Below are 71,780 nucleotides of genomic sequence, written 5' to 3'. Positions count from 1 at the left end.
TGGGCCGGCGGTGGTGTGCGGTGTGGGGACCGGCAGGCGCGGCGGGGATCGGTGTCGCGTGCAGCTCGAGGGCCGGCTGCGGAGCGTAGTGCGGGGCCGGCAGGCGCGGTGCGGGAGCCGGTGCCGGGTGGCACAGCCGGCAGGCATGCCGGCGTCGGCGCCGGGCGCGCTGCCTTGGCGCAGGGAGCCGGCGTGCAAGGGCCGGCACTAGGGGGGGCGACGTAGGCGGGGCCGGGAAGGCAGGCGGGGCCAGGGACCGAGGGCCGGTGGGGCCGGGGGCCGGCGCCAGGAGGCCGAGTGCCAGGGGGGCCGGTTGCTTGGGGAAGTAATGTCACTAGGCGCCAGGAGGAAGGAGGAGGAAAGAGAAGAAGGAATGAGGAAGAAGAAGGAAGAAGAAGGAAGAAGAAAGAGAAGGAGAAAAAGAAAAAGAAAAGAGATGGAAAAAAAGGAAAAAGAAAAGGGAAACCGGCGGCGACTGTGGCACGTGGTCGGAGCACGCGCGGCGGTCTGGCGACCGGCACGCGGTGAAAATTACGGAAGAGGGTAAAATGATGGCTCTCGGCTTGGGTGCCGGCACGGCGAAATCACCGGGAAAATTTTAGATCTCCGGGAGCTCAGCGGTAAAAAGATTTTGAAAATGATTTTTAACGGGTGATTTTAGTTGGTGATTTTGCGAATGTTACATAGCCCAACCGGCCATGCGGCCCACTCCGTGCTAGAGCCGACCCGCCGCACCAGCCCAGCTCGCTTGCCGGCCCACCGCTCGCACCACTGGCCCACACCGGCCTGCCCTATCGCACGACCCCTCACCGCCGTCGGCCAGTGGGGAATTCCCCCGTCGTCGCCCTCCCCGTGCCATTGTATGCCATTGCTGCACACCGTCCCGCTCCGCCACGCCGCGCAACACCAGATCCACTCCCCCTCACCCCGCTAACGCCAGCATCGGCATCGCTCCGGCACCCGCCACCACACCGCACCGCCGCCGCTCCCCAGTGCTGCCGCAGCCCTTCGCCGCGGTAACAATCATGCGCGCCGCACCCCGCGCTGCCAGCAGATGCATCCCCTCCCTTTCGCCCACCGTGATGCCACCTCCCTCCGCCACTTCACCCTATCCTCCTCCACCGCCATTATGACGCCGCCGTCATCCTCATCCCCACCTGCAGTACAGCTCCCTCTCCCTTTCCCTCGCCATGAAGGCACCGGCCGCCCCTGTCTTCTCCTCTGACACCGCATGCGCACCACTATTCGTGGCTGCCCAGGCCACTGTTCCCAGCCGCTATCATTGTCGGCCGCCATGCCATCCTTCCCTCCTCCCCCCCGGCTAGCCTCATCCCTTCACCACCTCCTTGGCTGCCAAGCAAGCCCAGCGTGATGTGCCGGCCACCGCGGCGCCTATAAAAGGCGCCCTCCACGATCCCTTCACCCCCATACCCATCGGCCAAGCCTGAGCACCCCTCTCCGCGGCCACGCTCCTCCTCTCTCCCTCTCCCTTCCTCAACCTCACCGGAGGACTCCTTGTGAGCTCTTGCTTCTCCTAGTGCCTCCACCCGGGGCCCTAGTGGCCCCGAGCATTTCCCCGGCTGAGGACCAGCCGCCTCCTCTGTCCTCCCATGGTGGACGGGCGCGAGGAAGAAGACAGCCAGGGCACCATTAACTTGGCGCCGCCCCGTCCTGCCTCTTCTCTCCCTACGAGGCGAGCCTGGCCCCAAACACCATCCACCCCACCGTTTCCCTCCCTCCCTCCCTCCCTCCCTGATCTGTGCGCCCAGCTCACGAAGACCAGTCGTGCAGCCGCGCCCTAATCCACAGCTTAGGTCCCCGGGCTCACAACACAGTGACCCGCGGACCCTACTCGCACCACGCCAGTCCCGGGAAATGCTATGTACACCCGGTAAGTGCACACCACCTTTCACTTCAAGATCTTCCTCTTCTCCAAAAAATTCCTAAATTTTCTCCAAAAATACCACATAATATCCTAAGCCTGTCCATGCCTTTATTTTCCATTTTTAATCTCATATGAGCCATATTCTATCTTTTTACTAAGCTCTTGGAGCCCCAACCTCTTAGGAAAGATTTCGCATCGCTGTGGCAGAACCACCTCGGATTAACCCAACTAAAGCACGGTTAAGTCGCTTAAGATGTGATCCTCATGCCTTAATCGTGCTAACTCGAGGTGCCGTCGGATTTCATGCGATTTAACCACTTGACAGGACCGAGTTTAGCATAACCCACACGAAGGTGAGTGGTTCCAGAGGATACAACAGGTCCAACAGTAGATTACAAGTTGTTACACACTTGGTTGAAGATCAGAGTTTTACAAGTTCTGAAGGAAACAACAGAAGAATAAACAAGCGGAAGCTACTCGTCGGGGTCGGACATCCCTGGTGAGGCCAACCGGGACATCAATGATCCCATTCCCCACCGTCCGAGGAAGGATCCCACTCGACCATCCAACCCGGAGGGAGCTGGGGCGGCCAAGTGCCAGCAGCAAGCTCAGAGGCTGCAACTTCACCTGAAAAGAGAAGCCACCACAAGGCTGAGCTTCTAAGCTCAACAAGACTTAACTGACCAGTGGAAAAACTACTGCACCACGTCTAGACATGCAAGGCTTTCTGGCTGAAGGGTTTTGTTTGCCAATAGCGACTATGTTGGGTCCTTACATTCAAGTTTAGCTCAAATTCTAAGTTAATTAACCAGTCTACATTTGCAACTTACTCTAAGGAAACATAGATCCAACCTTATGTATATAAGCTCAACATCAAGACCATATCATCATCAGGCTCTTTCATTACTCAGTGTGACATTATGATCAAGCAGTCTCAAACTGTGAGAGGTAGACGAATCGATTCGAGTTCTTTAACCATGCATGGTGAACCTAACCTCACGACATCCGCGCACCACCGAGGGTCGCTTCCTGTGTCGGCCATCCCCATCAATTCCCTAACCTGTGTCTGTGGCGGATCCACCTCGGATTAGCCAAATCGAGGCACAGTTAAGTCGCCCTAACACGCGACGCCGGCCTTAATCAGGCTAACTCGAGATGCCGTCGGATTCCATCCGATTTAACCACTTGAACAAGACCGAGTTAGCAAACTCACATGACGGTGAGCGGTTTCAGAGAATACAAAAAGTCCACTGATTTAACCCACTTAACCATTTAGTTCGGCCATAAAACAAACATCAGAGTTTTACAAGGTTTAGAAGAAAACAACAGAAGTTAAACAAGCGGAAGCTAAACGCAGGGGTCGGACGTCCTTGGTGAGGCCAGCCAAGACGTCAGTGATCCCTCTCCTCACCGTCCGAGGAGGGATCCCACTCAACCATCCAACCCGGAGGGAGTTGGGGCGGCCAAGTGCCAACAGAAGAAGGCTCGGGAGCAGCAACTTCTCCTGAAAAGAAAAGCCACAACAAGGCTGAGCTACTAAGCTCAACAAGACTTAACCGATAGGAGTAAAGCTACTCCACCTTTCTAGACATGCAAGGCTCTTTGGCTGAGGGGTTTGTCTGCCAAGAAGCACTAAGTAGATCCTTATTTCAAGTTTTAGCTCAGATTCTAGATTCATTAACCGGTCTAAGTGAGCACTTACTCTAAGCAAACATAGAACCAACCAAAGGTGTATATATCATCATCAAGACCATGTCATCATCATATTTCTTTCTTAGTCAGGGTAGCATAGCGATCAAGCAGTCTGAAACTGTGAGAGGCAGACGAATCGATTCGAGTTCTTTAACCATGCATGGTGAACCTAACCTCACGACATCCGCGCACCACCGAGGGTCGCTTCCTGTGTCGGCCTTCCCCATCAATCCCCTAAACCGTGTCGGGCCCATTTCCTTTGGTGCAATGTTCCACAGACCCGGCCTTTGCTGTTTTGTGACCACACTTGCCACCACGTGCGGCCGCAGGGGAAACTCTGTTCCAAGGACAATGGGGCGACCGCTCACGTCTAGGTTCAATCTGGTACTCGGCTTCCTCATCCCATAATAAGTATGAGGTTAGTACTTTCAAACACTTGATCACGAACACCACCACTGTCGGGCCTTAACAAGTTCCATAGACAGACGGGGCGATCAGCCGACCACCAAAGAGTTAACTAGAACCCTGCCCCGTCCATCGTCCTTATAGTTGTAACAGAAGAGGAACAACCAACTCCTACAAACTCGCGAGTGACAGGAAATCACTCGGCTATTACCGCTTCCTATTTAAGCAAAGCATCTACTCGATCCAACAGCTAGTGTTCAGATCAAGGGATCTAAGTTATGCATCTAGGGTTACAAGCAACTCCTATACGTAAATGCACAAACATGGAGAAGAAGGCATGCGCAAGTTTGGGAAACATAGGGGTTTCATGCATCCGGGGCTTGCCTTCAAGCGAGAAGGAAGGGAAGGGGTCTTCTGCGGGGGCGGCTTCGGCTTCTGGAGGCGGGAGCTCTGCTGCAGCTTCGTCTTCTCGCGCTGGGTACAACTCGTAGACACCGTCGGCGAGATGCAACTCTACACGAAATGCAAATGCAAGGGTTAGCACTTTAGACGGTTATTTCAACAACAACACTTGCAAGTTTTTAGCCCAGAAGGTTGTAGCAAAGCTACGGATAAAGTGAGGAAGTTCACTTGAGTTGGAGAAGAACAAGGTAAAAGGGTCGGATGGAAAGGAGCTTATGATCTGACCCTTAGACTAGAGGAATAGATGTGCTGGGGGTCCTCAGACTTAACGCAGAGAAGTCCCCAAATCTTTACACATATACCCTCGGGTCTAGGAAAAAGGATACAGCCGAGCCCTCGGGCAAGGCGGAGAAAGGTTCGGCAAAACAGACAGGGTCGGGCGAGATGGAGAAAAGGGGTCGGTCGGACGGATAGGGTCAGATGAGGTGGACAAGGGGTTGGACGAACGGAAGGGGTCGGAGGAGGCGGAAAAAGGGGCCGGCAACTTACCTTTGGTTCACAGGTGAAGCTTGGGGTCGGGAAGGAGCAGACTTGGGCGGAGGATGAAAACATGAAGACTTGGGTAGGCGATGCCCGGCGGTGCTCCGGCGGCGGCGGTGCTTCTTGTGGAAACAAGCAAGCTCCTGCGCAGCGCGGAGGAGTAAGCGGCGGGGTGGATTGGAAGGGCGGGCGTGGAGTGGAGAGGAGAGTTTCTCAGGGACTTAAGCTGTAGCGCTTTGAGCACGAAATAGAGAGCAAGGCGGAAGGGCAGCGATGGCGAAGGGGACTCCGGCAGAGCTCTGGCATTCCCTTTTATAGCTACGCGGAAGAGAGAGAAGGTTGGAGCGGCGCGAAGACCGGAAAGAAGCGATCGAGTGCTCTGCCGGGGCGGAGATTGAGCAGCGGTGCGGTGGAGCAGGACTTCGGGGATAACACCGGCGGTCATTGGGCACCAGAGATGGGGCAGCGCAAGCGCGGTTGCCGGTGGTTGAGATTTGGTGGAGGCGGGCGTCGTCGTGCGGTGGATCTGATGGAAGTGACCCGGGGAACGGCGCTAGAAGCGAGGGAGCACAGGTGAGAAGACAGGCGGGCTGCGGTCGTGTGGGCGAGCGCGAAGCAACAGACTGTCGGGGCGCTGCTCTGACAAGGCGGGAAAGGGACTGTCGCGGACGGGGTCTGGATTGGCCACGGAGGAATCATCGTGTAGCGCAGTTCGGGCGGCGCGACTGTGGAGGGGCGGCGGAAAAGGCGGGAGGCATCGGGCTCCGCAGCCGGGGGTCCGGCGGGGTGATGATGGGCGCGGGCGGCGAGGTGCTGCAGAAAGGGTTGCAGAGGGCTTCCGCTGCGATTGGGGAAGGGGGCGCGGATATCCATCCGGTCGCGGCCGGCGACGGGCGGAGCGGCGGGGGTCGGAAGAGTTGAGCCACGTAGAGGGGAAACTCTGAAGCGGGCATGCTACTCGAGTGCGTCTGCCGCGGGAGATCTGTGGAAAAGATTTTTGTGGGTCCACCGGTCAGTCTCGGTTGGTCCACTGCTCAGATTGAAGGGAGGCGTTGTGGGAAGACTTAGAAGGATCCGGCGGGTGAGTTGGGGTCGGCGGGGTCGGGACTGGGGGAAAACGAAGAGGGGTCAAATCTCAGGGGTCGGAACCGGGGCTGGAGGTTGAGTACTTAAACTCGGGAAAGCTGAGATAGGGGATCAGGGACTCGGATTAAGATTAACTCATGAGATTTGGGGTCGGTCGTCACAGTGTCGGGCCCACTTCCTTTGGTGCAAGGTTCCACAGACCCGGCCTCTGCCGTTCTGTGACCACACTTGCCACCACGTGCGGCCGCAGGGGAACTTTGTTCCAAGGACAGTGGGGCGACCGCTCACGTCTAGGTTCAATCAGGTACTAGGCTTCCCCATCCCATACTGAGTATGAGGTTAGTACTTTCAAATACTTGATCACGAACACCACCACTGTCGGGCCTTAACAGATTCTATAGACAGACGGGGCGATCAGCCGACCACCAAAGAGTTAACCAAAACCCTGCCCCGCCCATCGTCCTTATAGTTGTAACGGAAGGGAAAACAATCCAACTCCTATAATTCGCGAGTGACAGGGAATCACTCGGATTTTACCGAATCCTATTTAAGCATAACAACTACTCGGCCTAACAAACTAGTGTTCAGATCACAGGAACTACGACATGCATCTATGGTTGCAAACAACTCCTGTACATAAATGCACAAACATAAGAAGGAAGGCATGTGCAAGTTTAGGAATTTGGGGTTCATGCTCCGGGGCTTGCCTTCAAGCGGAGGGGAAGAAAACTGGTCTTCAGCTGGGGCGGCTTCGGCTTCTGGAACTGGCAGCTCAGCTACGGCTCCATCTTCGGGCGCCGGGTGTAGCTCGTAGACGCTGTCAGCGAGGTGTAACTCTACACGAATGCAATGCAGGAGTTAGTGTTTAGACGGTTATTTCAACAAAAGGTGGGGAAATTTACTTTAGTTGGTGGAGAGCAAGATAAAAGGGTCGGATGGGAAATAGACTTGTGATTTGACCCTTAAAATTTAAGGGATAACTGGTTCGGGGTCCACAGACTTAACGCAGAGAATTCTCGATCTTTTACATAGATACCCTCGGGTCAAGAAAAAGGATACAGCCAAGCACTCGAGCGAGGCGGAAAAGGGTCGGCGGAACAGACATGGTCGGGTGAGATGGAAAAAGGGGTCGGGCGAACCGGAAAGGGGTCGGCAGCTTACCTTTAGTGTATAGGTGAAGCTTGGGGTCGGGAGGGAACAGACTTGGGCGGAAGGACTGAAGCACTAAGACTTGGGCGGCGGCGATGTCCGGCGGTGCTCCGGCGGTGGCGGAGCTTCTTGTGAGCAACAAGGAAGCACTAGCACAGCGCGGAGGAGCAGGCGGCTGGGTGGACTGGGGAGAAGCGGACTTGAGCAGAGAGGGGAACTCTCAAGAGTTTCAGTAGGATTGCTCAAGTGTGCTCAGAGTAGGGACGGTGAAACAGCGATGGCGAAGGAACTCCGGTGGAACTCTGGCCTTCCCTCTTATAGCGGCGCGGAAGAGAGAGATTTTGAGTGGCACGAAGACCGGAAGAGAAGGATGGAGTGCACTGCCATAGCGGCGATTGAGCGGTGATGGGCGGCGGAACAGGACTTCGAAGATAGCGTCTTCGGCCATTGGGCACTGGAGACAAGGCGGCGCAGGCGCAGTTTTGCCGGAGTTGAGATTTGGCGGAGGCGGGCGTCGTCGAGCGGAGGATTTGATTGGTGTGACAAGGAGAACGGCGCTACAAGCGGGGTTGCAATAGGCGAAAAGACAGGGCAAGCTGCGGCTGCACGGGCGAGCGCGAAACAGCGGTTTGCCGGGGCACAGTTGTGGCAAGGCGGAAAAGGAGCTGTCGCGGCCAGAGTCGGGGTTGGCGATGGAGGAATCGTTGCGTAGCGAGTTCGTGGGCGGCCCGACTGTGGGGAGGCGGCAGAAAAACCGGAAGGCATCGGGGCTTGCAGCCAGGGATCCAGCGAGATGATGATGGGCGCGGTTCGCGAGGCGGTCTGACGCAGCGGCGGCAAATCTCTACCACGGCGGCGCAGAGCACCATGGCGCGGCCGGCGAGGGCACGAGCGAGACGAGGCAAGGCAGAAAGGGTTGCAGAGGGGCTTCCGCGGCGATTGGGGAGGAGGGTGCGGGAATCCATTCTGTCGCGAACGACGACTGGGCGAAGCGGCGGGCGTCGGAGAGATCAAGCCACGCGGCGGAGAAGCTCTGGAGCGGCGCATGCTGCTTGAGTGCATCTGGCTCAGGAGATCCGGGGAAAAGATTTGCGGGCCCACCAGTTAGTCTCGGTTGTTCCACATCTCCAAGATTGAAAGGCGCACTGCCTTTGGGGACTCAGAAGGAACCAACGGGGTCGGTTGGGTTCTCAGGGGTCGAGACTAAGAACCGGAGTTGAGCGCTCCTGCTCGAGAAGAGCTGAGACAGAGGGATCAGGGACTCGGATTGAGATTAACTCGGCGGATTTAACCAGGGTCGTTACAATCGCCTCCACCCACCACCGTGCCCTATCCCCTAGGTGCCGGGTTGGGTCAAAGTCGAGTACACCGTGCAGCCTCTAGCCACCTTACCTACGTCGGTAACAGCATCCAGCCGGCTATTCCTCGCTACCCTATTGTTGCCGCTAACCCCTATCGCTACCGCACATCCGTCGGAACTAGTCAGAGCTCCACCCACCATAGGGCAGGGCCCCGGTATAAAGTCGAGCTCATTATGCAAGCTTTCTTAAGCTTGAATATCATCCACATTACCTAGCACCCCCATCATACCTAGGATATATTTCCAAACCCAGTTGTTATGTTGCCCAATCCAAAACTCATATATCAACCAAACCTAACAATTATAATGTCCAACCAAAACCCTAAACCTTAACCCCATCTAGCCATAGTGTTGCCCATCCAAAACCTCAAATTATCTTCCAAACCCAGCCATTATGCTGCCAAATTCAACCACATATATCGACCCAATCTAGCCGTTATGCCACCTAGCTAGAAAACCCAAATATCATCCAAACCTAGCCGTTATGCCGCCCATCCAAATCCTAGGAAATCCATTCTTAATTTCTTAAAATTCTCTTAGAAATTCAACAAATTTATCCATTAATTAATAAACCAGTCATCCTTTATCCGGGGATTATCTTTAGAAATCTAATACTTCCCAAAATGTCCATCAACTGTCCTTTCCCATCTTCTTTAGTCGTACATTGATTGCTACAATTGATTGTATATTTGTTTGTTTGTTTATATGCTTGTGTGATCCGAGGACATGACCAAGACCCGACAAGGGATCCAGAAGATATGAAGCCAAAAGGCCGGCCGTCAAGAAGACGGGTAGAACGTTAGCCTGATCAGGCTCCGACAAAAAGTCGATGATGCAGATGCCGAGATGTCAAGACCCTGGTCAACCTAGGAAATGTCGATGAAGGCAAGTCCTAGCACCCACCCCTTGATCACATTTTTATCCTATATTCACATAGATATTAAAATTTACCAAGATAATAATTTGATTTGCATCTTCTTAAAAAAACTTTACTAGCAACCCACATCTGTTTTGTTTCTTACCTTGAGTTGAAGCTATTTCTAGCCAGAAATCCTATTAATGACCCCGGTCATGATAAGATCAATGACCAAGTGTCATTTAGAAATAGAATTCCTTAGGAATATCACAATCATTATATTTTTATGGAAAACCCTAGAAGGTGTGAGTTTAATAACATGAATCAACTAAAAAGTTAGAAACCCCTAAGGACAGGATATGTGAGTAAGGGGGCAGCCTCGTTGGAGGATTCTATCCCAATGCTTTCTTCGATCATATAAGGACCGGTTGCGAGAAAGTCTTTCTAGTGATACATACAACCATACGTGCTAAAAAGGTACAACCTTCGGGAGTGTCTAATCATATGAGGCATTGATTCACACCCACCAGCGGAACCTAGTAAACCATCCCAAGGGACCACGGTGGGCAACAGGTAGGCTAGAGCAGGACCTTCACAGAGTCCCAAGTCTAGTCGGCACGAGTCATAGGTTGAGGTCAAGCGAACCTGGTGGCATTATATGCCATGTTATGATGCATCTATTTTTCCCGGGATAGTGTCCCTGTGTGGACGTAGTATGACCCCTGTTTAGACCCCAGCCGTACCCATAGATGGAGCTAGGGAATGTTGTCTAGAGTTAGATGCCAGTGGGTATGGGTTTCGTAGGTCAATACCGCCTGAAGCTGAGGCATGGGCTGATCGAAAGTGTACACTTCTGCGCAGAGTCATAAATCTATCTGGATAGCCGAGGCTCACAGTTGCGAGCCCACATAGTTAAAGCTCCCATTGATTAGCATCATAACTTAAGTGTGGTAAGATGGGCTCGAGGTCCAAAGAGAGTAATTTGGAATAAGGCATAAGCTGACCCGGAAGGACCCTGACGGTCTCTGGAGCTACTTGAAACTTGGGAACTGGTAGTGGAGGTAAGATTCCCCCTCCAGGACCAACAACATAATAAATATGTCTTCTTTCTCCTCTTTTCCAAAACTCGCCTAACCCTGCATAAGTTGAGTTTCTTCTGGTAAAACCAAACCTCATAACCTTTTCTTGATCATCCCTGCATATAATATAATTTCAACGCTAGGATTTGCTGAGTCCCATGCATAAGTGTACTCAGACCTGCTTTCATTTATACAGGATTAGGACTTATCTGGTGCCCTAACTTCATTCTACTTGTGGAATGGGTAACCGCACCACTCTCCACCACGTAAGGGTAAAACTCTATTTTCTATAATTTTAAGCGTCTTTTATTGCTTCGACACTAATATGTAGTGAGGACTGTATTAACTACTGATCTAGGGACTAATACAGGTTATCAGCGGGTTTTCCGGAAGGAAGGAAGACACTACAATAAGGATCCATGTTGAATTAAAATGTGAATAAAGTTGCAAGTGCAAGACGGTTACAAATTTTAGAAAAAAAAAGTTGGCAATGAATAGTTGAGCACTGACAGTGAAAATGATGATGATTCAAAGAGGCTAGACTGAAGAAAAAAATGCCATGATATCTTACATTGTCGTCATTTTGATTATGTCAGCAACATTGTCGGATGACATGAATTTTTGGATATTGAGAATATTGGTTTGAAATCCAAAGCAAAATTGGTGAACCCATTTTGAATTTTGAATTTCTAGGAAAATATTTAATTTAGTTTATGACAATAAGCTTAGGCCAGCTCCAGCGATGGTTCGACTTCTGCAATCTAGGTAAGCCAAACATAATATATTCTAGTCACTCAGTGATTAGAGTCGGATTTGCATGTATGCGAACATATGTGTCTCTACTTGTCGGGGATACATCTCCAGTACCCGCAAGGAAGGAAGAAGTCAGACTCCTACTAGGATTCCTCTGTAATCCGACTAGGACTAGTCCCATGTACTCCTACTAGGACTCCTCCTTCTAATCCGACTACTACTCTGCCCCCTGGAGTATATAAAGGAGGGAAAGGGTACCTAGCTCGGCAGGTCATACCTCAACACCCAAGCCCAGGACACACGAGAACAGCTCCAGTTCATCAAATACAAACCAACACACAGGACGTAGGGTATTACGCGATCTAGCGGCCCGAACCTGTCTAAATCGTGTTCCTTGCGTCACCATTGATTCCTTGATTCTCGACGACCCTTACCGCATAAAAGACCACCTAGGGTACCCCCTAGGTGGGTTGCCGGTCTAAAACACCGACAGCTGGCGCGCCAGGTAGGGGAACTCGTCGAGTTTCTTAGCGCGAACTCAATGGCACGATCGTCATCAAGCCCATCTTCGCTATCGAAGTAGGCGCAACCTTCATTTTTGGATCTTGGCTCTGCATCATGACGCCGAATCGTTCCAGCTCCAGATCGTCAACTCCGACGGCGACCTCGGGTTCCACCGTGATTCGAACTCGAACTCCGATGGTGACTCCAGGTCCGACTACAACTTGGAGTTCGACTGTGACTCTGGGTCCAACTACGATTCGTAGTCCGACAACGACTCTGAGTTTGACTACAACTCGACAGTCCGATTACATCGCAAGCTCGCTGACGACTACGGGCAGCTCACCGATGATTTCATCAACTATGTCGTTGGCACGCCGACTACTCCAGCCAAGCATGGTCTACGCTCAAAACGCATCCTTGTCTCGGGGTCTTGGATAAGTCCGACCCTCCAAGGCGGGGGTCGGGCGATTCGAAGCCTTGCGGCAAGGGGTCGGGTGCATCCGACCCTGGGACCAAGGGTCGGGCGAGACGGAGTTCCACTCTCAAAGGGTTGGGCGCATCCGACCCCGGGACCAAGGGTTGGGCGAGGCAGAGTTCCATCCTCAAAGGGTCGGGCGCATCCAACCCCGGGACCTTGGGTCGGGCGAGACGGAATGAACTACTTCTCGCCCACGACAAGACAACCACGATCAGCTTGCCAACCACTCCATCAGCTACAGGCAGCTCGTCGATGACTTCAACTCATCTCGACTAAAAATTAGTCGGGGCAAACTTTGCATCATCGACTAACTAGTCAAAATCGCCTCCGACTAGTCGACTTCGTCAACAACCGTTACGGCTTCATCAACGACTGTCACGGCTTCATCAACAATCATCCACGAATCAAGCTAAGTCACCTTTCTAAATTATTTTCCGGCTTATTTTCCGTTTGCGCGCAATATGCGCTCTACTCGCCGGAAACTCTTGCGTGCAACGCGCGCTCTATTCGCCGGAGGGCAGCAAACTCTTTCGCGCTACCGCGCTCTCTTTTTATCGCAACAACGAATATTCCCTTTTTTCTTCTCTTAAGGTCACTACTCTTCTCGAGCAGAACACGCCTTAACTCGTGAAAGCCTCAGGCGCATCTGTCACGTCTAAGCCCATACGCGTATACGAGACAACAATCTCACACACGCAGTGGCAACGGCTACCCAGAGACTGAGGGCCTAATCGTAACAGGCTAACTACTCGGGAAGAATATGACCGAAATAAGAGCATGACACAACTTTCATACTGATCACTAAATAAATTTCAGCAGTTTCAAAACCCTACAAATATGCTACATAATGTACACATTTTTTCTTTCAGGTCAAGCTTTGGCGACGACGCTCGTCGCGACGCCCACTAAGCATGCCTCCAACGGCACAGGCTAGTTCCCGAACTCGGGGGCTAAGCACCAATTAGTACTCCTAATATCTCCAGTGGCTCAGCTAGCTCCCAGGCTCGGGGGCTGGACGCCGCAAAACCACTCGACGTGGCTCCAACAACTTACCTGGCGCATAAGCACTGGGGCTGGACGCCGCAAGTCTACTCGAATGATGACCTGAGTGAAGATTAAAGACCCTCGGGTTGATTATTCAATCAATCCAAGGCTCGGGGGTTGATAAGCTACACCCAACAATCGATTTTTTCAAGTCGAAAGAGGAAGATTCAAGACTTTGACCCTCAGCCTGATTCTACGATTCAACCTAAGGCTCGGGGGCTACTCCATATGGAGTGCGACTTTCGCCGCCCTCCATACACGAAGACTACAATATCATGTTGATCAAGACTTTGAGCACACCATAGCCTCATGGCAGATTTAAGAAGTATTGAAAGATTCAACCTGACAAAGTACTCGAAGAGCACCAAGACTACTCGGCGAATATCTCAAGACTACTCGAAGACTGCTGCATTCGACTATAAAGCGCTCGGGGGCTTGTCAGGGATACATCCCCAGTACCCGCAAGGAAGGAAGAAGTCAGACTCCTACTAGGATTTCCTGTAATCCAACTAGGACTAGTCCCATGTACTCCTACTAGGACTCCTCCTTGTAATCCGACTAGTACTTTGCCCCCTGGAGTATATAAAGGAGGGCAGGGGTACCTAGCTCGGCAGGTCATACCCCAACACCCAAGCCCAGGACACACGAGAACAACTCCAGTTCATCAAATACAAACCAACACACAGGACGTAGGGTATTACGCGATCTAGCGGCCCGAACCTGTCTAAATCGTGTTCCTTGCGTCACCATTGATTCCTTGATTCTCGACGACCCTTACCGCATAAAAGACCACCTAGGGTACCCCCTAGGCGGGTTGCCGGTCTAAAATACCGACACTACTCGCAAAAATCTCTACCTAATATTAAAGTGCGGTTGTTTCTTCCAACCGTCATGGTTGTTTTGCAAAAAAAGTTCCTCAACTTTTTCGTAATCAACCCACAGTCCTTCTTCCTTCCTCCCTTTGCTTTGCCCGGATGAGCGAGCCGCCGGCCTTGGATTCAAAATCCAGCACCCGTCCCCACAATCCCCGCCGCCTGGTCGCAGACCCGCCCTCTTTGCAACTCCCCCCTTGCCCACGACCCTGTCTAGGTGCTCGACCTGAGCAAAAACGGCAGGTCAAAGCCGCATCTCCCGCCTATCACAGCTGGAGAGACCGCCGTCCAAATCCCAGCCTTCCGCATAGCTCTTCTGCCACCTCCCAACTCGTCAATGCAACTTGAGCGCTTGCACGCCACCGGTCGACCACCCGATGCCGGTGCTGAAATTCACGGTGAACAACTGTGCGCAGCTTGCAGGTGGGCATACGTGCAACCGGCAATCCGCGGCAGCTCACGACGACCTCACCAATGTTGTGGCTGACTAGCTATACTAGCGGGTCTCCATGTGTGCGGCCGGCAGTCCGTAGCGTGGCGACATGCGCCGTCTAGCTCCACCGCGCCACCGCTCCATCGCGTGGCCAACCCTCCCCACGCTCACTATGCACTACTGCTGCTCGCCCTGGCGGGCAGCTGCTCCCTTGGGCTGCACGCCTACCCACCACCTGGACCTAAGAGATGAAGAAGAGAGGAGTTAGGGGAAATAAAACAAGGAGCCGAGTGTCTCCTTGCAGTCAACCAAGTAAAGCCATGTGCCAGCGAGAGCATGTCGCCAGGGAGGGTGCGCAGCGGCAGTTGGCAGGCAACGCAAACAGGAGCGGAGGCCGGGACCTCACACCTCCCTCTCAATGACGTCCATTCCCTTCAGATACGGAACTAAGGCCTCCACATCTAGCAATTAGAAGCTCGATTTTGCACTTGATTGGAATGATTTGGAGTGGATTCTAAAAGGGAGGTGGATGGAAACGAGAAGAAGAGGAGGACACACTCCTGCTCATGGCGGCTAGAGGTGTTGTGGCCTAGCACTCGAAGCGGGAATAAGGCTAGGCACGGGGAGGACGAGCGCTTGCCTGGCGACGGCAAGGGCGGCAAGATGCGCAGCGCCTGGGCGACGGCGAGGATGGGGCAAGATGCGGGTGGCGCCGATGGACGAAGAGGTAGCAACTGGCTGGATGACGATGAGTACGGAGGAAATCGAATGAATGGATAGAGTGGAGGTTAGCGGTGAATTTTTTTATTTCCATACGTGGGTCCCACGTAATAAACAGATGGCATCAAACCACCAACAAAGCATCAAACCACCAACAAATGTCTACTAGGGAAAATGCACCAACATATTGTGAAGCGAAGCCAATATATTGGTAACAAGGGAATAATATTGTGAGAGCAAGTAAGGACTCGTAGCAAACGTACGGGCATTTCTGCTAGTAACTACTAATAAGATAGGGATTTGGAATAGACATAAACCCATTCTAACCTCTGAAACATTTAACGAAAACCTCGGCTTTTGTGAATTTTAGAGGAAATTTTACCGGAAAAAGAAACACGGATCGGGTGGTGCACTGGTAGAAAACTGAGCATTAGTCCCGGTTGGTAAGGGTCATATCTCTCGGATATCCATCCGGGATAAACCAACCGGGACAAAAGGGGGGGGTCTTTAGTCCCGGGTATTTTAACCGGGAGTAAAGGACCCCCTTTAGTCCCGGTTGGTGTCACCAACCGGGACTAAAGGGCCTGCCACGCCAGGCGCGGGACAGGCCCTTTAGTCCCGGTTGGTGACACCAACCGGGACTAAAGGGGGTCCCTTTAGTCCCGGTTGGATTTCCCAACCGGGACTAAAGGGGTCCCCTTTAGTCCCGGCTCAATTCCAACCGGGACTAAATTGCGCTTGCATGGCACTGGTGACGCCTGAATTTTTCATGCATGCATCACGTATACGTATAGTAGTGCCGCGGCCCTTTTAATTTGTTAACCTTGTAGTTGAGATTTTTTTAGAATGAATTAAATCAACTAGTATTTAAACGAATGGGATTTGTAATTATACAACTACTATATATATACACAATCCTTATACACAATTCATATACACAATTCAACTAGCTTAATTAGTACAAATCGATCATATATACAAATAAATCAAAGTATCTTCCTACGATCTTCCCGTCGTGGTGTTGCTGAGAGGAGTGTCTAATTGTCGTCCATCGTAATAAAATTCTCCTCTTGGATTTACCACCTCGTCCATTATGAATCCAATGAGACCTTCACATATTGCCGCTACTCTTTCTTCCTTCAAGAGTCCTTGTTGAATATTTAACATCTATAATTTGGAAATTTGTGAATGTTACATGAACAAATACATATAAGGAGCTAGAAAATAATTAACTAGTAATATATTTATTTTACGTACTTTAAAGTTGTGCGGCGTCATCTTCGGTCCCTTGGGTCCCAAAAAACTGTGCATGTGCTCACAGATGTAGTAGCCACATAGGTTATTCCCGGGTTCCTGTCTTAAGCACTACAGTGCGGAAAAAAAATAAGTTATGAAATATTCGTGTTATACAATGTAATAAATGTGCAGACTTCATACGTACCGGGAAGTCTGTGTTCCATGTAAGATCTTCTTTGAATGGACCTTTGTGTGTCCTTATGAATTGTTTCCATACGCTGCGGATTAGAATAATGAATGACATAGTGTAACAGGGATAAAATTTAGGAAATAAATTTTTGCATAGAGATAAAGGTCCAGAATTATTACAAGCCCAGCATGTCTTGCAATTCTTGGTAGTCCACCGGATCTTTCCGTAACGAATCAAAGACAGTGATGTGGCTTCTTTCAGGCTCAATTATAATAAGGATCCAGTGGAAGCTGCGTGCGTAAAATGTTCATGCATATTAGAGCTAACTAACATGTAGAGATAAGGAAAAAGACATCGAAAGTAGACGGTATACACACACTTACTTGAAGTTGTATGGAAGTAGTATGAAATCCTTGAATGTTTGTTTGTGTAGGAAATTGTATATTTCGGCAAAGGTTTTTTCCAGCGCTAATTGTATCTGTCGTTGGTTAACTACAGATGGATCCATGAAGCCTATATGTAGGTACGCCTCTCGGCGGCATGTCTGAATTAGCATCCTACATGAAATGGAAGATGAAGTTAGTACGATGACGCACGCCAAAATTTACATGTAGAGATAATAAACGGACACTTACAGAATCCAAGCGCTGATCAGAGAGACGTCCAGGGCATCATGATGGTACACTTCGTATATATCCTCGAAGTTTAGCCACAGCACTTTCTCCCCTTCACCGTGAAAATCTATCGGTTTTACCTTCATGCCGATCATCTCCCTCGATTTGGCGGATGCCGTCATGTACCATTGATGGAATTCGTACATCTTTGTTGACAGCTTCCGTACCATTGCCGGCTTCACTAGAGGCTTGCCTAGCTGATAAGGCCATCTCGGCTCAGGGGGCGGTGCAGTTGGCGTCTCGACTTGCCCTATGCATTCATCAAGTCCCAGACCTGTTTCTTCCATGAACTTCAATATATTTGCTTGTTGATCCAAGGGCATTGCTTTTACCCGTTGAGCATCTTTCTTTGACAAATGGCTGAGGTCGGGGACTGAACTGCTGGAGGATGATTTTCCTTTTCTTTTATCCTTTTCATCAGCCTTTACTAGAGCCCGTTCATAGTTTGTCAAGAGTGGTATCCTTTTCTTGGCTCCTTCCTCCATCCTGATAAAGAAGTTTAAATCCCGCCGACTTACTGGCGGTGGCTCCATCTCCCTTGCCTTTTTTAATTCGGCTTGTTTCTTAAACCACTCACTGGCCTCTCGTTGGATTTCTGCCCACTGTTCCGCATGAGACATTGCCTCAAAGCGTTCCTTGCGAGCCACTTCAGGGTCGACCTTTGTTTTCTTCTTTCGAGCCTGTCTTTGCTTGGGAGGCGGTGCTCGTGACTTCTTGAGTGGTGCTGCAGGTTCCTTCGAGGGGGCCGCTCTTGGTGCCGGCGACGGTGATCGGGGAGGGGTGTTGTTATTGTCGTCGTCGCTCCCAGCACCAGGATGTGGTGGAGATGGAGACCTTGATATAGATGGAAGCGACGGTCCTGGAGCAGGAGATGCCAGTCTCGAGGTATGAGGAGAAGATCGCTGCTCGGGATCTACGGGGAGCGGTCTTGAGGTCTGAGGAGATGGCTCCGTGCGGGAAATAATGATGTAGCGTTTCTTCCATAGAATGATCCCATGAAGCGCATCTGCCAATGTCTTTTCCCCGTCGCCTCCCGGGAAGTCGAGCTCTAGACCTTCATACTGGGCATCTACTATTTGCTCGACACAGACGCTGGCGTAGCCTGTTGGAATGTCCATGCCATGACTGCTCTGCCCTGCCAGCGTTGGTAACGCACTCCCGTACGCTACCTGTACATATAGCAGAAGTAAACAAGTTGAACTCCGATCTCGAGGCCTGGATCAATTGACAAGATTGCATAAATATTATGTATAAGTATACCTTAATAGTGAGGTTGCCGACCGGTGCATGCAGCTCACATGAGGTCCGTTGCGTGATGGCATCCACGGGGAACCGTTGCTCCTCCACGGGTAACCTGGGCGTCTGCGCATCGGGGACCCCTGTAGAAGCACAACTGCTCCCGAGGCGTTGAGAAGGGCTGGCGGTGTGAGGATTCGGCAATGCTCCAGATTGCGCCAACTCCGCAACTGCGTCGGCCACCCGCCGATTGATTTCATCCATCATTCGTTGTTCTAGCATCTGCCGCCAGCTCTCCTCCATCTGTTCCTTTCTTCGCTTCCGGCTTCTGTAAGAGGCGCTGTCGCCTCGGAAAGCGAACTTCCACGGAACCACCCCGAAGCCCCGGCAACGTCCTGGGTGCTCTGGATTACCGAGGGCCAATGTGAGCTCATCATTTTCTCGGTCCACCCTCAACCTCCCAGCCTTGGAATCTTCAATGTTCTTCATGAGATGTTCGGCCTTCTCACGTATTCTGTCATTGAAAATCAGCGTCCCATCCTCTTGGCTTAGGGAGCCTCCATGAGCGTAGTACCAGTTCTTTGATCGTTCGGGCCATTCAATAGTTGCAGGTATGATTCCCCGTTCGATCAGATCTTGTTCCATCTTTCTCCACTTGGGAATTGCTGAGCCATACCCACCTCGCCCCAAATGATGGTGGTAGCCCTTCTGACTAGCATTTGCAACGTTGGTCGTGATCTTTTTCACACCTTCTTCACTCCTCTTGTATTCAACAAATGCATCCCAGTGGTCCCTCAACTTGGGCCACGCATTGAAGTCTGGAGTTTTGCCCTTCTTGATGTAGTGGGTGTCCAGCATCTTCTTGAATGTCTGGAATTGAGTAGCCATCTTCTTAAGTGTCCAGGCTTTGACATCCTTCTCGCTATAATCTTCGGGGAATGTGAAATGCCTCTTCACGTCTTCCCACAGCATATTCTTTTCTGTCTCTGGAAGGGCGTACGGATTATCGCTTCTGCCCTTCCATTCTCTGATGCTGATAGGCACGTTGTCCCGGACGATTGCCCCGATTTGACTAACATACTTCTTTGCGACTTTCTCGGGAGCAACCGGCCTGCCCTCATCTGTAACTTCGGTGATGACAAGCCTCCCTTCCATCACCTTTGTACGACCTCGGGTCTTCTGCCCTTGTGTCGATCCGGAGGGCTAACAGTTTAAGATTCGTTAATTAGTACGTACTAGTAGCGGTGGCGTGAAACAATACAAGAATGGTTGTATATACCTCGCCGGAACCTTCCGCCACGGCAAGTTGTTGCTGCGGCTGTTGCTCTTCATTCACATCGGCAGACATGTTGAGGAACATGTCCGCCTGGGTGCCCTCTTCATCCGTGTATGATAGTGGAACGTTGTCGCCACTACCATCACCAGCGATTATCTGCTCCATGATATACCTTGCGGTCTCATCGTCTGCCATTTCAACTATTGCTGCAAACATACATCGAATCATACATGACAGTCATACAAATCGTCTTAATACAAATTTGTATATAATCACAGTTCGGAATCATACATGTATATAAAGAAATCATAAAATAACATGAATCGTACAAAGTCCGGAATCTTTATACAAATTTCTATGAATTTATACAAATTTCTATGAATTTCTATGAATTTCTACAAATTTCTATGAATTTCTATGAATTTCTATGAATTTATACAAATTTCTATGAATTTCTACGAATTTCTATGAATTTCTACGAATTTCTATGAATTTCTACGAATTTCTACGAATTTCTACGAATTTTGACGAATTTCTACGAATTTCTACGACGGCGATAAGGGCGGCGAAGGCGGGACGGCGGCGGTCAGGGCGGCGGAGGCGGTTCACCGGAACCACGGGCGGTGCCTAAGCTACTACGTTGTGATGGGCGGCAGGACGGCGGCGATCACGTCGACTACTCGGCGGCGATCACGACGGCTACAAGGCGACTCTCACGGTAGCTACTCGGCGGGACGGCGGCCATCACGACGGCGGGGTAGCTACTCGGCGGGACGGCGGCGATCACGACGGCGGGGTAGCTACTCGGCGGGACGGCGGCGATCACGACGGCGGGACGGTAGTTAACAACCTAACAACAAATCTAAAAATCTAACTTAACAAACTAACTAGAAATCTAAAAATCTAACTTAACAAAATTAGAAATCTAAAAATCTAACTTAACAAAATTACAATTCCATTAAAAATTAAAAATTAAAAGAAAACCGCCAGCTCTCCCGGCGCACCGGCCGGCGCGGCAGACCTCTCGCGCGCGGGGCGGCGGCCGGGGCGGCGGGACGGCGGCGGCCGGGGCGGCCTGACGGCGGCGGCCGGGGCGGCGTGACGGCGGGACGGCGGCGGCCGGGCGGCGTGCGGGCCGGACAGCGGCGGCCGGGGCGGCGACGAGGACGAAGATCGACGACGACGGCGGGACGACGGCGGCCGAGGCGACGACGACGGCGGCGGCCGGCGAGGGGCGACGAGCGGCGACGAGGATGGAGCCGGCGACGAGGGGCGATGCAGCCGGCGAGGGAGGCGGACGGGCGGCGACGGGCGGAGAGGGAGGCGGACGGGCGGCGACGGGCGGAGAGGGAGGCGGACGGGCGGCGACGGGCGGAGAGGGAGGCGGACGGGCGGCGACGGGTGAGGGAGGCGGACGGGCGACGACGACGGCGCAATGTGGGACGACGACGGCGGCGGCCGGCGAGGGAGGCGGACGGGCGGCGACGGGCGGAGAGCGCGGGACTTGCGAAAATTTCGCTAAGTGTGGAACTGGCGGGGGGTAGAAGGGAGTACAGTGCTTTTAACCCCCCCCCCTTTTATCCCGGTTGGTAACGGCACCCGGGACAAAAGGGCCTTTTGTCCCGGGTCCCGTTACCAACCGGGATAAAAGGGGGGGTCCTTTTATCCCAGTTGGTGACGGGACCCGGGATAAAAGGGTGCGCTCCCAGCCCCACCTGGCGGGGGCACCCTTTTATCTCGGGTCCCGTTACCAACCGGGATAAAAGGACCCCCCCTTTTATCCCGGTTGGTAACGGGACCCGGGACAAAAGGGTGCCCCCGCCAGGTGGGGCTGGGAGCGCACCCATTTATCCCGGGTCCTGTTACCAACCGGGATAAAAGGGGGGGCCTTTTATCCCGGTTGCAAATGGCAACCGGGATAAAAGGGTACGTTCGGACGGGAGACGAAACGTACCCTTTTATCCCGGTTGCCGTTTGCAACCGGGATAAAAGGGGGGCCTTTTGTCCCGGTTGCTGTTAGCACCCGGGACAAAAGGTCTTTTTTCCTATTTTCCTTCTCCCGCCTGTTTTTTGGAAATGGATTTTATTTAACCTTTTCACTGCATTCCAGGATGAAAAACAAAACCTTCTCAGATTTTGTACATGCAAAAATATATTTAATTAACGAGTAAATTGACAATAAGTATGAAGTAATCATTATTTCTATACCAACTCATGTAGCCTGTAAAATATTTATTTTACTGCATTGCTGTGATCAATAAATTATTCAATTAAATTATTTGAATGCGCAGAAAAATCCATGTTAGTATGTGGTTAACAATGTTCATGTATATCTAAAAAATCTTCACCTAACAAATTTAATAACACATGAAATCATACATAGGGTAAATTACAAATTGTATCAATTAATACACAAAGGTCATGCACATTTAACGCATTACAATACAACGTTGTAAAATTTCTTCTTCACGAAAGTTCCTTGATCATGATCGCGGCGTAAGTACGGAGCCTCTTCTTTGGACAGCAGGATGCTTGGATCAACTTCAACGTCGAATGGAGGCATGCCATCAAACTGATCATAATCATCTGATTGGTCTGTTTTATCCTCGACTCCCACGATTTTTCTTTTACCTGGAAGAACTATGTGGCACTTTGGCTCCCATGTCTCTTCTGGATTCCTCTTGGGTTTGCTGCACATGTCCTTCACATAGAACACCTGATGCACATCATTGGCAAGTACGAATGGGTCATCACTGTATCCAGTCTTGCTCAGATCTACTATTGTCATTCCGTACTGATCTTTGGTGACGGCAGTTAGCTTCACCCAATTGCAAAGAAATAGAGGGATGCACAGCGGTCCGTATTCGAGTTCCCATATCTCCTGTATGAAACCATAATACGACTCCTTGCTATTATTTCTGTCCATGACATCTATGCGGACACCACTATTCTGGTTCGTGCTTTTCTGGTCCTGGGCTCTCGTGTAAAATGTGTAACCATTTATCTCATAGCCTTGGAATTTGACGATTGTGGTAGCAGGTCCCCTGGCTAACCAGGCAAGCTGTGGGTGAATCTCAGAGTTACCCATAAGTTGTTGGCGCAACCAGGAGGGAAAAGTTTCCATGCGATGACGGGTAAGCCAAGCATCGGATTTGGTCAGGTTTTTCGAAGCTACCATCTGCCTGTGCTGCTCGATATACGGAGACACAAAGGATGACTGTTGTAGAACAGTGTAGTGTGCCTTGTCGAACAAATTAGTATCATTGCTCAAACTTGATTTCCTTCCAAGGGTGCCCATTCCTCGGAGCCTCCCCTCGTGGCGTGAAGTTGGAACCCCAATCGAGTCGATTGAATCAATAAAATCAACACAAAACTCGATCACCTCCTCTGTTCCATATCCCCTGGCGATGCTTCCTTCTGGACGAGCACGATTACGAACATAGTTTTTTAGGACTGCCATGAACCTCTCGAAAGGCCACATATTGTGCAGGTATACAGGTCCGAGAATACCAATCTCTTTTACTAGGTGAACCAGTAAGTGCGTCATAATATTGAAGAAGGATGGTGGAAATAACAACTCAAAACTGACAAGACATTGCACCACATCGTTCTGTAGCTTTGATAGCTTGGATGGATCGATTGCCTTCTGCGAAATCGCATTGAGAAACGCGCATAGCTTTACGAGCGGCAACCGGACATTTTCTGGTAGAACACCCCTCAGTGCAACCGGAAGCAACTGGGTCATCAACATGTGGCAGTCATGAGCCTTGAGATTTGTAAACTTCTTTTGTTTCATATTTATTATTCCCTTTATATTCGAGGAGTACCCAGACGGGACCTTCATACTATTCAAGCATTCAAACATGCTATCCTTCTCCTCCTTGCTGAGAGTGTAACTGGCAGGACGTAAGTAGTGCTGTCCATTATCTCTCTTTTCCGGATGTAGGTCATCTCGTTGCCCCATGGCTTTCAGGTCCTGTCGTGCTTCCAATGTATCTTTTGAGGTTCCATAAACACCCATGAAGCCTAGCACGTTCACGCAAAGATTCTTCGTCAGGTGCATCACATCTATTGCGTTGCGAACCTCTAGGATTTCCCAATAAGGTAGCTCCCAAAATATTGACTTTTTCTTCCACATGGGTGCATGTCCGTTATCATCGTTCGGAACAGGTTGGCTACCAAGTCCCTTTCCAAAGACTACATGTACATCCTTCATCATCTCGAACACACGCTTTCCATTACGGTGTGCAGGTTTTTTACGATGGTCTGGCGTCCCTTTGAAATGCATCCCGCTCTTTCTCAGCTGGTGGTGAGCAGGGAGAAATCGACGATGACCCATATAGACGACCTTCTTACAGTGCTTCAAGTACATGCTATCTGTGTCATCTAAACAGTGGGTGCATGCCCGATATCCCTTATTTGTCTGTCCTGAAAGGTTACTCAATGCAGGCCAATCGTTGATGGTTACGAACAACAGTGCTCGTAGATTAAAGATCTCTTGTCTATCCTCATCCCACACACGTACACCTTCTTTCTTCCAGAGCTGTAAAAGGTCATCAACCAACGGCCTTAGGTACACGTCAATGTCGTTGCCGGGTTGTTTTGGGCCTTGGATAAGCGCCGGCATCATAATGAACTTCCGCTTCATGCACAGCCAAGGAGGAAGGTTGAACATACAAAGGGTCACAGGCCAAGTACTATGACCACTACTCAACTCACCGAATGGATTGAATCCATCAGTGCTTAAACCAAACCTTATGTTCCTTGCTTCACTTTCAAAGTCTGGGAATGTTCTATCAATTGATCTCCACTGTGCCCCATCTGCGGGGTGTCTCAGCATCTCATCTTCCTTACGGTCTTCTTTGTGCCATCGCATCAACTTAGCATTCGCCTTGTTCCTGAACAAGCGCTTCAAGCGTGGTATTATAGGGAAATACCACATCACCTTCGCGGGAACTCTCTTCTTGGGAGACTGCCCCTCGACATCACCAGGATCATCTCGCCTGATCTTATACCGCAGGGCTTCGCAGACGGGACAAGCATCCAATTCCTCGTATTCATCACCACGATAGAGGATACAGTCATTAGGGCATGCGTGTATCTTCTGAACATCCAATCCGAGAGGGCAAATAATCTGTTTAGCTTCATATGTTGTGGACGGTAATTCATTATTCTCGGGGAGAATCTTCTTGACAATTCTCAACATCCCCTGAAATGCCTTATCGGACACACCATTTTTTGCCTTCCATTGCACAAATTCTAGTGTCGTACCTAGTTTTTTATGGCCCTGCTGGCAACCTGGGTACAACAATTTTTGGTGATCATCTATCATGCGCTGCAACTTTGCTGCTTCCTTCTCAGTTTCGCAATCTCTGTATGCATCTCGTATCACCTGACCAAGGTCATCAGTAGGGTCATTTTCTGCAAACTCATCTTCATCAGCCTCGCCCATTGTAGTACCTGCAAAAGCTTGACCTGCAACCCAGTCCGGAATGGTGTCATCTTCCTCCTCCTCCTCGCCATCTTCCATTACAACCCCTAGTTCACCGTGCTTGGTCCAAACCAAATAGTTAGGCATGAAACCGTATTTAAACAAGTGGCTGTGAATAGTCCCCCAGGAATCCTTTGAATACTCCTTCCTGTTATTGCATTGGAAGCATGGACAACATACGAACCCATTCTCTGCCTTGTTCGCTTTTGCCACTTCGAGAAAATAATGCAAGCCATCAATAAACACCTTGCTCCGTCTGTCTGCATTATACATCCAATGCCGGTCCATCTGCATCGTATTACGCACGAAAATGGATTACACTTGACAATGGATTACGCGTGAAAATCGATTAAAGATCCAAACAACATGGTACAATACAACAACATGAAGATCCAAATACACATATTTAAATTAAAGTCCCAAACACTGCATAAGTTGTTCAACTTGAAGACCGTGATCATCTCGCGAGGATGTCCTCAACTGGGCGGCACCGCACTTCGTCATGAAAGAGGTTAGATGCTACGGAAAAGGGGACACGGTCACGATGTCCGTATCCACTCTTTCTCGTAGAATCGAACCTCCTTCTTGACATACGTTGCTACTCGGCGGAGAACATTCTCGCCGAAATGAACACGGTATGCAAGTTTAACAAGTATATGGATTTAAAAAACCATATTAAATTTGATAAGATAAACCGTCTAGACAAGGTAGCATCATTTTTAAACCACTGAAATAATGCATACTATATATGACACATCAATCTCCCTCACATTCTAGCTCAAAATACCTCTCCATTTTTCTACTTCATCATCACATTGTAGCAAATAATCTTTCCATCTCCAAAGCATAAATCAAAGCATAACACGAGGATGAAGTAGCAAACCTTCGCAGCACTTGTTGGCTGAGTCAAATTCCCACAAAAATGAGGGAAAAAACTTCGGGCAGCACCTCCCTTGCTTGGGCACCACCGGAGAGTAGGTGAAGCTCAGCTCTCTATCAATGTGCTGGACTGCTCGGGCTGGAGGAAGAAGAAAGTCTCTGTCTCGGGATATAGTGGGGGATGAGTTTTTATCCCGGTTAAAAACTCCAACCGAGACAAAAGGAAACACCTTTTGTCCCGGTTGGAAGTTAGTCCCGGTTGGAGGATCCAACCGGGATAAAGGGGACACCCTTTTATCCCGGTTGGAGGCACCAACCGGGATAAAAGGGTTAGTCCCGGTTGGTACCTCCAACCGGGATAAAAGGGTGTCCCCTTTATCCCGGTTGGATCCTCCAACCGGGATAAAAGGGTCCCGCCACCGACGCCCCCCCCCTAGCCGTTGCAACCGGGACTAAAGGGGGGCCTTTAGTCCCGGTTGCAATTACCAACCGGGACTAATTCTCCCCTCCAAATTCCCGCTCCCCCGCGCACCCCCTTTTGTCCCGGGCCACTTTTAAACCGGGATAAAAGGGGGTGGATCGAAAGTCACTTCTCTACTAGTGGTGGGAGCATTTGGATTCAAGGTGCCATAGAAGGAGCGTAGAAACGCCGAATATGTGCTGAAAAACAATGGCCAGAGCCGGGCCTACAAGCTCGTTACGCCTTCCGTCGTTCCAGGCTCACGGGACGCACGCCGCCGATTTCCTAAATCCCTCCTTCCGGGACTCGCTGCTCGGTTTCTGCAGGTGTTCCACGCTCGGCCCGTACAAATAGACTGACCCGCCTCGTTGCAAGGCGCACTCGCCATTCGCCAAATGCAGAAATTTCACACGCCGTTCACGTTCTTCCCGAATTGCTACCAGAAGGGCAAACAGGAAAAACGTGGACGCCTTCGTGGCGACGCTGATCCGTCAAGTCCGCACTCTCCGGCACGACTAGTCGGGCGCCATCGTGTGGCTACCCTCCGACGACAACGCCTCGGGCAAGCTGCTGGCAGTCAAGTGGGCGGCAACCGGTGGTGCCGCGGCACAGCTGCGGCGAGAGGTCCGGGTGCTAGAGGTGCTCTCCTCGCCGCAAACCGATCGTGTCCTGCCTCCGCTCTCGCGTCGCCGCGGGCAGAGTTTCAGCTGTTCCACAAATATGCGCCCGCCGCCCGGCGAGGCTACGCGGAAGTGCGGAACCCGATCGCCCTCCGTGCGGAATCAGGGGACGGCTGGAGCTGGCGCGTAGCCCGGTGTACCTCCACGGATGGGTGGTGGCTCGCGTGCATGGGGACGTCAAGACCAGGAACGTGATGGTCGGCGAGGACGGCCGAGCCAGGCTCACGGGCTTCGACCGGGTGCGCGAGTCCAGCCACCGCCGTCGTGTCCTATCGGCGGGATCCGGGGCTTCCTGGCACCGGGGGCAATGCGCGCGGGGGCTGGCCCGATCGACATGTGGGCGGTGGCCTGCCCCTTCATCGAGATGTCTACCGGCCGGCGCCGCGCCGAGGAGTAACGTAGGGCAGGTTGTTTGGGTAAGGCCTCACCTCGCCTCGCTAGTCGCTTCGTTGGTGCAAGAAAAGAGAACGTTGCCAGCCCAGGCGAGTTATTTTGGCTCTCTCACGAGAGCAAAACAAATATTGGATGCACAACTCCAAAATAACCTTACTCGATATCCAGACGCTCAACTGCTTGCTCCAGTATTCTTGCTTGGCGAGGCAATACGTTAATGGTCAAGGAAACCAAATGGCCCCGTAGATAACGTCTTCGCGGCCGTTCATAACATCGTCTGCATGGATGTTGTCCTGAAAGGTGCCATTAGATATCCTTCCTACGTGCTATGTATGAGTTGTGGATGAATCCCTCAGGTGGCAGAGACATTGAGTATCTGACTATCTGAGTATGAGCGTACGATATAGTATGGTATTTGCACCCGGTTGCTTTGTCACTGGCAATTGGTAAAGTATATATACATACTCCCTACATTTTAGAATATTATTTGCGACCGCTCCACTTTTAAATATATGACAATTAAGGTGAGCTAACATCATATATTTAAGAATAGAAAGACTATGGTTTTACATAAATCTCGTCCGAGCACATTTTTTTCATCACCACTCCCTTAGTTCCAAATTATAAGTTGTTTGTTATGTGTTATATTTAGATACAGTAAAAACTATGTATCTAGAAAAACTAAAATGATTTATAATTTGGAACGGAGAAGTACTTCTTTCGAATTTATGTTGTACTTGTTTGAACAAAGATCCTTCGAAAAATAAACGAGAAGAGACAAGAAGAACAAAACAAGAAACTAGAGGCCGATGATTTTAACCCAATGAATTTCCTTTTTTTTCCTACCTCCTATTCAAGTTGTATCTTTCTTTCCTTACCTCAGATCCGCACAACTCGCTCCCACATAGCGATGAAAACGGACGGGATGGGCGGGAAAACCCCTTAATCATATCCCGTTCCATATTTTTTCACCGGGAACGGGAGCGGGACGGGAAGCAAGATAAACGGATATACGGAAATGAACAAATATGGACGGTAATAAAACGGAAACGGACGGTAACCGGGACCATACGCTGGATGACTTCACGTTCCAAAATCCAAATCCAAAGAATTAGCCCAGCAAACCAACACCAGCAAGCAGCAAACCAATGCCAAAGGTGACAGGCCACAGGAAACCAACGCCGCAGGCCACAGCATTATAGCAAACCAACGTCATCTTCCCAGCCTCCCAGGCGCCCAGCCAGCAGCCACCCACTGTACTAGGCAGCAGACAAAACACCAACAACGCCACAACGCTGTGCCCAGCCAGCAGCCACACACATTTGAACGGCACGCGGCAGGCCGGCAGGGGGCCAGGGCCGGCGGTGCGGGGCTGGCGTGCGGGGGCTGGGGCCTGGGGGCAGGCCGGCGGCGGCGGCCGTGCCCGTGCGAGGGGCCAGGGGGGCAGCCAAAGCCAGGGGCCGGCGGCGGGATGGGTGGGTGGCGCTAGTGGCAACTGGCGTCCGATCCGGCGGCCCTGCAGATACGAGCGAGAGTGCGAGACAGCGGCGAGAGCGAGAGCAAGATGCAGCGCCGCCAGGGATGCGAGACAGGGACTCGGAGACCGTGAGTCGCGAGACTGAGACGCCAGGCGCCCAGGCATTCTCTAGGGTTGATTGTTGGGCCGCCTGGGCCGATTGCGATTGGGGTTGGGGGGCAGAAGTGGGCTATCCCGGTTAATTGGAAACGGGATGAATACGGAACCATCCTGGTTGAAAATGGGATCCGCAAATACGGACGGGACACCTCCTCAACCGTATACTGTACCGCTATCGGGTACCCCTATCCCGTTTCCCGTACCGTTACCGGACTTTACCATCCCGTTTCCGTTTATCTTCAAATACAGGACAAATACGGTAAAACGGACAGGCCGTAACGAGATTTTATCCGTCCATTTTCATCGCTACTCCCACACCCTGCTCGCCTTATCTTGTTCTTGTCGACGTACCCACCACTAAATTGTCCGTATAACTGGCCCGCGCAATGTATGCACAGACTCCCTGCTCCGCCCCTGACCTACCACAACCACCAGTCTAGCTTGCCTCCCAGGTAGCTCCATTAAACTCGCTAACAAAGAAACCTTATAAACTATGGCCCCATCTAGAGTCTCACCAACATGGTCAAAATTATGCCTGCTGAAACTTCTAATGATTTCAAGAAATTGAAAAAGGAAACAAATGGCTAAAGCACTCTAAGAGAAAAGTGCATAATATAAAGTTACTAGAACATATAACTTGAGATAACGATAGGGTCTTTCTACTAGTCAATCGGCCCCGACAACTCTACTTTTAGTCAATCCTCGTGACCTTTTACAAACAAGATTATAGCAACCAAATTACTTACAACTCCGGCCCAACACTGATAATCAAAAACACTATATCCCAATCCGGCAATCCCCACCTCAATCCTACTTAGGCTTGTTCTGTTGCCATGGGTCAAATCCCCAAGAGAGTATAAACCAAATAGGGATTGGGTGCATCCCCATGGTGTCACTCAATCGCTTTGAGGGTTGAACCCTCTGCTTTGGATTTAAAAAAAAAACTAGGCTCATGCATGCTTAAGAATACATAGCAATACAGATAATAATTTGAGTCACCTGCTCTCATAAACAAATGCATCTCAGGTTTACCAGCTGATCAGCATCTCCAACAGATCACAAGTTTGCAATGTAATCTAGTACATCCCTACATTCCAATCAATGAACAAGTTTGCAAATCGTCAGATTGAAGAAGGCAGTGACTTGATTGTCTCACATAGCTGAACAAGCCACCTGATATAAATAATATCAATAAAAAAATCAATAGATCACACACATGCTCCCTCGATCATGCTAAGACACTTTGAGGACTTCGAACTTGGTGTTTTTCGATGTCTGAGATCATGTTTTATACCAAGCCATTGTTGACGCTCATTATTGACACACTTTTAATGCTATTTAACTAGAGTTTTCATCCATATGCTTGTACTAACCCACCACTTATTATCTGAAATAACCTCATTTTCACATATGTAAGACATTTTGAAGGATATTCTATTTTCGCAAGAAATTGAGCTCAATATGCATTTTTTGGATAAAGCCTTGAACGAGTAGTGGACCAGAGAAAGATGAAGACCAGGAGGCGCAAAAAGGGCCCAGGCCGACCGGCCTAGTCGGTCTGAGGTCTTCTGACCTCCACCGATGCTCATTTTTGACAATCAATCCTCCAAGATGAATTAAGGACTAAGTTTGTGAAAACATGGCAAGGATCACTTCGGAATCGAGGAGGAATCAAAGAAGATCAAGTAGAGATTTGGAAAGTTATTGAATATCAATCTCATCCTGAAGCTATCGACGTGCCAGGCTCACATGCATACAAAATAAGGTTCCAGAACATTGAAGAAGACATGGCGACGAAGCAGGACGCAAGGGGGTAAAACGAAGGGCCAGGCCGATCGGCCTACCCGTTTCCTTCGCCCATTCGCCTTCCAATTTAACCCACGAGCTCTCCATACTATAAATACCCCGAAAATTCACCGAGCCCGGGGAGGAATCAATCAGAAGTCAGCGAAACCAAGTGCACACACCATAGGGAGTTGAGGGCCGCTGCAAGTCTTCGAGGTTGTCTAGGAGATGGCTTAGGCTAGACCCTAGCCGCCATGGTCGTCCCTACGTGGCGAAGCCATGGTGGAGTTCCGAAGCTGAGCCTTGTGATCATAAAGGCCTATGTACACACAATGGTGATATCAATCTAATCTTGTCTTTACTTTGATCTACTATGATGCATGCCTATTCTCATATGACTAGCTAGCATATGTTCTTATTAGGAATAGATGCAATTGTGATGATTAGTCTATGTCTTGCGGATACATTACATAGGAAGTCAGTGTGATTACTCTTGTGTGGTGACAACATGCGGGAGGAAAAGGCCAAACGATTGCGTAATGTTGAGTAGGATCGATGGTGAGTATTGTGGGAGTCGTTGAGGTAAAGATTTGGGAAACCGGAGGCGTCAACAAGCACCTCGCAAGGGCAACCATAAGAATCTGACAGATGACTCTTTATCAAGGTGTTACATAGATTGGTTGCCACTTTGGCTGGAGCTACAACAAGAAGACGATAGGCTCATGCTACCCTTGGTTGTGTTACCTCATACTTATCTCACGATTGGGTTTACATTTATATGTAATTCATGTTTCATGATTAGATTAGATCCGTTTAGCTAGATAGAGAACCCTAGTCAGTTCGTTGCCGATCCACGGGTTGATAAACCTTGGATGAAATACTCTAAGGAAAAAACTACGATGATCCGTGCACTTGCGATTCACAACTTGACGCGCTAACTACCGTCAACAGCCATGCCAACAGTCTTGACCTTGACATCCACCTACAACAACGGTCAAGTAAGATTCAAAACACTCATACCAACATGTAGTAGTTTCATTAGTTGATCTATCCACTAACTGACAAGTGAAATAAATACAAGGGGACTATTTATCCAACCCAGAGACCATGAGATAAATTTACTTTTGAACAATATCTAAATATCTAATTACAAAGGAAAGTAATATGATTTCCTTTTCTATATAAATACACACAAGTCATGCTGGAAAACAAATTGGACCATAATGTGCAATGCACCCTAAAAATGATTGAATGCTTAAAGATTCCATATGTTGATAGTAATTGGACAGATTCCATAAATTTGAGTGGATATATGTTACCTCAAATAAGTCTATTCCAAAGACTCAATAGCCAATAAATTTCTAGGAACTAGGAAATTATTCAATGAAAACTCAAGTCACATGTTTAATTCCAGATTCATAAACAACATGCACTTGTTTATATCCATACTATTTCATAGCTACACATAGTTTTAGAATTAAAACTTTGAACTGAAACTCTACAATTTGAATACTTCGTTAAACTGAAACTCTGAAGCTCTACTAGACTATATGTCACACTATATATACATTCAACTATTATTGCAGATGCAGTAATAAAATTACGCAGCTCCTCTAGTGGACAATGATACACTTTTACCACCTAGTTTGACAAACACATAATATCTTTTATATTACCCATGCCAGTATATGTTCCACATAATGAACAACTAGCCATCAAATAAGAGTGAGCCTATTGAATCTTACTACAATTGATAGTAATATGGAAATTAACCAAATGTACAACTCAAAGTTAAACATAGCTACTTAGCCATTTTGTTTCTCAACCCAATCAAGCAGACCCAACATCATTATCATAAGAACTCTGGAAAATTCGCATATTATCAGATATGCAAATGTACCTCCATTAGTCCTTCTAAGTTACCGGTCTTCTTTTCCCTCTTTGGTTCTTTTTCTTCTAGCTAGCCCATATTTATTCACCAAAGAAAACAAATCAAGAACCAGATCTCAATCTATAGTCCAAGGCTGGGATTTGGGAATGCGAATCAAGAGCCTCGTGCGTGCTGAGAGGAGATGGCGAGAGGAGAGCAGCGGGGAAGGAAGAGGGGATGAGAAACTCAGGCAAGCAAGCAACTGGTCACAAGAGCTGACAGCCACCCAGCATGAGATGTAGCTACCGCCACCTTAGGCCTCGTTCGTTTTGACTGGAACGGCCCGGAACGTGGCCTGTTCCACCCGGATCGAATAGGCCCGGTTCAAAACCAGACCGGACCAAAAATGGTCGTTCGGTTTGATACGGCCCGGAATGAAAACGGGCCTGGATTGGAATTCTCCTTCACTATGCGGCCCGGATCGGATCCGTATGTTCTCACCTCTGGATCGGAACTAGCAACGGCGCTGGCGGCGCGAGGCTCCGCGAGGTGACGCTAGGCGTGGCTCCGCTGGCGGCGCGCGAGGCAACGCGGCGGCGGCGTGAGGTGGCGGCGGGGCGGCGCGAGGTGACAGCGTGGCGGCATGGGACATCTTCGACGGCCACCACCGCGACGACGGCCGCCGCCTTCTCACCAGTAAGCTGACCCAAGATCTTTGAGCAGGGGTGGGGTACATCCGTCGTTGTTGGCCGGCCGGGCGTCGCTTTTCACGTTGATGACCGGCCTAGGTCGTCCGTGTCTAGGTGGTTGTAGTTGCAGGTCAGGCAGGCAACAAGGTGGTTAGCAGTTGAGCTTAGCTATCGAACGGCATCCTTCGTCATGGATCTGTTCCTTTCCTCCCAGGTCCATCTGACTCCATTCTCCGCTGGAATTGGAGCACCTGCTTCTTGGCTACCAACCATGGATTTCCAGGGATCTTGGGTCTGCTTGCTCACAAATTGCATATAAGTATCTTGTGCAATAGTTTGTGACCTTGTGAGATCCTAGCTAACTAAAACTTGATAGAATTTCTTGTTTGATGTGGTTCTTGTTTGATAGTATTAGTTGAGGTGAAAAAGGATCAGGTAGATCTGCAGGGACACATGGAATGCCATCTACAGTTTCAGTTTCAGTGGCTGCTCCATCTAAATGTGCCCATTTAGTTCTGACACGGTCACACAGCAGCTCTTTTTTCTAGAGTTTGTGAGGAAATCATGCATGCAAGATCACTTGTACATTTTCTCACATGATGTATCATGTTAATCACAAAACTATAGAAATTTGGTTGTATGTTGTGTGGCTAGTGAGAGAAAAATGTTGCACGCCTTGCGACAGATAAGTGCCACATTGGATGTGATTCATAATGAGTACACTAAGAGCTAGGTTATCTTGATTAATCAGTGGTTGCAGTGTCGTGCGCCTTTCAGTTATGCCACATTGTTGTCTGAAGTAAAACTGAAGAGAAAACTGAAGGTGATGTCGCCATTAGCCTACCCTGAAATGAATAGCCCGGCTGCACACTTCACATGATCTTGGATTGTTGTAGTAAAGGCTAGTAGCTGCAAGCCTGCAAGTGCAGCCTGCAATATCCTATATGAGTTTCTTTGCTATCAGGTAATTGATGCGTTTGAACAGTTGGTAGTAGGACCAATGCAAAGAGATAGCTTCTGCATGTCTGTTAGATTCTGCAGGTTCAGTATAACTGAGTATAGTGTCTTAAAAAAACTTCTAGGAACAATATGCTTGCTTTGTCAATCAAATTGCTCTTGAAGCAAAGATTATAGTCAGTTATTGCAGCCTTGTGCTATTTTGTCAGGTGCTTTCCCTTTATACATAACAATGACATGCCAAACTGACATCCACTTTGCTGCTTAAGGAATGTTTAGTGCAGCAAACACCTACCTGTCATTTATATTTGTGCTGACTTCTGTGTGATGTGCCTGTGCATATATATCATGTATTTTGATGCTTATTGTCTGAATGCAATTGCAGTTTTGTACATCAGCACAACGAAGCGGACCCTCTCCGATGGCGCATAGACTCAAGTGGAGCCCTTCCTTTTCTGTCGTGTAACTCCAAACAACTAGTCATGTTTTTTTCGCTTGATTAAAATTTGTGTATGGCTGAAGTAGTTTTGTCACAAAGTTTCAGTGAACAATGTCCTACAAAAAATATTTATATGAACAACGTGAATTGAACAATTTTTTTGGTCAAATAGGTCTGCTGAAATGGCTCTAGCCCTGAAATAATTCCTGTACAGCCGAACATATTATTTGTGAGCTTTGGAACAGTTCCTGAGCTTGGAATGGTTCTTGGCCGGGATCAAGTGAAGCACCTGGATCAATTCGATCCTGGCCTGGAACGGTTCCCGGACTGGATCCATTCCAAAAGAAATGAACGGTTCCTGAACTGGATCCATTCCAAAAGAAACGAACGAGGCCTTAGTCTGCTTTGCATTCGCCTCCCTTGCCCTCTTGTGTTTATTTTCCAGCTATTAGAGAAGAGTTGTTTAGGGTTGGGGTGAGGAATGACGGGTGGGTAGGGATACAAGCCACACTAGGCTTAAACGAAAAACTATTTCCCCATGGGTCGGGATCCTACTAAGCCGAGTGACCCACGTGAATTAGGCTGCAATCCCAATCGATCCTACCCAAAACGAACCAGGTCTAAAACGTCAATACATCATCATCTTGTTCCATGCCCATGTGCCCCATTCCACCTTATCAGCAACCACCACTCGTTGCTTTTGTTACTGCCTAGGTGATGACTGATGACAAGTGTTGAGACAATGCTAGATTAGCCAGCACAATTCTCAGTCTCCAATTACGATATTCCCCGATGGATTGCTTGTACTTTTCCATATCACTATGTTGTTAGCAACTCTGCTTACCATAAACTTGGTACTCCCTAGTACCTCATGCCTTCACTCCTTGATATCAGTTCCATTGCAGTCGGCATCCTTTGCTAAAGCAAATGTGTTACCTTGCCTATTCAGCTATTCTTCCTTTTTTTCAAGATTTAATGGATCGTAATCATTAGCAAGACTGTGCATTCAGCCATTGTTTAAAATAATATTCATCTTTAACAAGATCTCGATTTGGTCCTCTAGCGACAATTCTCAGCGATTGTCTTCACTATAAATTTGAAGCCAAGGAGAGCTTCTCCTTGCACTGATCTACTACTAGTGGATGCCTCAGGTTCATATCCCGACCATCGAACCCTCAAAATGGATGTGAAACACCATTTATCTCATCATTTTTCGCAGTTGTGACACTACATAGAAATCATATTCCTCCCAGTGAAGAGTGCCTGCATTATTATTATTTTTACCGAGCAAGCGTAGGAAAACAATCGTAGGATGGCTACCTTTATTGATATCTCGAATAACTAAGATTCTCTATTTGTTTATTTATTCGAGTAATAACTAAGATTCTCTTAAATACGTGATGGATAAGGCTCCCTTTACATATTTCTAGTGGAGAGTTGTATTTGCAGTTGCTAAGAGTACCACGTTATCTAAAAAGAATTAAGTTGATGAATAAAACAAGATCTCCAATGGACAATTTCATTTCACGGTTTAAAAGGCTAGCCATAGCATTTTATTGTGAGGCACGGAATTGGACGTACTTAGATGAAGTTAAACTATATAGCTCCCAACGCAAGTTTCAAAAGATTTCATAGTTTTGAAAACAGTGTGGGCTGCGGGCCACCCAGCAACCTTTATCTTTTGCAAAATATATAAAAAAGCAGCACTTATTTGTGATGACTCGGAAAGGAGTATATCAAATCAATCGACGGCAATGTGGTTGCTTATTTTAACTTTGTCTAATTATGAGGTTAATCAAATTTTGTTCAAAAAATTGTTTCGGAAGTTTTGAACTAAGAATGGAGGGCATGGCAAGGGTTTTCGGTAACGTGAGCATTTGGATCCATGGCGCGAATTAGCAACGGTCCCCGACCCCTGAGGCTGCGGCGGCTGGCCAACAATAACCGTCAGAAAGCAATAGGCAGCAGGAGAAACGCCGGAAAAGTGCCGCAAAGGCACCACTAGAACCGGGGCCTACAAGCCCGTTACGCCTTCCACCGGCCGAGCCCTTCCACGAGTCGCACGCCGCCGATGTCCTAAATCCCTCCTCCGGGGGGCTCGCAGCTCGGCATCCGCAGGTGTTCCATGCGCCTCCAGGGTGGCCCGTATAAATAGACCACCCCCTACCTCGCTGGAAGGCAATCCTGAGCGGCGCCGAACGCTTAGATTTCACACGCCATTCGCATTTCCTCCCAACTAGAAGCAAGCACAAACAGAAAAGGCATGGATCCCTCTGACGCGAAGCGCCTCAGGCGAGTCCGAACGCTGGGCCGGGGCGCGTCGGGCGCCGTCGTGTGGCTGGCCTCCGACGACGCCTCGGGGCAGCTCCTGGCGGTCAAGTCGGCGGCCGCCGCCGGCGGGGCGGCGCAGCTGCGGCGTGAGGAGCAGGTGCTGGAGGGGCTCTGCTCGCCCCACATCGTGCCCTGCCTCGGCTCCCACGCTGCGGCGGGCGGGGAGTACCACCTGTTCCTCGAGTTCGCGCCCGGCGGGTCTCTGGCCGACGAGGCCGCCAGGAGCGGGGGCCACCTCGATGAGCCTGCCATCCGTGCGTACGCGCGAGACGTGGCGCGGGGGCTTGCCTACCTCCACGGCCGGTCGCTGGTGCACGGGGACGTCAAGCCCAGGAACGTGGTGATCGGCGGCGACGGCCGCGCAAGGCTCACGGACTTCGGCTGCGCGCGGCCCGTCCGGCCGTCGCCGTCGCAGCCGATCGGCGGGACCCCTGCGTTTATGGCGCCAGAGGTGGCGCGCGGCGACGAGCAGGGGCCAGCGGCCGACGTGTGGGCGCTCGCCTGCACCGTCATCGAGATGGCCACGGGGCGCGCGCCGTGGAGCGACGTGGACGACGTCTTCGCCGCCGTTCACAGGATCGGCTACACGGACGCCGTCCCGGAGCCGCCCGCGTGGCTGTCAGCGCAAGCCAAGGACTTCTTGCGCGTGTGCCTGGCGAGAAACCCCCCCAGCCGGCCCACAGCGGCGCAGCTGCTGGAGCACCCTTTCCTCGCCTACGCCTGCTGCGACGCCGAGCCGGCCAAGCACGACTGGCCGTCCCCCAACAGCACACTCAATGCGGCATTATTCTGGGAGTCCGACGACGAGGAAGAGGAGGCCTCTGAGCGAGCGGTCCAAAAGATCAGCTCATTGGCGAGCTCCTCGTCGGGCTTGCCGGACTGGGATTCTGAGGAAGGCTGGATCGAAGTAACCAGCGAGTGCTCCCTGGTCTCGGAGGCACCGGCAGCCACGGTGACGAGCGGTGCAGGTTTTGCCCTTAGGACTGAAGCATTGGATGCTGCCGTGATTGATCTACATGTCGTCATCACAGAAGGCGCCATTGGATTTCCAACGTGCAGTGTAGGAGTTAGAGATGATTCCATCAAGTGCCAGAGACATTCGAGCGTCAGGGCAGGAGGCAATGTAGGAAATGTTGATGACTCTGTTAGGTGCCAGGAACATCCTAGGGTGAGCGTAGGAGGCAATGTAGGAATTGCTGGTGGCCTTGGTAAGTGTCAGAAACATCCTAGGGTGAGCGTAGGCAGCAATGTAGTAGTTGCTGATGATGTTGTTAAGTGCCAGGGACATTTTAGCGTTAGTGCAGGCAGCAATGTAGAGTATTTGCGCCCGATTTCCAGCAGCCACCGTGGCGAAACTGTGGAAGTCGATTGTCCTTGCAATCGAGAAGTGGACCATAAATTTAATTTCGTGCCAATTTGGCCGTTTTGTTGACATTTTGCGTGGATGGTGCTTCAATGTTCCAATCAAGTATACATGCAACATCCAAACCGCCATCAGATAATGGACCACCACGCCAAAGCCACGCTTTTGGACCACCACGCCAAAGCCACGCTTTTATGGGAAGAATTTAGAGAAAGATTAGGCAAAAGCAATTTCACCCACATATACTTCGATCTCAGCCATCTCTTAACACCCTTACAAGGATTGGATATCCTAGAAACCCCTTTTTCAAAGATAGAGATTGATCAAATCATCAAAGATCTGCCGCCTAATAAATCACCTGGTCCAGATGGATTCAATGGGGAATTTCTCAAAAAATGCTGACATCTAGTTGCACAGGATTTCTATGATCTCTGTGACGCTTTCTTTGAAGGAAATATCTGCGTTCAGAGCATTAATGCTTCTTACATCACTCTCATACGAAAGAAAGAATGCCCCCTCCAAGTGGGTGATTTCAGACCAATTTCGCTGTTAAACTCAACCATTAAACTCATTACAAAAATTCTGGCTGATAAACTTCAGAAGGTGGTTTTGAGTTTGGTTCACAGAAATTAGTATGGCTTCATCAGATCTAGAACCATCCATGATTGTTTAGCATGGGCCTTTGAATTCCTGCACATATGCAAGGCCTCAAGGAAGGACCTTATAATCCTTAAATTGGATTTTGAAAAAGCGTTCGATAAGATAGCACATCAGGCAATACTGCAGATCTTAAGACATAAAGGGTTTCGAAATAGATGGGTCAAATGGATTGAAAGCATTCTGAGCTCGGGGACTTCTTCAATACTCCTTAATGGTGTACCTGGAAAAGTTATCCACTATAGGAGGGGAGTTAGGTAAGGTGATCCACTCTCACCTCTCGTCTTTGTACTGGCAGCTGATCTCCTACAGACCATCCTCAATAATGCCAAAGATGAAGGCAGACTAAGGCTACCAATTCAAAATGGAGCAGGAACAGACTTTCCAATAATTCAGTATGTAGATGATACTTTACTGGTAATGGAAGCAGAAAGAGCTCAGCTATTGCAACTCAAAACCATTCTCGACATGTTTGCTGATTCCACTGGACTCAAGGTGAATTTCTCTAAGTCTGTAATGGTGCCTATTAACACAAGTCAGGAAAAATTACAAGACCTTGCATCAGTAATAAACTGTCAAGCAGGTTCTTTGCCTTTCACATACCTTGGACTACCGTTAGGTCTAACTAAGCCTAGGATTCAAGAGTTCCTACCTATCATAAGAAAGGTAGAAAGAAGGTTAGGAGGCATTTCCAGCATGTTGTCACAAGGTGGAAAACTACAGCTAGTCAACTCGGTCTTAACTTCAACAGCAATGTTCCACATGGCCACCCTGAAGCTCCCGAAGGGGGTCGTCGATCAGATTGACAAGTTCAGGAAACACTGTCTTTGGAGAGGTTCGGACTCCACCTCCAGGAAACCATCAAAAGCAGCTTGGCCTCTGGTATGTCTACCAAAGCAGCAAGGAGGACTAGGAGTCATTAATATTAATATGCAAAATCAGGCCCTATTACTCAAATTTCTTCATAAGTTCTTCTCTAAAGCAGACATCCCATGGGTTCAGCTTCTCTGGGAAAATTACTGTAGTCAGGGCTCCCTGCCTGGAATACGCAGACATGGCTCCTTCTGGTGGCGAGATATAGTAAAGCTCCTAAATTTGTACAAGGGGATAGCGTCAGCCCAGGTTTCAGATGGAAGTACAATTTTATTCTAGAAAGATGCTTGGAATAATCATCTCATATCACTTGAATTTCCACAGCTCTCTTCTTTTGCAAAGAATGAGGTAATCACCTTCAAGGAAATTATGCAACAACCCCTGATAAATGCCTTCCACCTCCTATTGTCAGTAGAGGCACATAACCAACTTAATCAATTACAAGGGATCTTGCAAGAGCACATAGCAACATACCACAAGATTTGTGGGTTTACATTTGGGGCAACCCGGCATTTTCAGTTTCAAAAACCTACAAGGCTTTGACTGGTGAAAGGCAAACACATCCCATTAATCACTGGTTGTGGAGATCAAAATGTCAAAAAAAACACAAGGTCTTCTTCTGGTTACTTATTAAAGACAGAGTCAATACCAAAAATGTTTTAAGCAGAAGAACCATGCCTCTACAATCCACGACCTGTGAAATCTGCATTCTTCAGAAAAGGGAAACAGCTGCATGCCTGTTTCTGCGGTGTAACTTTGCCAAAGCCTGCTGGGCATCAATTGGTATCACATACACACCTACCAGGCGGACCATGTCGATCTTCAATGCCATCAGAAGACGATTACAGTTACCGTTCTTCATGGAAATCATTGTCCTGATGGCATGGAGTATCTGGACGACCAGGAATGCATGGACCTTCAATAACGTCGCCCCAACAGTTCCAGAAGTCAAACACAAATTTATCTCTGAGATTCGTTTAATAGCTTTTCATAGGGTCAACTGTCATGTTCAGTCTTCTTTGCTAGACTGGATAGACTCATGTAATTTTTCTCCTCTTGTCCCTCTTCTGCTCTCCTTTAGTAGTTTTATTTGTTTTTTGTTTTTTCTTTTGGTCTCTCGGAACTTTTTTGATTTACTTCAAAATTCAGTAGGGGACCTGTTACTTCAAAAAAAAAATCAAGTATACATAGAACAGAAACCACTGAAGAACGGAAAGGGTTCTGAACCGCTACAATTTTCAGTTAACACAGGTACGGTATTTGATTAACAGGATGTAGGTCAACCCTAAACTTAGTTTACAAGGCTTCGAATATATATCGCTCTATTCGACATTTACTAGACCGCAGATGTTGTGAATGCTATTGTTCTGTGTTTCTAAACACCAAAAGGAGTGTCTAATTAATATTGAAGTTTCAACCAATTTTTTGAACCGTCAGTATCAAAATCCAACAAATCCATATAATATTGCAAAATTAAGCCGTGAAGATACAGTTTTGAGCCTTTCTACGATGCATCAAGAGGTACCAATTATAACAAGGGATGGCAAGATTTTGGTACATGAGGTACTATTTCTTAGCACATGTACCGAAATCCAAGTTGTGATTTTGGTACATCATGGTATCTTTTGGTAGAACCTCAAAAGTTTTAGGTGATTGAAGATTAGCGTCACCGTGGAAATAAGGCTGGCTAAAGTGAACAACTACGCGTCTACGCTTAATATATATGCAGCGCACTCTCAGTGTTCAGAATCATTTTCTACCTCACAGTAATGTTTTGCCTGCTGCTCCGCGTCCACAGGCGCAACTGAACCGTGATGATCAGAATCTGCAGCATATATAGCAGTACAGAATATCTCATCTTTTTGCTCTACATTCCAATAATTCACCCCAGAAGACTGCAATAGCTTTGAGTGGCCGTCCTGGCGTCCTTGAATGGAAGTTTTGCATGTAAGTCAGGCAGATCTAGTCAAAGGCCGTTTAAATTTGGTTCGTACAAGGGCTTTTTTGGCTCTCAAAGGCAAAACTTTAGCCACTGTCACATCAGATGTTGGGATACTAATTAGGAATATCAAATATAGGCTAATTATCAAACTAATTGCGCAAATGGAGGCTAATTCACGAGATGAATCTATTAAATCTAATTAGTTTATGATTTAAATGAAGCGAACTCGGAGGAGTACAACCGAACTCGGAGGAGTACAACCGAGAGGCGTGGAAATAGAACCGTGGCCAGTAGTCCGGACCTCTGGGGAGGCCAAGTACGGTTTGTTGGAGGCAAAGAATGCTGAGTTGTTTGAGCTTTTCTTGTGGGTACATTATTAAATCGATTTGGAATTTTTTACAACAGTGCGTGCATGGTTGGCAAGGTGCACTTGCGACGGTGTGTGTCATGGACCACCCCCACTTGCGAACAGTGAAGCATCACCGCCTGATCATACCAGCACCAAGATTTGCGTGTCCAAGTTGGGGGACTGAAGTCAACGAGCTACACTGAGTGGCTACCAGAACTGAATGAAATTCCCGATTCAGAGACGAAACGGTGGCTCAAGTGCTTCTTTTTTTTTCAATAATACAGACGCTTACGAACACGCACGCATACTCGCTTCTACGAACACGCGTACGTAACCCTACTCATATGAGCACCTTCGAAAGACTGACCTGGCAAATTCTCGATATTGACGAAGTCACCATTGGCGTCTCGCTGTCGACGGGCACGTCGCCTACCACGCGCCGATTAAATCTAGGAAAATGCGAGCACCAATGGTGAGTCGATGATTCGAACTCTGATGGGCATGTTCCACCACAAGGGACCTAATCAGCCGAGCTACGCTCAATTCGCGTGGCTCAAGTGTTTGATCACCAACGCTGCTCAAGTGTTTCGATCACCAACGCTAAAACGTAAAAAGTGGCATGCATTTTAGTAAAGCATGTTTATTAAAATTTTCTTTGAAGGATTCTTAATTAACCTTTTTTTATTTGTGGTTCTTGCTAGTGTTAATTTTAATTAGTGGATCCCTTTGTTTTTTTTATTTCCTAAGGGTGTGTTTGGTTGAATTGCGACTTCTGAAAAAAGCTATTGTAAGCTGTGGGTTGTAAAAAAGCTTCTGTGAGATGTGAGTCGTGGAGAAGCTGAAAGCCGTTTGGTTGGAAAACTGTAACTTTTGAAGAAACTGTTGTTAGTGGGCCCCACGTACCATCCATGACCCACATGTCAATCTTCCGTACATCTTCCTATCATCTTCCTGCACACGTCATCATCTTCCTTAGGCCAACGGAGGAGAGCCGCGGGCGGCTGGCCGACCGCCGGTGGGCAAAGCTCACGTGCGCTCGCGGGGTCGCGGTGGCAAAGCTCGCGCGCGCCCCGGCGAGGCCATGGCGGCGGAGCCCCCCGAATCGCCACCACTTAGCGCACCAATGTCGTCGGCCTCCCCTCCCCTCCCCCTACCCTTCGCCCCCATCCTCCTGCTCGTGCTGCGCGCATCCGCAGGTGCCGCTGCGGGGGTCAGGGTGAGCGCGCGAGGGCCAGCTCGGCGAGGATGACGCGTTGCAGAGCACCATCGACTGGGCATGTGTCCTTTGCGTCAGGAGAGGAGGAGGGACATGGAGAGGAGGGGTGCTGCCGTGGGGAGAGGAGGAGGGGCCCGGAGAGGGCGCCACCGCCGGGAGAGGTGGAGCAACGCTGGGCAGGTGGAGCGCCGGCTGGAAGTGCTCGCCGGGCCGGGGAAGTGGAGCGTCGCCGGGCAGGGGAGCGCCGGCGGGTGTGAGGGAGACGGGGCAGTCGGAAGAGAAAAAAAAAGCGAACCGGTACAACATAACCAGTGGCAGTAGGTAAATTTCACGAAAATACCGATCCAGCCACTCTTTCCCTCCTATGAAAAATGACTACCCAAAAACAGCTTTCTTGAAATCACTTGGGAGGAAGCTAATGTCTTTGGTTGGCGTTTAGTTTTTTTTTCCAAGCCACACCACTTTGAAAACTGAACCAAAGGACCTAATTCCTAATGACCGTATTTCCCTCGATGTTTTTTAAAAAAATTCTAGCTCTTGAACGGGGGATCTGAGCTGTAGGACACGTGACGGTGACAGCTGGTACGTACTTATGTTGACATGATGCCTTGCACGTGCTTACGGTGTGTAAAAGCGTTGCTCATCAGAAAACAAATCCATAACCATCATCTAGCCGAACCGCGCGCCGGAGCACATGGACGATGAAAGATCCGGCGAGCTTATCCTAAAAACGGCGGAATATTCTCGCCGGCCGGCCGGGGTCAGCGTAATTCGACACCTGCCATCCGCCGAACAAAAACGTGCTGTGCGGCTGTGCCTCGAAGGGCATCTGCACGACTGCACGGCGGGCTCCATCGCCTTGCCCCCACGGCAGCCCCTCTCCCGGAGCCCATCCACGTCGAGCGAGAGAGAACTATTGGCAGTTGAGATCGCGCCGTGACGCTACCCATGAAGCTACGGTAGCACAGGAGAAAAGAGAGAGCGTAACGCGACCGATCATCGGCTTCCCCTGTCCAGATCCGGTCCCAGGCCTTATCCGCTGGAGCAGGGATGGAGAGCCGGAGAGGCAGCGACTGCTGCTGCTCTCGGAGACACTTGCCGTCGGCGGCATCATGTTACTGGGGGAACCATAAACTAGCCACCAGCACGTGGCTGCCAATCAGATCCGGCCGCCAACGCCAAGTGTTCGAGAGGATGCACCTGCCCGGCTGCGAGGCCCCGACCGGCGATCAGGACCCCGCCGTCGCGAGTAGTAAAAGGCAGCAGGAAAATCGCCGGAAACTGGACAAAAACCGCGACCAGTGCCTGCGCCTACAAGTTCGTTACACCTTCCTTCGCAGCCGGTCACGGGGTAGGCGTGCGACGAAGCTTGGCTTTCAGGCAGCAGCGCGTAGAAACAAACGCACGCGGCCAATACCCCTCGCTCCCCCTTCGCTCCGTTCCCGCACGTGTTCCACGACCCCGCGCGGCCCGTAGAAATAGACCTCCCGCCGGCTTCTCCTCCCATCTCCAGACGCATATATCCCACACGCGCCGCGGACACCGAACAACATCCCAATTCCCATCCACCTTTTCTTCCCTCAAGCGAATTCCTCAGAGACGCGAGCAGAGACCAGGGACGATTCCGATTCCAACCATGGTGATGATGAAGCAGCTCCGGCGGGTGCGCACGCTGGGGCGCGGCGCGTCGGGCGCCGTGGTGTGGCTGGCCTCCGACGAGGCCTCCGGCGAGCTGCTGGCGGTCAAGTCGGCGCGCGCCGCGGCCGCCGCGGCGCAGCTCCGGCGCGAGGGACGCGTCCTGGAGGGCCTCTCCTCGCCGCACATCGTGCCCTGCCTCGGCGCCCGCGCCGCGGCTGGTGGGGAGTACCAGCTCCTCCTCGAGTTCGCGCCCGGCGGCTCGCTCGCCGACGAGGCCGCCAGGAGCGCCGGGGGCCGCCTCGAGGAACGCGACATCCGGGCCTACGCCGGGGACGTGGCGCGCGGGCTGGCGTACCTCCACGCGCGCGCGCTCGTGCACGGGGACGTCAAGGCCCGGAACGTGGTGATCGGAGCCGATGGCCGCGCCAGGCTCACCGACTTCGGCTGCGCCAGGCCCGTCGAGTCCGCGCGCCCGATCGGGGGCACCCCGGCGTTCATGGCACCCGAGGTGGCCCGCGGGGAGGAGCAGGGCCCGGCCGCCGACGTCTGGGCGCTCGGCTGCACGGTCGTCGAGATGGCCACGGGGCGCGCGCCGTGGAGCGACATGGACGACCTCCTCGCCGCGGTCCACCGGATCGGGTACACCGACGCCGTACCGGAGGTGCCCGCGTGGCTGTCGGCGGAGGCCAAGGACTTCCTGGCCAGCTGCTTCAAGAGGCGCGCCAGCGCCCGGCCCACGGCCGCACAACTCCTGGCGCACCCGTTCCTCGCCTCCGCCGCGGCCGTCCGTGACCTGCCGGCGAAGCAGGAGTTCCCGTCCCCCAAGAGCACGCTGCACGACGCGTTCTGGGACTCGGACACCGAGGATGAGGCGGACGAGATGTCGACGGGCGCCGCAGAGAGGATCGGCGCATTGGCGTGCGCCGCGTCCGCCCTGCCCGACTGGGACTCCGACGAAGGCTGGATCGACCTGCAGGGCGACGACCGCTCGGAAACTGTCGATGACGCACCACCGGCGACGGCGGAGGCCAGCGCCGCCGCCGAGGACTACTTCGTCTGGGCGGAACCATCAGATGCAGCAGAGTTCGAGCAGTTCTTCGCCACCGCCGCCACAGATGTCAGCGACCTTCTCCATCTTCCGCGCATCGCAGGAGTAACTGTTTGCACCGCCGCCATTAGCCAGGCCAGTTACTTGCCAATGTATCTAGGCGTGCATGAAAATAAAATCCCACACCCGTTCGATGACGACGGGATCGAAACGGCGGAATCCCGCGGTGCTTGTAACAGGAACAGAGTAAAAATCAAACGAATTTCGCTCAAAATTCCCGTATTTGCCATCACCTGGTTGGCGAGCCCCGTACCCTTCATGTGCGTACGCCCCCACACCAATGACGCCGACCGCGATCGGACTCGTGCGCCAACAGCAAATCCGGCTGTACCATCATTAGCAAGGTAGGCAGGTTCGTTCGCCGAGTGGCTCGACGTACGGCATGCTAGAAGAGGGCCAATCAGATGCTCGCACGATGCTGTGTCAGCATGACGTCACGTCCGCACATGCCTGCATTGCTCCGGTTGCATATCTGAGTGGACATCACTTGATCCAGGGGATGTCAACGCCAAGAATCTTCTGGGGGAGATCCGATGCGCTGCAATGTTCGCCTTCGGCGCACGCCCTTTTCCGACGGCCGGCCGGTGTGGAGCTATGGTCTGTGGACAGTGACCAGTGAGTGGACGGCCGGGGGCGGCTCGGCAGATTCATCATGGAGATGCCCTCTCCGCTCGATACTAGAGAACATAGGATGTGCTGACCACAAGATTCCCAGATGAACGGATCCCGTTCTTCGACTGGAACGGAGACTTTTAGATCGATTGCCAATTTATTCACTAGCGCAAACCCAAAAACGCTCAGATTCGGCGCAACAAATGCATTAGATTCGAGGCATTAGGCGGAAAGGCCATCCACATCCAGTGCCAAAGTGTGATAAGCTACAGGGATGCATGGATCTCGCCGAACTATTCCCTGAGATCGAAACCTCGCCGGTCTAATGGTGCATCGTAGTGTGGGCACCAGTAGCACAACGCTCACCGGCGACAGAACGAAGGCCGTGACGCGAACACGGAAAGCAAACGTGGGAGTAAGCCCCCGTCGATCTGGGGCGAACATGCGATCGCGCACCATGTGCGGATGTCACAGGCCCCCCGCGCGAAGCGAAGCGGCGTCGCACCACGCGTTCGCGCGCGCGTGCCCAGCTTCGCCACCGGTTCGGCGCCGGCGAGACCGACCGGCCATGCCGCTAGGTCTCGACATCCCCCTTCTCCCCCACAAGGCCCCACGCGGACACGTGGTAGGACGCGGCGCTAATGTAAAACTCAGCATTAGTTTTGAGGCTTAGTATCGGTTGGTTTTTAATCCTCAAGAGCCTCCCGCCTACCGGTTGCGGGCTCCAACCGCTACTAACTTCCTTCTAGCTTAGGCTTCATCCATTCATATTTCGTATTTTGTGGACTAATTTTTTGGATGCTATGTTTCGTATTAGTCAAAGAAATTGATATAAGATTATAGGAATAATTTCATAGTTTAGTCCTTTTATAAATATGAGCTAAATAAATTATGGAAAAAATAAAATTTGTTGATATTTTAGTCATTTGCAAATATGAGCGAGATAAATTGTGGTTCATAGAGATAATAAGATAAAATAGAGGTATGTGATTAGTCATTTTTAAAATAACCTACAATGGAGAAATTTTTTATTTATATATTATGTTTGAGCTAAATAAACTGTGGGGAAAAATATAATTTGTTCCTAGTTTAGTCATTTGCAAATATGAGCTAAATAAACTGTTGTACCTAGAGATGGCTACTGCTGCTGAAGGTAGTGGCGATCGTGGTTCCTCTCACGGCAAGGGGGAAACCATAGTTAGCCATCATGATAACCCAAAGAAAATGAGCACGTGGGATAGAATTGTGCTTCGTTATTTGGAAATATGTCATGAAGATGCCTTTGCGGCGAGTCAGAAAACTTCTTTTGGTGGTCGTTATCCTCCACCGCCAGTCCCGAATATTTTAGGTCCACTTAGTACTACCATTGCAGGAGGTACAAATAAACCACATGATGAGGCTGGACCAGCGAAACCTTCGTCTTCGCCGTCCAAGGATGCTTAAAGTCCTCCTAGATAGTACTCAATGGATGGTTTGTCATAGCGTATCATATTGTTTGGATCTGAAATTTAAATTTGTGTATTTTTATCTAAACTTTCAGTAGCATTTGAGTTCGTCGTAGTGTATCATGTTATTTGGGTCTAAAATTTAAATTTGTGTATTTCTATCTAAACTTTTTGTAACATTTGAGTTTAATGATATTTGTATCCTTTTTATTATGTTTGATGTATAATTCTATGGATGATCAGAATATATTTGGTTTGGTAATACTTTGTAGATGGATCGGCAATGGATGTACAACGCGGACAAACGTTCTATGGAGTATATTAATGGTTTGCGTGGTTTCTCAATTTGGCAAATTTGTTATCCATGCCGAAGTTGGAAAAATGAGAAGGATTACTCATCCAAAAAGACTATTCACGCCCACATATACGGTTCGGGATTCATGCCTAACTATGTCGTTTGGACCAAGCACGGGAAAGAGGAGTTATGATGGAAGATAATGGTGATGAGAAAGATGGTAAATACATTCCTGACTAGACTCAAGGAGGTACCTTTGCAGATGCTGCAATGGGCGAGGATGAAGAAGAGATGGTTGCAGAAGAAAGTCTTACCGATGATCTAGGTCAAGTATACCAAGGTACAAAGGAAGACTACAAGAATGTGAAGGAGTCAACAAAATTCGAGCGTATGTTACATGCTCATAAGAAATTGTTGTACCGAAATTGTAAATAGGGATACAAAAAGTTAGGTACCACACTGAAAATGTTGCAATGGAAGATAAAAAATGGAGCTTCTGATAAGGGTTTTGATGTATTAATGAAAATTATAAAGAACATGCTTCCCGTGGGGAATGAATTGCCGTCCTCAATGTACGACGTAAAAAATGTTATTTGCCCTCTGGGTTTGGAGGTGCATAAAATACATGCATGTCCTAATGATTGTATCCTCTATCGAGATGAGGAATACGAGAAATTGGAGACTTGTCCTATGTGTGAAGCGCTGCGTTATAAGATCAGGCGAGATGACTTCGGTGAGGTTGAGGGGCAGGCCAGCAAGAAGAAAGTTCCTGCGAAGGTAATGTGACATTTTCCTGTAGTACCATGGTTGAACTTTTTGTTCAGAAACAAGGCACATGCAAAGTTGATGCGTTGGCACAAAGAAAAATGTAAGCAAGATGAAATGATCGGACACCTGCTGATGGGTCCCAGTGAAGAACAATTGATAGAGAGTTTCTCGAGTTTGAAAAAGATCCAAGGAACATGCGGTATGATTTAAGTACATATGGATTCAATCCATTCGATGAGTTCAGTAGTGGTCATAGCACTTGGCCTGTAACCTTATATATGTTCAACCTCCCGTCCTGGATGTGCATGAAGCAGAACTTCATTATGCTGCCGGTAATTATCCAAAGTTCAAAATAACCTGGCAAAGAAATTGATGTTTATCTAAAATCGTTGGTTGATAAACTTCTACTATTATGGAAGGAAAAAGGTATACGTGTGTGGGATGAGGACAAAATGAAGACTTTTAATCTACGAGCATGCAACCATCAATGATTGATCAGCACTTGGTAATCTGTCCGGACAGTTAAACAAGGGATATCGAGTCTGCACGCACTGTTTAGATGATATTTGCGGCATGTATTTGAAACACTATAGGAAGGTCGTGTATACGGCCATCATCAATTTCTTCCTGCTAAGCACCTGTTAAGAAAGAAAGGGAAGCATTTTGAAAGGGAGAAGAAAAACGTACTAAACTCGTTTACTGTAATGGTAAACGTGTATTTTTTATGATAAAGGATGCAATGGTAGTCATTGGCAAGGGCTCTGTTAGCCAACCTGTTCCGAACGACGAGGACGGACATGCAACCATGTGGAAAACGAAGTCTATATTTTGGGAGCTACCTTATTGGGAAGTCCTTTAGTTCCGTAATGCAATCGATGTGATGCACCTGACAAAAATATTTGCATGAATGTGCTTGGCTTCCTGGGTACATATGTACAATTGTAGCACATCGGGACTTGAAACGCATGAAACAGTGAGATAACCTACATCCGGAAAACAGAGATGATGGACATTACTTGCATTCTGTCAATTGCACTCTGAGCAAGGAATAAAAGAAAAGCATGTTTGAGTGCTTGAATAGTATGAAGGTCACATCGGACTACTCCTCGAACATACAGGGAGTAATAAATATTAAGGAGAAGAAATTCATAAATCTAAAGGTGCATGACTGCCACGTTTTGATGACACAATTGCTGCCTGTTGCACTGAGGGGTATTCTACCAAAGTATGTGAGAATGGCAATCGTGAACCTATGTGCATTCCTCAACATGAATTCTTAGAAGCAATCCATCCAAATAATCTACTAAAGTTGCTGAATGACATGGTGTAATGCCTTGTCAGCTTTGAGATGGTCTTTCCACTTTCCTTCTTTAATATCATGACCCACCTTCTAATCCAGTTGTTGAAGCGATTTTTGTTCTCGGTTCTGTATTTCTATACAATATATTCCCTTTCGAGAGGTTTATGGCAGTTCTGAAGAAATATATTCGTAATCGTACCCGTCCAGAAGGAAGCATCGCAAAGGGATATGGAACAAAACAGATCATTGAGTTTTGTGTTGAATTTATTGATGACCTGAGTTCGATTGGAGTCCCTTTATCACGCCATGAGGGGAGACTCAAGGGAAAAGGCACACCAGGGAGCAAAGCTCGGATCGACATCGATGTACATTTCGTAAAGCACACTTCACGATCCTATAAAAATCATCCCTGGTGGCTCCATACTTGGAGGAGCACAAGACCATTGTACGATCCTCCAACCAGGGGAAGATTGAGGTCTGGATTACACGTCATCACATTAACACTTTCGCCTCTTGGTTGCGATGACGATTGATGGGTGAAGACACGATTGAAGAGCAACTAGCATGGTTGGCTAGGGGTCCATCTATCTCAGTATCGACATTCAAAGGATACGAGATAAATGGGTACACATTTTACATGACAGCCCAAGATCAAAAAAGCACAAACCAAAAGAGTGGTGTCCATAGAGATGCAATAGACAACAATGGAAAAAAGACAGATACTATGGTGTCATTGACGAGATTTGGGAACTCGACTATGGACCTTTAAAAATCCCTTTATTTCGGTGTCAATGTGTGAAACTTACTAGAAGAGACGTAACGATAGACAACTATGGGATGATAATAGTGAATCTCAACAAGATTAGATACAAAGAGAACCATTCGTCCTAGCCAATGATATGACTCAAGTTTTCTATGTTTAGGACATGTCAAGCAAACCAAAATAGAAGGGTGCTAATAAGTCAGATAACTAGCCAAAGCACTACATAGTTCTTCTAGGGAAAAAAATCATTAAAGTTAAGGATAAAACTGACATTTCAGAAGATTATTATCAGTTCAATGATCTTCCTCCATTTTCAATCGAGGTTGACTCAAGCATCCTGTTAGCCAAAGAGGACGCTCCATACTTACACCGCGATCACAACCAAGGGACGTTCATCAAGAGCAAGATTATTAACGTTCTATTAGATGATGATGTGTAATGTACTAGAACCATTATGCTGTGTTTTGTGGTCAAGTGACAAATTAATGTAATAACACATTGTAATGATATGTAATGTATATTAATTATTTTATTTTTTAGCACCATTAAATATTAAATAATAAATTTAGATACAATTAAACAAGTACATGACTAAATTACACGCACTAGATTTTTGCATGGTCAAAAAATTTAATATTTCTAATTTTTAACATAAGTATTATGACAATTTATAACCTATTACTAACTTAATATTACTAATTTTACTATATTTCATATTTAACAGCATCTAATATTTTTATTATGTAGATCTAATCAACATCAAGATAACAAACTTCTTTTCGCAATTTTATAAACGTTATTTGATTTACTTACTACATAATAAATAAATATAATAGCAATTTTGAAAGAAAGGAAATAAAATATTTGCACTGGCGGGAACTGAAATAGTGGCCTACAACACCTTCAAGTACCGGGTGGTAGCAATACTACAAGGGTGCGTTTTCGTTTCGCGCGCGACGCACCCCTTTAGTACCGGGTGGAGTACCGGGTGGGGGTGAGGCACGATACTAAAGTGGGGGATAAAAATCCCATACCCTTCCTCCCCAACACTTAAAATCCCATACCCTTCCTCCCCAGCACTTAGTCGCGATCATCGTCCCCTTCCTCACTGGATCCTCCGCCGCCGCCCCTCCTCCATGCCGCGCGCCGCCATCGTGTCATGCCCCTAGCGCCTTCTCCAACGCCGCGCGCCCCCCGTCACCCTCATCGCTGCCATCGCCCCCGTCACATGTGCACCTCTGTTGCCCGCCGACGCTGGTGCCCAACCTCCACGCCGGCACCACCCATCCTCTTCAAGTGCCCGCCCTCCTCCACCGCCGTCGCCCCGTCCTCCTCCACTGTACCGGCGTCGCCTTCACTCCGCCGCCGCCGGACTCTCGCCCAGCATCGGCGTCACCCCCGACCCGGCCGCCGGCGCCTTCCCCACTCCGTCGTCCCTCCTCCACCGCTGTCCCTCCTCCACCGCCGTCGCCCCTCCTCCACCGTACAAGCGCCGCCTCCTCTACTCCACGCCAGCCTCCTCCACTCCACCACCGCTATCTGACTATGACCGCACAATAACAAAGGCTTTTCAGAAGAAAAATAAAAGTGGGTCAAGTATTCCACAGCTTCAAACCCAATCCAACCAATCGATTGACCCGCTCCATGTGCTAGTTTGATAAGAACCTGCTTCTACTCGTCAAAGATACAAATCTCACCACAACTCAACTTCGAGGGGAGGATCACATCCCAAAGCACCCTGGGGCTGGTAAATGGAAATTTGAGTTAGGGAAAGAGCTTGTGTGGTCGTAGTTGGTGGACGTTCTTTCAACAAAGATGTACAAATTGCACCAATAGTATATGGAGGCTTCAGCCACTGGTTTACTCATGCTAGAAGTTCGGATTGGAGATCAGAATTATTTCCATGGTGATGCCATTATAAATGTGCCACTCGAGGAACTTTATTTTCTTTACAATCAAAACGCACTTGACAAATCACTCATCAGTTCCTAGGTTATGTAAGTATTTAATTTGCTCTAACTTCAAAATCCCCGCTCTAGTCATTATGCGATGTTTTATCTCCTATTCTATTTTATATCATACAGGATGGAGATTCAAGCTTACCAGAGAATAAGATTGTATGACGTCGGCTTCATGAACCCAGATGTTATAAACGAGGCAAATGTAAGAGATAAATAAAATCAGACCTTGAAGAATATATATAATTTCTTGGACAAGCAACATTACAAGAAGTACATACTTCTGCCGTACAACTTCAAGTGAGCGTGTTTCCCATCTCTTTCATTTTTCAAACTAACAGTTAAAAATAAAACTAAATAGCATTTCACTATACATATATGTACAGCTTCCACTGGATACTCCTTGTTATTATTGTTGATCGAAGCATGGTCTATATCCTGGACTCTCTTAGGAGACCAAGAAATCAATACACCGACCTCATAGACATGCTTAACAGAGCATGGGCTCGCTTCCGTCCACATCATTCAGGTGAATTCCAGAAGCAACTTCATATCCACTCTGAATTCCCGTATGTATTGAATTTGCACATCTCGTGTCACTTCCTTGAACACAACAAATATTTCATAACTTCTTTTGCCACGTATATAGTGTTTGAGACAGAATCCGGGGAAAAATTTATACGGATACTACGTATCTGAGTTCATCCATGGCTTTGTACGTCCCAAGCGTATAACTAACCACAAATTCAAAGTACGTATACAAATTTCATAACAATAAATTAGTTCTAATTGTGCAGATCCATTGATTATATAATAACCTTTGCTAATGACATAGATTATGCACATGAAGGAAGAACTCCTTGAGACGGAAAAAATCAGGGCAACTCGGTGGATTTCTTCTGGACGAGGTAGTAAATCCAGCGAGAGAGTTCCATGATGATGGATCAAATCTGCATCACCGTCAAGACTCGGGTTCGGAATAGTTGATCCAAAATATTGAACTTGGAGAGTTGATGTAATGTAATATCATTCATATATGTGTATGCACAATATGTCTATGTATAATATTATCTCAAATGTAATATTATAGATTAAATACAACTTTATATATATTGCGTATTAGAACTAGTATACGTAAAGGAAAAAAATACAAAATACTAATATAGAATAAAGAAATAGAAAAGAAAATGAGAAAAAATAGAAAAGAAACCTAGTACTAAGGAACCAGAGGAAGATACTTTCCTCAGCATTGCCGACCTCGCACCGTAGCCTTCTGATTTGATGTTCCTCGGCCCAGACAACACCGAAGGCCAGTTGTCGACGTGACGAGATGCATTCATGCATCATCATCATCATCGGATGTCTGATCGGAGCTGACTGACCCGGGGATGTTAGGCTGCCACGATGAGCGTGTGTGTCCTTTCGCCTGGATGAGGATCTATCTTCTGCTCTAATCAATGCCACGTTTAGCTCTCCAATCAGTTGCGGCTCGATCTGTTCCAAAATTAACTTCTTAGTTTATGGTTCCAGTTAGGCTCAAACCGTTTCGAAAGTAGTTCGGCGTGATGGATCCGGCACATGTCTTGACTTGGCGAATTGGGCATGTGCGTTCACTTCGTTTATATGACTAGGTTCAGTAGAACACAACACGTTCTACCTGCAAAAGATAGCACTAAACTACTGGACGCGAACGGTTCCAGTGGCATTGATCGCTACTCGTCAACAGTGTTTTAAACGAAAACCTCGAAACGAGCATTTATGTTTCGATTAGAAAATCTCATAGATCTCAATTTTTCCAACCCGAACTAATTATTGCGCCTAAATGTCCCGACCTTTATTAGTCCTGGTTAGGTTTTGTGCAAAAAAATATTAGAAATTCCCGGAAGGCCTCCCACACGCGCAAGTCACAAGTCACACGATTTTTCAAGTAAAATATGCGCGTGCGCGGTCGGATTCGAATCCACAACCTCAAGCCTTACACGTAGCTTCCTTACCATCTCACATATACAACACATCTAATTGAGTAGAAGATGCAATCGTTTTGTAGTAACTCGTGGGGACCCTTTAATTCCGGTTGGTAACCCTCGGAGACTTTAGTTTGGATTTGATAGTCCCAGTTGGTATTACTGGTCTTCATGGACGAACTTTTTATTCAGGATCACCTTTAGTCCCGGATTAAAACAATCGAGATTTTTGTTGAGGAGGGAAAAAAACATCTCATCAGCACGTGTTGCTAGACTCCGCTCCAGGCCAGTGACATTTCTGCGTTACCAACTCCAAAGTCCAAGCGCGAGGTCGCCTCGCCCTCGCCTCTAGCTCGCCAAATTAACCCCGGTCCAGTCCGCCCCGCGATCCTGCTCCCGTCAACCGGCGCCTGCCTGCTTGCGTTTCGGAGTTGAATTGACCCTGAAGAACCAGCTCAGAAACGAACGGCCTGGTAAAAGACCAGCGCCGGTCCACGGTCTTGACGAGCGCCGCGCACGAGCCGAATTGCGATGCGATACAGCATATCTTTGCTCGGATACTAGTAGTAGCGCTAGTTGCGGAGGTTGGTGCAGCCCGCACTGGATGTATCTATACAAGTCGCTGTCAGGCAATCCATTCGCAAACTATCATCATCTGGTCAGAGAAACAGCACGGGTTTCTTCCCCGTTTCCCTCCCCTGTTTCTTCTTTTCTGTTCTTTTTTCCGCGTGACTTTTCAGAGAGGATCGAGGCGGCGTAGTAAGCCCGACCGCGAGCGCCGGTGCGCAAGGGTGGTGAGCGAAGCAGCAGTTTGGCACGCCAACCCGACCCCTGACAGCGCCCCCTCGGCGTCTCTTCTCTCGCCGAGATTTTTATTCACTCACTCTCCCAGTTGGTCAGTGCCAGTAGGCAACAGCCAACGAATTTATCCACGCTCGGACGCACATGCTGATATGCATGCACCTCTAGTCCTGCACTGGCTACTGCAGATGTCACTACACTACACACAGGAGTAGGCCAAGCGATGTCACCTACCCACAGAGCGGCCAGGCTCTATCTGATCGGAGGAAGCCCGGACGAAAGAAAGACTACTATTTGCCTGGCGGCTGGCGCCGCCGCCGTGCTTGGTGCGCGTCAGCGCGGGCGTCACCGGCTTTTGCCGACGCCGGATCGCCTCGCGGAATCACGGATGCTCTCCTGTCCTGCAAAGCTCGTCTTCGCTGTTACTACCCGGCAGCGTCGTCCAAATGATTCAGCGTTTCCAGTCGCCCTCGTAGCTCCACGTCGCGCGAGCACTGTGCACGGAGCAGCGCGTCCGAGCTGCGTCGATCATCCGGGGGCCACGTTAGCCGACGAATCCAAATGATAAACTCCACTTTCGGTCGCAGAAAAAGAAAGAAAAGGCTAAATCGAAGTGAATTCGGGTAATCATCGAGCCGCAAATAAACCGGACGGCAGTTTACAGCAGGATCCCATCCCCTCGTCAGGAGTTGATCATCTGGGCTGCCTGTCCCATCTGAAGTCTTAGCAGGAGTGACGCAATCAGTGAGACGAGGCGACGATCACACGGCTGACCTCTGCAACGAGATCCTTGCTGCTCAACAACCGCCTCACTCCACGCGCAGGTCAAATCATCCCCGGCGCTACCACCTACACCGATCGGCGATCGAGCAGAAAGATCGTCCCCCCCCCCCCCCCCCCCCCCAACACACACACACACACACACGGAATGTTGACCTGCACAGTTGGGCGTACACCACCTACCGAACGCACGCACGCAGTTGAGCGCCTTATTGCCCTCCTGAGCTTGCACCGGTGTAGGGTTCTAGAGGAGGCGACTAAACTAGTGCGCCACGCATTCCCTCAAGCAAGATTCAAGAAAGGGAACCGGCGGCAAAGGCGAGTTGAGACGTGTAAGGTGCTCCGTTAGTTGGCGCACAGCAAGGTTGCTGACGATCCCTGAGGCCGACGTGTAGGCCACCAAATTCCCGTGCCGTGGATGCGGTGACCTCGGTGCCTGCTGACCCCAAAATGGAACGGTAGCGCACGGATACTCAGAATTTCAAGATGCAACATACGTATTCTTTGTTGAGATTTCTATCTCCTCGTGAAATTAAATAAGAGGGAGACGACATTCTTGTATGATCCACAAACACCGGCAAAGAATTACCGTATCGGAGAATAAATCAATTTAGTTGACATGAGAGCTGAGATGGGCTGGGAAAAATATCTTTATGGACTATACTCTGCTAGTAGCCTACGGAGCACTTCAGGTGCATTTGGCAGAGCTCCCGTAGCTGATTCTCTGTTGATTCCAATAAAAGCTCTGCCAAACAGTTTTTCAGAGAGAAGTGATTCTATACTGATTCTGTGAAATGATTCTCTAAAATAAACTAAGAGGCTAAATGAACTAAGAGGCTAGGAACTGAAAAAAGTAGTAGATTATACTGATTGATTCTGTGAAGTGATTCTCCATCCTAATTTTAAGAATTTATCAACCACAATTGTTTCTTCGGGAGAGTATATCCATGGAGAATCAGGCTGCTGCGTGGAGAAACGAGCACAGAAGTTTCGAGGAAGAGCTTTCCCAGAAGCCGGGACGCGTGTCGCGGTGAGGAAACCTTGAGGATTTGCACAAGCTCAAGTGCTCAACGGACCTTCTCCCATATCTGCTTCCACGTGTGCCAAGCAGGCATCAAACGTGTACGCCAACTTCGTTGTTTATATTTGCCTGCGGGGCAAGCTCAGACACCACCGAAGTTGGAAGAGGCTGCCACTTGGCCGTCACTTGCGTATCAGGCCGCGTGCCAATATGTCCAGACTTATCCAGACAAAGTGGAGTAAATTTCCCCTAGCTAGCCACTGTCACGAGACCCCGGATCGATCCGGTCACTGGTAGTAGGAACGAAGGAGTACCCCGTTTCGCTAGCTCGGGCTCGGACGCCATTTCGACTGAGGTTCATCGTTATCAGTTCGGAATCAAGTGGCAAACGTGCGCAAATTTGTAAACAGGGATCGGCAGATATGTGCCATGTCAAGAATGGACGAGATACATTGGCCAGAAAGCCCCCAATTGCGATGCTTCCAAACAGCCTTTACTGGTATGATCTAGTCACTGCTTTTAGCATGGCCCCATCGGAGGGGACAGGAGAGGGGATAAACTCCCGGTCATCCCCAATCACAGGTCACTGCATCGGTCTGCTCTAGAAAAATGTTTCTGGAATTGCTCTAGAACAATGACTCTGGAATCGTCGCATCGCACTGGCAGCAGCTCGGCAGTAGGCCAGTGTGAATCGGATAATCATATAGCACAATGAATTGTACTGCTAGTAGAACAGAGGATAGAGTAAAGATGAGACAATTTGGCAGTAAAAATTGGTCTGACATTTCAATGCGACAGGTTGCAACAGCAATTACAGATGGATCACTCCAAGAACAGCTACAGCAATCTTCCTGCTGCTCAATTGACGGAGCAGTTAACCCTACAGCTGCAGAACACTCAGGATCATCGCTCTCTGCATCGGCGTCGATGAAATCAACCTTTGTTTCCAACGCTTCACTAAGCAGCAACAGGCGCTTGTCTTCGCCGGCCATCTCCTTGGCCGCCTCCTTCACTGGTACTAAATGGCAGGCTTTATCACATTGCTCGTTGAGCACTTGGATCCAATCGCTTTCGTCGGAATCCCAGTCCGGCAAGGCCGAGCAGGCGCCGGCCAATTCCTTGATTCTCTGGGTGGGGCTCTCTGACACGTCGCCCTCGTCATCGGAGTCATCTGAGTCGGACTCCCAGAGCGCGGCGTCCAGCGTGCTCTTGGGGGACACCCATCTCGCCGCGACCTCCTCTGTCTTCACGCCGCAGCCGGCTGACGCCAGGAACGGGTGCTCCAAGAGCTGCGCCGCCGTGCACCGATCCCGCGGGTTCCTCGCGAAGCACCGGGCCAGGAAGTCCTTTGCCTCGGCGGACATCCACGCGGGCACCTCCGGCACGGCGTCGGTGTACCCAATCCGGTGCACGGCCGCGAGGAGGTCCTCCATGTCGCTCCACGGCGCGCGCCCCGTGGCCATCTCGATGACCGTGCACCCGAGCGCCCAGACGTCGGCGGCCGGGCCCTGCTCATCCCCGCGCGCCACCTCAGGCGCCATGAACGCCGGCGTGCCGCCGAGGGGCCGCGCGGAGCCCGCCATCCTGGCGCAGCCGAAGTCCGCGAGCTTGGCGCGACCGTCGGCGCCGAGGACGACGTTGGCGGGCTTGACGTCCCCGTGCACGAGCGCGCGCTCGTGGAGGTACGCGAGGCCCCTCGCCACGTCCGCCGCGTACGCCCGGACGGCGCGCTCGCCCAGGCGCCCGCCGCCCCTCGCCACCGCGTCGGCGAGGGAGCCGCCCGGCGCGAACTCGAGGAAGAGCTGGCACTCCCCGGCGGCGGCGCGGAAGCCGAGGCAGAGGAGGACGTGCGGGGAGCGGAGCGCGGACAGGATGCTCCCCTCCCGCCGCAGCTGCTCCTCCGCGCTCGCCGGGGCGGACTTGACGGCGAAGAGCGCCCCCGAGGCCTCGTCGGCGGCGAGCGACACCACCGCGCCCGACGCGCCGCGGCCGAGCGTGCGGACGCGTGTCCACCGGCCGCTGACCGCTGTTGCCATGGCGCTCTGCTTCTGTCCCCTCTCTCTCTCTCTGTTTTCTCGGCGCTCGGTTTGTTCGAATCAGTTGGCTCGCAATTGTCCCCGATTTGGCTGTGCGATTTGGCGCTCGTTTGAAGTGGAGCGCGCGTATTTATAAGGCGTGGTGGCTCGCTCGGCTTCCATCCGTACACGATTCCGTAGTAGCCGCAGCAGTGATTCCCTTCCTCCGCGGCGTGGCGTGGAAAGCATGGGAGCGTGGTGACTGGCGTGTGGGCCTCACGCGCGAGCTGCGGCCAGCTTTCGCGGCTGGGAGGAGGCGCGCTAGGGGGATCGGCAACGTGGCTGGTGGTGCGGAGCACGTGGGGAATTTCAGGTTCTGGGCGGGGGTGTTAACGAGTTGTAACACGTGTGTGTTAGTTAGGCTCCGTTTGGATACATAATGCTAAAGTTTAGTATTTGGAGTTGTTTGGATACATTGCTAAAGTTTAGCACATTGGGTGAGAAATGACTACATTGCCCTCATTTATGACTAGCTTGGAAAAAAGTGGAGAGGGGAGAGAGGGGGGCAACAGAGGAAAAAATAGGCTTGGGATCACTTTTAGCACCCATTAACATCTATCTTTACTAAAAAATGGGTTGCTAAAGTTTAGCACCCCTCTCCAAATGGGATCTTAGTGCAATGGTCATGGGCTCTATCTTTCAGCCCGCTTGACTAAGCCAGGAGGTTAGGCGCTCTGTTAGGCGTTCTGTTACAGCACGTTGGTGCTTTGTACATGCATATATACTCCATGAGTCAATATAGTTGAGTTGGCTCACAATCACATCATCTCCCTCGTTCAGGGGGGACTGGAAAACGAGTGCCAATTCGGGCGTGAGAGCGGGAGCGCTCGTCTCCGCTTCGCTCTCTTTGGGGGGAACGCTGGTATTGAGCCGCGTTCCTGAGATTCGCTCACGTTCCCCCAGTATATTCTCAGCTAGTGGTAGTGTTTTCGGCTTTCAATCCATCCAGGAGTAAATCTTGGATCGGCAAAGGTAAATTTAGGCTCACTATTATTGCACGTTATTATTACCACCATCATCATTGAGGATGATGGTAATTATTTCAGCCCACGTTCGGTGCTCGCGCTAACAACAGTGAACAATCAGAGGTTTAACAGTCACCGCATGATGTGTGTCATCAAAACTCGAAAGGATGGACGCTGTCTCGTATCCTTCCACTCCCACCGGTCAGACGGGAGGGTTGATGATTTGCGACACCAACGTGCGGCTCCCAGTGGCGAACCCGTGATCCGCCACGTTGCACACCTGCGCTGTGCTATTCATTTGCGAGGTGTCTGATGCCTTCAGCTGGCATGGAGAATTGCCCGTTGCAGCTGGGACCCCGCGGACAAGTGTCAGGTGCTCGTGCTCCCTCTGCTCATCTTGTCTTTCTCCTTCTGGAAAGCATACTTTGGTGCTCGGTGCCGCGCTGCGGCGCTGGCGCTTTGCTCTTGGCGGTAAAGCCTGATGCAGAACGTCATCAGCAGTGGGCCGTGCCGAAGCGATGCCTCTGGGTGAAAACGGCACGAGTGATTGTTTAATAGCCGTAAACATTCTAGAAATAGTCGCACCTTTGAGACTGCATCTGGTAAAAGGTAAAGACGTAGTATGCTGTACGAGTAGGAAGTTACCTGACTGTGACTGTACATTGGCAGCTCAGGTCAGGGAAAATACGAATACCTAACGACGGTTACCGTCGGCGCCGTCCTTGACCCCCAAAAGAATGGGAGACAGCGCGAGAGTGAGCACACGTGAAGGCACACGCAACGCGCACGGCGGCACGGATACGATTCTCAGAGAGTTTACTCGGGGCGTGCTACTCTGCCGCCCGCGAGCCGAACGCGCCGATGAGTTCCATGCAGCCACGCGCGTGGCGCGCGACAGCGGACGGAACGGTACACGTATCCGCCGCCCGGGCGGCCTCGAAGCGGAATTTATCGGGTAGGCAGCGGCAGCGGCAGCGGCACTCCGCCTGGCCTGTCTGACGGCGACACGGCGAGCGAGGACAGTTCTGTGCGCTGCACATGTCGCCTGGGCGTTCGGTCGTCGCGCGCCGGCTCTGCTCCCATTTCTTCGACGGCAAGCGGCAGGCGGCGCGGCGGCTTTTCGTTTGCAGACTCTCCCACCTGGTCACGCGCGATCACCTCTGGTCGTCGTCTCGTCGAGGGGGGAATTCAGGAAACGACACTTGTTTCAGGCGGTGCGGTGTTCAGAAAACAGCACCAGTAGCTTGTATTCGTGAAGTGGCACCGGTCCTCATTTCCCCTTGTTTTAGTTTTTCCCCCCACGATTTCATCCAATGCAAAAGGTAATTTCACTTCCTCCGAACGTCGGCTAAACCGTAAATGGCATGTTTGGAGGCAGCGGCGGCTAGGCACCGACTAGTTTATGGGCAACCACACACTGAGCTCACGATTATCGATCAGATGTGTTTTTCGTTTTTGGTGCGATAAATTCTAGCCGACACAGGTGTTGCCCGAGTCATTTATCTGAACAATTGTTAATTCACTCCGTCAACCACAGAACTGGCTAAGGGCCTGTTTGGATACACACTCATAAACTTTAGAACACTCATAAAATGCAGGAGCTAGAAATTGGTAGTCCTAAAATTTATGAGTGGGCTGTTTGGATGGAATCATAATCTTTAGGATGTTAGAGGGGGAATGACTTTTGTACCCTTAATTACTCCACCCATGCTCTGTTTCTAGCGTCGTGGAGAGAGAAGGGGAGGGGCACCAGAGGTAAAGGATGGGTTGGGGACCACTTTTAGAAGAAAAATGACCCATTATGATGGTTTGATCCTCCTAATGAAAACAACACTCCTAAATATTATGAATGCACTTTTATGACATATATTTGGATGCACAAGTTCTAAAAGTGGATTAAAAGTGAAGTCCTAGATATTATGAGTGTGTATCAAACAGACCCTAATTTGGAAAACAAGAGTTTGATAAGAAATCCAATTCCGCCATCGCTCGCTCGATCCCGTCCCAGTGTGCGATGCGTGATCGGTGTCCAGCTAGTTACTCCCTCCGTCCTTTTTTTCTTTTCTTTTTTCTTCCAATTATTTTTATACCACTTGTCTTCATTGTACTTATTAAAAATTGAGCTATTCCTATGGATTTCTAACAGCTTTGTCTTTCTTGTTTCTATTCTATAGGCTTTGGTTATATGTGTATAAGTATTTTATAAAAGTTTTTAAAATAGGAAGTTTTTCCTAGGAAGATTTCCTAACAAAATTATCGCGGAAGTTAATAGTTATGCTAAACAGATGTTAAACAGTAAAAGGTTGCACTAAGGAATTGACTATACAAGTTATGCATAAAAATTGTGTGAAGAAACTCTACTGATAAGGTTTTTCATGCAAGCTATGCTAAAAAGTTATCATCAAAAAATAATGTAGAGAATATATGTGGAAAAGTTATATGCAAAAGGTTGTGTGCTCACAACGCAATTGTAAATTGTATTGAAAAGAATCCTATATGTTTGTTCGGAAAAGACATGCATATAACATATATCATAACTTTATGGATTTCCTAAAAAAGAGAATTGCACCAAAAAAAAAGGGGGAGATGTCGCTCAGAAGCTCCCCAACGAGCGATTAGAAATTCACGAGTTTGACCCTAAGATCATGCAAGCACTTGTGTTTCTAACAGAAAATACTCCTTTCATTTTAAACTATAAGTTATTTTAACTTTATCCTAAGGGGCCCTCCATTTTAGCCAGATTTTAGCCCTCTCCTCCCAAACACTAGGGCTAAAATGGAGGGGCTAAACTTTAGCCCCCCATAATCCATTAGCCCCTCCAAGGGGTGTTAAAAGGGGCTAAAGGGGGCTAAAAGTGGTCCCACAGACCAATTTCCACCCACTACCCCCCCTCCCATCTCTCTCCTCCGCGCACGCTCCGCCCGACCCTGCCTCGCCTCACCCGGCTCCGCCTCGCCTCGCCGGCCCCGCCACCCCCTCCGCCTCGCCTCACCGGCCCCGTCCCCGCCGGCCTCCCCTCCGCCTCTGCCGGGCTCACCTCCGCCAGCCTCCCCTCCACCGGGTCTCGCCGCCACCGCCGGGCTCCCCTCCGTTGGGCCCCGCCGCCTCCGTCGGGCTCCCCTCCGCCGGCCTCCTCTCCGTTGGGTCCCGCCGCCCTCCTCTCCGTCGGGTCCCGCCACCTCCGCCTCCGCCGGGCTCCCCTCCGCGCCGGCCGACCCCACGGCGCACGGGCCGCCGATCGACCCCGCTGCTGGTGGTGGGGTGGCGCGTCTGTCGGTTGTGGTCCTAGCGGAGGTGACCTGGCCGCAGCTGATGGTCTCGCTGCCGTGTCCCCCGCCTCGCCGCCGCCGCCGTTGCCCTCCCTCCCCGCGGGCCTCTGGAGCTGGATCCGTCGCCTAAGGAGCCAGCCGCGGCGCCGTCGCGCAAGGATGGGCCGAGGGAGGAGGAGGGGCAAGAATGGTCGCGGCTTGAGGAGGAGCGGACGACAGGTGGCGCTCGATTCCGGCAATGGTGGCACTCGACGCTAGTTCTGCTCTGATTCCGTGCGAGTTGAGAAGTAAGAAGTAGAGGAAGGGTAAAGGAGAGAGGTAAACGAGGGGTAAAAGAGTCTTTTGGCGACCAAAGTGCTAAAGTTTAGTCCCTCACCCAAACACCTTTGGTGCTAAAATTTAGCCCCAACATTTAAGAGGGCTAAAGTTTAGCCCCCCTCCCAAACAGGGCCTAAATCAAACTTCTCTAGTTTTGATCAAATTCATGAAAAAAATTGCACAAAACATCTACAAAATAAATTACTTTCATTATATACACAATGAAAAATACATTGGTGGTGCATTTATTTGATACTATAGATGTTAATATATTTTCTACAAATTTGATTCAAGTTAAAAAGGTTTGACTTACGACAAAGATAAAAGAAATTATAATTTAGATTAGAGGGGGTATAATACGCGAGCAAGCTAAACGATACTTCATGTCTACCAAGCCAACAAAATGACAATTCCATCCTTTATCCTAATATTTACCACATTTGGAAATGATAAAATGGTAACCCCCGTGGTCATGCACTCACGCCAAAGTACTTGGTGTGACTCAAGAGGCCAGTCACACCGAGCTATCCGCACTAACCACTTTGGTGCGACTTGCCTCATGAAATAAGCCAAACACTTTAACTCGACCGAATTGAGGACTCACTATTTCTTACAAAATTAGTTTTGCATGTTGTATTATGAAAAATTTAGAAAAAAAAGGCTAAACAAAAAATGCACCCCCACCAAAAAGAACAAAAAACACGCCGAGGTGACTTCTCTTTTTTTGGTGTTTTTTCCAATAATAAAAGTGTGCAAATAATTTTAAGATAAATCATGATTTCGTTTGTGCTTCCTGCAAACCATTCGAAAAAATACCTACAAGTTTTGTGAATCACAATCGGAAGCTTTCTTTAAGCCTCCAAGTTAATTTACGTTATACTCTTATTTCAAGAGACGGATATTGTAAGGAAATATTACCAATAAAGCAACATGAGTCACCTCTAAATCCAAAATCATTACGTGAATCTTTATACTTTTTTTTAAAAAAAGGCCATGCGACCACCTGGGTTGACAAAATAGTTTAAAAAATAAAATATGTCAGGAGGTAATATCATACAACAAATTACATTCATTTTTATCTGTAAGTACATAGTTGGCAATCAACAAATGGAAATGCATGGCTAAAAATGCATAGCAATAAAACGGGGGGAAATTGTTGATGTTAAAAAATGACCCCATAAAGAGGGACATGATTAGTTGTTAAACAAAATGGCCACAGCTGCAAAATTTCCAGCTACGGTTCAATGCATCTGAAACTACTACAGTTAGGACCACCTCGCTGGAAGCCTGGAATCAAGCATGCATTGCGATTCACTTGTCCTGAAGAAGATGGTGGCATCAGACAGGGAGTCCAGACAACCTAATCCACAGAACTGCATAATCAAAGTAAACACCACTGCTCCAATCACGCCTTGATGATAAGCATCGCCCCTTTGCCAGCGAAATGACGATCCCCCTCGCATCGACAGAACCGGTCCCAGCTATGATAGATCCAAAACTCACGTACAACCACAAGCCTACTAACTAAACAAAACACCCGTGCTTCGCTAGTCGCCACCTGTGCCACTGTGCAGGTGTGTTCGCTGGCGATCGAGTTGGCAGCTGCCTTTTGATAGGCGCTCCACTACTCGCGGTACCTGTCGCAGTTGCGGCCTCGACCGGTGTCCGGATCACAGGCTTGCGTACCGCTTTTATTTTGCTATATCTTTGGCTTCCAGCTGAATCGGCGAGGCGGTGATGATGAGCCGGTGGTTTCGCTCTTGGCGGAGGAGCGCGACACGTTGCGCTGCCCTAGTGGACGCGAAGCTGGGGAGTATACTGGTCGTGTCTGGAGCTTTAGAATTTTGGCGGCCTTTTAAAAAAAAGGAGTGGACAGAGGGTTCCGGAGCATGAGCGCAACAAGAAGACAAAGTGCACGGTACGGCACCGTTGGAGGCACGCACAGCGGCAGTTGAATAAATAGGAATTTTCCCTCCGTTGCGACGTCGAAATAAGACATCTGTAATATCGAAAATCAATAGTTGCAATATTAAAAAATATGCGAAAAAATAACTACGATGTTTGATAATAGGATAGAAAATTCTCGCTGCAACATGAACATTATTTTTCATGCAACATTCATTCTGAAACATAAAAAATAATAATTTCAACATCAATATTTAACTATCGAAATATATGTCGAGCTATCCAATTTTTTTCAAAACATTCCGTAGCATTACCGTTGAATAAAAACGTGAGGAGCGGCCGGAACTGTCGAGATTAAAGAACAACGGGTTTTTTTTCTGAAAGATTTAAAGAACAACGGTTATCAGATGGTCGCTGTGGCATGGGCGGCGTTTACACTGTGCTCCCTACCACTAGTCCTGATGAGTTTATGGGCTTATGGCACTCCTCTTCGACGATTTTTGACTTCTGTATGGTTGGGAGCAACGCCAATAGCGACAGGAGTAAAGTCAACCTGCAGGGGCAACAGTGCTGCACTGCTGCTGGCACATTAATAGCGGACTGCCGGAGGATCATGCAAACTATAGTAGTCTAGGACACGGTACGCGTGAGCTGCTGGTACTGTACGTAGCGCGAGTTTGATCACCAAACTGTATACTAACAGTTCAGCGGCCGGAGTGCGCAGATGTTTTGGAGATCGTTACCCTTGATCACCGGATGTTCCACCGGAATCTCCCAGTTTGGTGCCACCGAAGCGCCTGTCTGGACGCTGAGTTGGTTGGAACTCACCGAAGTGAACGAATTTGGAGTCCTCTCGCTTATCCGTTTGTGTTTGCATCCGGAGCTTTTGTGCTTCTAGACAGAACAAGGTCGCCATCATCATCCGTTGGCGCCCTGGAACATTCCAAGCCGTTGACTTCATCACTGAACCCGGCACGGCGGCACCTTCCAATCTCAACAAGACATCATCTGCGGAAGGAACAAATGTTCTGGACCTCTCTAGAACCCGGGACGCCGTACGTCGTCCACCAGGTAGATCAAAAACGTTCTAGCTAAAGTTGCCGTACGCGGAGGACCTCGAGGTCCGCAATGAGGGCCCCATCCCCGTCCAGCCCGGCGAGCGGCGGCCCAGGCGTTGCGTCCCCGACGGAGCGGCATCCCGGCGCAGTAGCGGCGTCCCCGGCGGCGCGGCCCCCGACGTGGTGTCGCCGGTGGCGCAGGAGCGGCGGGCACAGGCGCACAGCGGCAGCGCGCGGGGATCGGGGCGCTCGGGAGGGGAACGAGCGGGGATTTTCCAAGGAGGGGCATTTCGGTGTTTGTTGCTAAAGGATTCTAGCCATCTAAATTTTAGCTGGATTAACCCGCGAACGATGACGAGAAAGCGGCAGAAAGGCACAAAGTGGCGAGGCGAGCGGACACCCGACCCGAGAGGGGGCGGCCAAAAGCTGTGGATTCTGCCGTGGCACGAGCTGGCGGCCAAGACCATCCAAATGCACTCTTCGTGGACTCCATCCAGGCTCTGGTGTCCTCCCCTTATCCCCTGTGGCCCTATCCGACGCCGCCCATTTGTACCACGCGCGCCCGGGAGCGGCACACGCCTGGACGTCAAAAACTTGGTGACCAAATAGTAGTATTATATCACGATGAGCCTCTGACCGCCACGCGACCCCACCAGCCACGCGACCGTTTTCAGGGATCGGGATGCGCCGGGCCGGCTTGAGCCTGCCTGTCTCCGTTGCCAACCTCGTGCCGCCATCGTCTCGACACGCGTCGCGGGCGACCGGTACGTGACGGCCGGACAACCGGCGAGGGGCGGCAGCTACGCTGACCGCCACGGTGCCTAATCATTTGTGTGCCGGACCGAGCTCTGACCGCGTACGGCGAGGCGCCCCCCGCCGCGCGTGGTGCGCCGTGACGGAGCCCGTGACGAGGTGGCCGCGTCAGCCGGCGGCCCCATCCGTGACCTCACGCGCGCACCGACGTACGCAGCCGCCACCACCACCCAGGGCCGCATCCGAATCCGCCCGGGGCGCCGTCCGGACGTAGCGAGGCCGCCGCGGGACGGCGTGGATGTCGCCCGGGGGTCGGTGCCCGGCCGCCCAGCCCAGGGGTCGGCTTCGGGCCCCGCGGCGTAGTATCCCCGTCTGTCCGTTCCCCGTCGAAAGGGGTGGATGCGGCCGGCCCTGGGCTACACTTGACGTACTACTACTACTACTCCAGCGGATGCAAGTGCTGTGTCTTTTTTCGTTTTCATTTTCACTCGCGTCAGCCGAGCGCCCCGCGCGCGCTGCGGCGCCGCTCGTGGTCGACGGTTTCCCGAGCACGGTGGTTTTCGGCCTCGCCGCGCCGCGACTAGTTTAGTGGAGGGGCGGGCGCGTACGTGTAGGCTGACGCCGTGTGTCGTGCCGATTCGGGGATCGGAGGCCACCGCCTGTTTCGCGGTCCAGAAGCCGTGGATTGGAATAGATGCACGCCCGATGGAATAAACCCTGGTTGTTCTCCAACGCTTAGCGCTCGATTGTGCCGTGGTGGTCTCGAATAAACCAGTTGAGCTATGCGCCTGTGCCTATGCCCCGACGGTTCCTTGCGGCGCTGTTACTGCAGGTTTTTAAAATTTTATTTTTGACTTCGCTCGATTGTTAAGTGTGGAACAAACGTGTTCTGTGTTGCAGACCCAAAATTAGCTGAAAACAGAGCGTGAAGTGAGAATACGAGGGAACCAAACAGATCAGCACGGTAAAAATTACGAGAAGCCGTAACTTTATGCCTTGGTATGACAGCCAAGTAATCTATTGAGGGTGGCAGACTGTTTCCACCATTGCACGCGCGAGTGTTGACTATTGAGTGAGTGTGGAACCGATCGTGGTCTGTCTCGTAGACAGATGAACAATTAGGCGTGAGCAGAGTATGAACGAGGAAAATTAAGCAGAGCAGCACAGCGAATTTTGTGGGAAGCCATAATTTTATTTCATCAATAATAACTCCGTTACAGCAAAGTACTAGCTGAAATGGCAGTACTCCTACATGGCAGTCTGAACTCGAACAGCGTTTGCTCTGACGCCCAACTGAAGCATCGGCTGCAGGAGCATCGCCAGCAAACGGCACGTCCTCTGTTTCCAGTTCATCATCACTGAGGACGCCGCCGCCGACAGCCAAGCCTCCAGCTGGCACGGCCGCGACGCCGGACACCTTGCTTGGCGCGCTGCTCGCCACCTGGACCTCGCTCTGCTGCTCGCCGAGCACATCGATCCAGCCTTCCTCGCAGTCCCAGTCGGGGAACGCCGAGGCGGAGCACGCCAGCGACTTGATCCTCTCCGCCGCGTCCTCCGGCATCTCGTCAGCCTCATCGTCGGACTCCGACTCCCAAAATGCGGCGTCCAGCGTGCTCTTGGGGGACACCCACCGGGCCTTCTCGTCGGCGCCGGCGAATGCCACGAACGGATGCTCCAGGAGCTCCGCCGCGGTCCACCGGTCGGCGGCGTCTCTCGCGAAGCAGCAGGCAAGGAAGTCTTTGGCCTCCGCTGACAGCCAGGATGGCACCTCCGGCACGGCGTCCGTGTACCCGATCCGGTGGAGTGCCGCGAGGACGTCGTCCATGTCGCTCCACGGGGCGCGGCCGGTGGCCATCTCGATGACCGTGCACCCGAGCGCCCAGACGTCGGCGGCCGGGCCCTGCTCCTCCCCGCGGGCGACCTCGGGCGCCATGAACGCCGGCGTGCCCCCGATCGCGCGCGCGGAGCCGGGCGCCCTCGCGCTCCCGAAGTCCGCGAGCTTGGCGCGGCCGTCGGCGCCGATCACCACGTTCCGCGCCTTGACGTCCCCGTGCACGACGGAGCGGGCGTGGAGGTACGCCAGCCCGCGCGCCACGTCCGCCGCGTACGCCCGGACGGCGCGCTCCCCGAGGGATCCCCCATTCCGGGCCACCTCGTCGGCGAGCGACCCGCCGGGGGCGTACTCGAGGAAGAGCTGGTACGACCCGTCCGCGCCCTCGGCGCCGCCGACGCAGCGCACGACGTGGGGCGAGGACAGACCCGCCAGCACCCCGCGCTCCCGCCTCAGCGCCGCCGCCGCGTGGGCCGCGGCCGCCGACTTGACCGCGAACAGCTCCCCCGACGCGCCGTCCGCCGCGAGGGACACCACGGCGCCCGACGCGCCGCGGCCCAGCGTGTGGAGCCTCCTCCAGTTCCCGCTCACGGCACCCGCCGCCATGCCTTCTTCTTGGTTCTTGTTCTTCCTTTCCTCTGTGGTTGGTTGCTCGCTTGATGCTTTGCGATGTTGTGGTGGTCTTTTTGTTTGGTGCTTGAGCTGAATTGAGAAGGTGTGGGTGACTGGCGAGCGTTTTTATACAAAGGGGGTGGTGGGGAGGAGACGGAGAGGGAGGGAGGGAGAAGACGACTTGGAGTTAATTTGGGTGGGGGATTAGTTTAGTTATTAAGAGGGAAGGGGGATAGCGGGGTGTTTGGTGTGCGTCAAAGGCTCAAGTTGGGTGGGGGCGGGATTAGGAGGAGGAAATCGGCAAGGGGAAAGGCGTGGGTCGTGCGTCCCCGCCCACGCGCGGCAATTGGACGGCGTGTGGTGTGGTGCGAGCTCTCGTTCTCGTGTGGGTGGGAACGCGCGGCGCGCGCGGGCGCGACTCGGGCGGCTAATCAACGACGGCCTGCGCCTCCCCTCAGTTTACCTTGCCGCTGCCGGCGTCAACCCTTTCCGCCCGCGTCACCCTGACGGCACATGCATCTTTGCTTCCTGATCTTTTTTGTAGCTATAAACATGCTGCGTTTTTTTCCTTATCTTATTCTCTCGTGTTTCAGGAACCCGATTTGGAGCATCTCCTCCGGGGATGCTATCACATGCCAACGATCGGTATTAGAAAACCTAA

At 50.2% G+C, this 71,780-nt stretch overlaps 4 protein-coding genes across 4 annotated transcripts; 2 read left to right on the top strand and 2 right to left on the bottom strand.

Annotated features, from left to right (window-relative positions):
- The first annotated feature begins 37,307 nt into the window (after positions 1–37,307).
- Positions 37,308–38,962, top strand: LOC117858336 (mitogen-activated protein kinase kinase kinase 17). The gene has a single exon (XM_034741389.2). It carries the CDS (start codon positions 37,413–37,415, stop codon positions 38,910–38,912), a length of 1,500 nt encoding a protein of 499 aa, XP_034597280.1. The 5' UTR covers positions 37,308–37,412; the 3' UTR covers positions 38,913–38,962.
- Positions 38,963–45,365: 6,403 nt separating this feature from the next.
- On the top strand, positions 45,366–47,885 carry LOC117855446 (mitogen-activated protein kinase kinase kinase 18). The gene has a single exon (XM_034737802.2). The coding sequence runs from the start codon at positions 45,517–45,519 to the stop codon at positions 46,972–46,974; it is 1,458 nt and encodes a 485-aa protein (XP_034593693.1). The 5' UTR covers positions 45,366–45,516; the 3' UTR covers positions 46,975–47,885.
- Positions 47,886–58,736: 10,851 nt separating this feature from the next.
- LOC117855154 (mitogen-activated protein kinase kinase kinase 18) lies at positions 58,737–60,481 on the bottom strand. The gene has a single exon (XM_034737444.2). It carries the CDS (start codon positions 60,367–60,369, stop codon positions 58,960–58,962), a length of 1,410 nt encoding a protein of 469 aa, XP_034593335.1. The 5' UTR covers positions 60,370–60,481; the 3' UTR covers positions 58,737–58,959.
- A 9,024-nt stretch (positions 60,482–69,505) lies between these two features.
- LOC117856467 (mitogen-activated protein kinase kinase kinase 18) lies at positions 69,506–71,310 on the bottom strand. The gene has a single exon (XM_034738826.2). It carries the CDS (start codon positions 71,111–71,113, stop codon positions 69,521–69,523), a length of 1,593 nt encoding a protein of 530 aa, XP_034594717.1. The 5' UTR covers positions 71,114–71,310; the 3' UTR covers positions 69,506–69,520.
- Positions 71,311–71,780: the final 470 nt, after the last annotated feature.

The sequence above is a fragment of the Setaria viridis genome, chromosome 5 (genome assembly GCF_005286985.2).
Source record: "Setaria viridis chromosome 5, Setaria_viridis_v4.0, whole genome shotgun sequence".
In the NCBI taxonomy this organism is placed as follows: Eukaryota; Viridiplantae; Streptophyta; class Magnoliopsida; order Poales; family Poaceae; genus Setaria; species Setaria viridis.
This window is presented reverse-complemented; position numbering and strand designations above follow the sequence as displayed.

Excerpts from the sequence above, each read along its gene's own strand:
- LOC117858336 (XM_034741389.2), top strand. The coding sequence starts at position 37,413 with ATGGATCCCTCTGACGCGAAGCGCCTCAGGCGAGTCCGAACGCTGGGC.
- LOC117855446 (XM_034737802.2), top strand. The coding sequence starts at position 45,517 with ATGGTGATGATGAAGCAGCTCCGGCGGGTGCGCACGCTGGGGCGCGGC.
- LOC117855154 (XM_034737444.2), bottom strand. The coding sequence starts at position 60,369 with ATGGCAACAGCGGTCAGCGGCCGGTGGACACGCGTCCGCACGCTCGGC.
- LOC117856467 (XM_034738826.2), bottom strand. The coding sequence starts at position 71,113 with ATGGCGGCGGGTGCCGTGAGCGGGAACTGGAGGAGGCTCCACACGCTG.